Here is a 72089-nt window from a genome sequence, read left to right on the forward strand (position 1 = left end):
AAATTCAAATCATGATGAATTTACGGTGTGTTTTTTAAAATAAAGTCCTAATATCGAACCTAAGTGGATTGTAATAAAGCACAGTAATAAACTTATTTATGCATTTCGTTAATCTCCTTGCATACCAAGAAAACACTTGGTGAATGTGAATGACCTCTGTAACGGCAGGACGGTGAACCTTTTTCCTGTAACTGTATCCATAAATTACCACTAAATCAAAGCTCGGGTTATTTGTCACCCTGCGGTACCCATACGTAATGAAATATGCAGTAAGAATTTTTATATAATATTTGAATTACCTAAAAATTTTATTAGTACTGGTAATTGTTTAGAAGTTAATCTGGAGAAATATTGTAATTTTAGTATTGAACATGCGTATTTCTCAAAATAAATGTGCGTAACGAAAAAGTTATTATGAAATACCGTTACGAAATTTACCGTATTTTTTTTTGTCTTTAAGAATTCGTTCTATCAAATAATATATAGATTGAATATATTAAGACAAACAAAAAAACACGTGAGACAGGAGACATCGTAATAATATTTCGTTACGTGCATTTATTTTGAGAAATACTCACATAACATAGTAGGTAAACGTAAGGTGTTATGTGGTGATAAACAAATCCGGAAACTCACCTTTCGCCTATGTTTGAGCAGCAACACGTACTTTCCATCTTCAGAGAACGTCGATATTGTGTAATTTCGCAAATTATACTAAAACATAAATATAAGGATTATTAGTACTTGTAGCAAAATAAGGTACAAATATACATAAAATAAATATCATAAAGTATCCAAATTAATTTATTTCATTACATTGACATCCTTATGCACTTAATGAGTTATAAAAACAGTAACTTTACAATTTACGTTGAAAATATATTGTAGGTTACTATTTCGATATTTATCCGTTTAAAAATTCTCAATTTTCCTCATATAAGTGCAAAACTGAAATTGTTTACAAAAAATTCTTTGTAAGGCATTATCGAATTGTTATATCGTGTCACTCTTTTTTGCACAATTTTAAGCTGATAATGACAATCGTAGTTAATTTTTCATACAATTTCACAATCGATACTATTGAATATATCGTTTTGGCACTTACCAAATCAATTTCGTCCAAAATGGTAACATAGGTGCCATGTTTGACATTATATTTCCTCACGCCAGTGCCACGTTCTGTGTAAATATATTCATTATCTGAAAAAAATTTATTGTTCATTATATTTTATTTTTTAACTGCTTCCGTCGCTTAGTATATTTCGATATGACTGCAGTGCTGAGGTCTCGGGATCGATTCCCCGGGTCATCCAAACTGATATTGGGTTTTTCTACTCAGTATCAACCCTAAGTCTGGAATTTGTGCCTAATATCATCGGACGAAACACACTTGGCAAAAGTGGATGCCCTGGTTGCGCCCATGTATACTCCTTCAGGGATAAATGCGTAATGAGTGTCTGTGTAATATAGTTCTGGCAACATATTAGTTTACAAAAAAATCATTGCTCCCTATCACCATGTGGGATGGAATACACGGCGAAAAGTAGATGCACCAGTTGCGCTTCTGCCTACACCTCGGGAATAAAAGGCGTGAATGTGTTTAATTTTAAAGCCAACATTATCATCAGGTACAAAATGTCCACTTCACAGGGACGGTCTTTGTCCACACAGGACAAAGACCGTCCCTAAACATTTTCAGAACAAGTTGGAAACAATCTACATACATCAGCAAATCTTAAACCCAGGGCTATTCTGACTCAGCCTAGTTTTTCTTTACACTACTTGCTTCGGTAATATTTACACCTTCAAAAATGCAACCATCATGACACAAGAACTTGAGAATCCCCACAAAGACACCACATTAATAAAAATAATATTTAATGCCATCGTGTTTTGGTATTTTCCTTAAATTATTCCAGTCCATCCAACCACATTTTAAAATTACTGTGTAAAAGGTTTGGTTTATTAATTTGGGGAATCAAATTTCGTAATTGCAAACACCATCATTATTGATGTGATAATTATTCAGTCAATAAGGCTTAAATAAAAATATTTATTGCATAAGCGTCTTTCGTGTTCACTTTTTTAACTTCTATTGTACCTAATAGATTGCATTTTCCTATTATCGATGAAAGTATTATAATAACTGCGCATACCCAAATTTACACTAAAGAATAGGGATTTTATGGTGTATCCTGTTGCGTTAAGATCTTTAAATTGTATCCTCCCAAGTTTGCAGAGATGGGCAATTTCGAAAACTTGTAAACAGATTTGAAAAATATTGATAACAGTTCAAAGGCTGTAAAACAAAAACCCACAAGTATTTTTTTGTATTTTAACTACAACTATAATATAACATGTGTCTTCATAATATTCTATCGATTCAAATAAAGAATTCTGTTTTCATTTCGTTTATAACAATAAATTAATTTATTTCAAGGTAAATTTTCGCGTTAGTATACTAACCTGATACCCATTGTATTGACAATCGATCTGGGTAGAACTCAGCTCTTAAAGGCACAAGTTCTTCCAGTGTGAATGTTTGAAGACCTTGAATGAACGCCGAAGATTGTGTCTGACATACAAACATCAATACCAAGCCGATGACTGCAGTGGTTGCCTAAAAAGAAATATGAAATTAGCTCGGACATATCCTTGTTTGCAAAACGTATTAAAAGAAGAAAAAAACATTAAAGTATCGACTTCGGAAAACAATGAAACTGTCATCTTTTTTTCATAACTGTGTCACGAGGTAATTCAACTATGTGAAGGACATAACCAAATCGCACGACTAATTAAAATATCAGCCCTAAAAAAGTGGCAAAGCCATCGAGAAACGAAAATATCAAAACTGTGCGTGCGACCCTGAGTCCCTTGAGATGTTTCGTTATGCCCACTGTCCGCTAATTACATTAACTAAAATGTCATTCAAACCGGAACATAAAAGAACTCTCATTCCGCTGCTTGTGGTTAGAAATATATTTTACTTTACAACTTTAAGACGATGCGGGGCCGGACTCTGTAGACCCCGTATGTTAAAACGAAATTACTATATATTAACCATAAAAAATATATATTCAAGTTCCAATGACTTAAATCCAATTAGATAGAGACTTGTCAGCATCAAATATCTTTTTAAAACGTTTTTTTGATTACAATTTTCACACTTTATTGTAAAATATCTACAAACAATATTCTAGACATTATCTTCTGATTAATCATTTACACGTTATGTGCTAAGTATGCTTTCTACAAAAATATGTATGTATACCATGGAGGGGGCTGTATTATCAACGCTATACTGCTTTATTTTAAAGAAATGAAGACAGTTTTATTAAATTCGTCATTAGACAACGTCCGGGATTTCAGTGACGAGGGCATAGCAGTGCTATTCTAAATGTGACGTAATCCAATAATCTGTGTATGGGCAAGCATGGCGCCTACCATCAGGCGAACGATCACTGCGTGATTCTGTTGCGAAGTGGCAGTCAATTGTCACAATATAGCTGTGATACGTATGCGTCTGTGTATTTGTATGTCCTTGTATTTCCTATATAAAACCGTCGCAGGATTAGAGGGTTTTTAATATACTAATATTACATATACTTAACAATTAACATACATTTCGTAAATTTAAATCGTGGGAACATATTGCATTATATTACATAAAGACATATTTATAATGAATTCAAAAGATACAGTGTGTGTAAAAGTAGGCTGCGTTCAAGGTTCCTGCCCTGTTATTTCAATGGACATAACTACGTAGTATGTAGTACTGGTTTGCTAATATTGCAAATCATTTTATTAGCAAAAAGTAACCGGTAGTTTTTAATTATTCTCAAAGAAATCCCAATGGTTTTTGAATAATTTTAGTTTCTGAATTGTTTATAAATTAATGTAATTATGTGTTACCTACACTGTTATAGCAGAAACACTAAGGATTGCTTCGCCTGTTAACCGAAATCTAAATATTTGTTACCATGGTATATTTTTTTATAAAATGATTTATTTTAATCTGTATAGCATATTTTATGACTAAATTCGCAAACCGCAACGACCTTGATCGCCTATATTATTCACAACGTTCAAAAACCAGATATTTTTTAACATGGCCGACATGGAAAGCCGTAACGAATTGATTTCGATAGTTTTCTTATCGAAAATAATGAACTTTTGTTTTATAATTATTAATTTCTATAACGATGAATCCTTTGAGTATACTAGATATACTTTGAGCGGCTGGTATCTGTAGTATCCTTTTTGTGAAACGGTTTGTGAGAGTACTAGCGTATATATAATAGTATATATAGTAACTGTTGCTGCTAATGCTACAATGTCGTAAATCAATGCAGTATTATGTATTGCGAAAACTTGAGGCGGACTCTATAAAAGGTTTCAGCGGAATTATCGATATACGCGCAGAATTTAAATAAATATTTTTCAAGGTGAATGTAAAGAACGTTCAAAAAATATATTAATCATTTTTAACTATTTCACATATTTAAGGGATATAAACAAACTATCGCGGTAGTTTAATGGTCGAACAGTTAAAATATAAAATGCTGTGTCAGGTATAAATTATGAAATTTAACACCTTATCGTTTCAACTAGGCTTTTAACATTAATTAAGTATCCGCCATAGTGAATTAATGGATATTTGATGGGCAAAAAATAGGGGGTGATTAAAACCATTTAGCAACTCATAAATAACGATCAAAATCTGGTTTGAAATTGCAAAAAATCCGTCAAATTAGGCCTCTGAAAATCTGAACTCGTAAACAAAATCATCAGGTTCTATAATATTTGCATTAGTTAGCATAATAGATATACTAGTTGCACTACGTGATAAGATGAAATATCTACTTATGTTTGAATAAATTATGAAAGAACTTTTAAATGTCAACATAATTAAAAAATAGAGTATTACTCCCAATTTCCTTTCGTATCACGTGTTGAATTCTTTTAACATAAATTATATTTTAAAAGAAACCGTCGTACCATGGTTGCTTACGATAAGTACTAGTAGTTCTTAGATCGTGTTTTATTTTTGTAGGTCTACGCTTTATTTTGTATGATTTATAACGTAACACAAGACTAAACGAACAGAGTAAAAACCGACCAAGAGTGTTATCTTCTCTTTAAGTCACAGGTCTCAATTCCATTAATTTTATTTACCAAATAAGTAATAACACATATTTTAACCATTTAAACTATATCACCATATTTTTAAGTACGAATTGAATTTATTTCGAACACAGTTTTTGTTCATTGTTACAACGAATATTTATTATGAATGTTAATTTATTGGTGTAGAATTGTAATTGGCACAGGACTATATTTTGAGTTTAACTTACTGATATTAATTGTCTATATATTTTTATATAATAAACTCAACATCCAGTGAAGTGTCCATAAAACCGGATTTCTGCCGGCTTCCCTTTCGTATTTTATGTAAAATCTAATTGTTATTAGAACGATTTGTAGATCGCATTTATGCATATAAATACCTATATTATGTAGTGTCGGTTCCCTTTGGGACAATTTCACTCTTCACCACTAATACGTTCTCTCACCATCGAGATTGTGGGGTGTAAGTATCCCATAGGTAAGGTAAAAAAATTATATCATTATAATAAAACTTTCGCCTTATTTACACAAGGTTTCTTGATAGAAATAGAAAGCAAGTAAGTATAATTATAAAGAATATAATGTATTAATGTGCGAAACTACAGCGCTTTGACTATTAATTAACTTAATATAATGCATAGTTTCACTCTTAAATGGCGACACTCAATTTTACTAATTTAAAAAAAATATTTAGAGAATATTGATCTATATCTATCTATACTTATAATAAATCTGTAGAGAGGTCAATTCTGTACATGAAATATATTTCCAAAATAACTGGGGGTGATTAGGGATCGATACTGATGCCAAAAATGCAATTAGTAAAATTTTTGTCTGTCTGTCTGTCTGTATAACCGTTATAGAAACAAAAACTACTCGACGGATTTTAACAAAACTTGGTACAATTATTTGTCATACTCCTGTGCTGGTTATAGTATACTTTTCATGACGCTACAATTAATAGGAGCAGAGCAGTGAAGGGAAATGTTGGGAAAACGGGAGAAGTTACTCCATTTTTTAAGCTGCCGTCGCGTGTGCAACCTTAATGGTTAAAGCTACGCAGAAATCATGTATAACGGAAACGTTCTCCTTAAAATTATGTAAAAATATCCCACGACAGCATATGTCTATCTTTTATGGTTGACTCACAATAACACGTGTAACTCCCGATAGCTTAGCAGTTCGAAGCTTTCTCATTATATTTGTCTACTCTTACGTTTATAACACTCACAGTCATCCCTAATTAAAAAAATTAACATTATTAAATATTCCATAAAAAAGAATCATAGAAATCGGTATAGAAACACCAAAGTTATACATGAAATACGCTAATAATAAGCCATCACGCGTGAATACTGAATCATGCTATTAGCTTCCTTCGATTTCACCAGGATCCCATCATCAGACCCTGACCGGACAATCGGACCACCTGCATACCACCATACATTAAAAAAACATCCCGACAAATTGAGCACCTCCTCCATTTTTGAAGTCCGAAATCCACGCGGGCGAAACTGCGAGCGGAAGCTAGTGTAATCTAATAGTATAGGTATCAGTGGCAAAGCCTCTTTATAAGACGATTCCTGCCGAGTACCATTTCATAATTTATGTAAAATCTAAGTATCATTAGAACGATTTTATCAGATCAGACCGCGTTTAGGCATTCATCATTATCTATATAATGTTAAGTCGGGTTCTCTTTTGAAAATGTCACCCTTCGCCACTAATAGGTACTTAAATCGCTTAAGAGTAGGTAATAACAGACTAGCAAAGACTTGGATTCCCAAGACTCAGTTAATATTTATTTATTTTACCTACTACGTAGGTAAATATATAATTGTCTTTAATTAATCTATTTTATATCTACAATAATTATCATAGATGTAATCACGTGCCGAGCACTAGACAAGTTTGAACTTAATCATAATCTGGGGCCTTATTCTCTATCCCGCACGTTATTTTGACAGTGCGTAACAAGCACGTAACACAACGTATCACGTTTAAGACTATAGAAATTTGGCTTACAGAATACCATTCCACGCACATTTCTCGAAGATAACATGACACGGCCGCGTTACGCGTTTACACTATCATACAGAATAACGCCCTGACGAGATAACATTGAACTCACATTAATAAAATGGACATTCTCCAATACTGAACATGACGTATTATGGACTGAAATAAAGTTGAATTAAAACTAATTTAATGTGAACTTTAAAATTTGCGCCTCAAAAAGTAAAGTTTTAATAGTTTGAACAACTTTAAAATCTTATTATAAATATAATTAGCGATTTTTAGAGCAGAGTTAAAGAATTGACTATTTTCATAAACTGGAAGCGGCAATTAATTTAACGTACAATAGAATGTATACCCATTCATAATTCCTTCACGTAGGCACGCCTTTCCTGATTTCTAAGATACATTCTTTACTAGAAAGCTAAGTTTGTTAGGTAAAATATGAATAGCATGAAGCAGTATATCAATAGGTTGACTGATAGAGAATGCCTTCAGCAGTATAAAAAGTGTAGATATAAATATTTTTTATAAACACAGATAAAAAAAATAGTTTTCTACATTAATTACAATCTGATTATTTCATCAGGTAATATTATATGTCCTGCATAATTCATTTGCGTTGTAGAATGTAACCTTTTGTAGTGACCAATATTTTTCATGTGTTCTATTTTTGTAAAAATTTGAATGTTATTGTTTTGTTGTTTGCCTAGTTACATTTTTACTCTGAAATAAACACTCTTGTCAATAACACATCTTTTTACTTAATTTTATAAATAACTCAGAACATATATAACAATTACTTACAACAATTTAAGTTCCATTATAAAGGTTTTGTAGTGAATGAAACACGTATTTTAACCTTTTAATATATTGTGGACTATGAGCCAAATGCTATTGCTAGAAAAACAATAGAGAACGCATGCAAGGAAGCATTTCCATAGATGTTATCGGAAGACTTACAGTGATTAGACTCACAGTCTCGTCAGCAACATAATAATATTATATTTATTTATTTACAGTATTATTATTTAGTTACAATATTTGCTAGTGGCACCCAAACTAAGCTACGCTTGTATCTTGGGCTGCCACATTAAGTCAATTAATTAACATTATCGCAAAACAATTAATAGAAATATTATTGTAAAAGGATTTTTGTTTTTTCCTTTTACATCATAATATATCAAAAAAAGTTTAATTTATTCTCTAAATATAAGTTAAATAGAAATAGAAAACAAATCGATCTCCCATTTTTAAATTACAATTGATTTCAAATTCCCACTATCACTTTTAGTAAAATATTTAACATCAAACATGTTTTATCGATCCTAGTTCAATCATAAATATTTCATGTGTTTATTTTGTTTTAATATTATCATATATCCCATTAATTATTTTGAATTTATTAAAATCATTAAATAGAAAACATTCTGATTCAGTATGTAATTCTCTACTTAAAAATCTATTAGATAACAGCGTGTTATACTAGGCTGTCATATTAATAATACTAGGATAGCAAGAAGGGGATTGGTATCCGCATACCAATGTCAATTATAGTTAGTGGTTAATATCTTACAACTTGACGGTAAGTACATTAAATTATAAGCGACAAGGATCAATAGCATGCGAGAAACTCTCATGTGTTGCAATATACTGAACTAGATCTAGCTGGATCCAAATCACAAGTCACGGATATGTGACAATAAAATGTTTGTACTAGTTGTGGCCCCAACTTCGTTTGCATGAATTTAGAATTAAGATCTATCTCAGCTTGTAGGTATACAGAACTCTCAGTGTTCCTCTTTGAAACACAGAACATGCGCGTATCGCCCGTCTCCCCTGTGTGTCCATTTTTCCCCGAATTACCTTGTATCTTACACAAAATAATGGTTTTAAGTTATTACATTTTAAGTCCTATAATTGCTTTTGTCAACAAATAATTGAGCAAAGAGATTTTTTTATTTTATTTTACACATTCCTCCGTATTCCAGGTTCTTTTACCAAAATTTTATTTATTTTATGTACAAACACGCAATATCTACTGTACTATTATATGTTAGGATACACAAATTGTTATTGTAAGAAGATTGTTTCTATGAGGAAGAACTTTCTCACATTACTTCTTATTCATGGTTATTTTACGTTTTTAAAAGAATGTGTACATTTTTGTTGGTTTAAAAGAGGTCATTTAAAGACAATACAAATAAATATTTTTTTATTTTGGACAGAAGTGAAAAAAAGGATCTCAGAATATCATTTGAGTGCTTGCAATATTTGTCACATTCCATGCTGTTTTTAAAAAATATAATATGTAGAAATTTTTACATAATATTATTTTCATTCTCACTTGTTACCGCATATTTCACAAAGTATTTCAATAACAATAACAAACCCACTAACTCATTAAGATTCTCTACTTGTTTGTCTGTTGTGTTTATTATTTATAAGAGCGCCTATGCTTTTCTAATAACATCATTTTGTACGTTCCTTTGTCATTATGGTCCTTCTTTATTCCTTAAGATTTAAACCAAAATTCTATCGTTATTTAATCTTTTTTATCAGCATTTAAAATATTCTTTCAATTAGCAATTTTATCTCTGAAAAGCTTAGAAAAAATATTCATGAGGTAATAACGAGTGAGGTTCGAAACCCTGACAAATCGTACATTTGATCTAAACTGCATTTTTTTGAAATAATATAAATGATTTGTTCTTATAATATTTTTTTGACGAGCTGTATTTAAATATGCAATGTTGCCACGGTCGCCATTTTTTGAATTATTTATAAAAAATGCTCTGTTTTATAGATGAAAACTTGCTACTTATCGAAGACAATTAAGTTAACTGCCGCAGTTTTCCATTCACTCAGGTCTCGTACAAATACAAGAAAACATAACTCAATGCCTTATTGTTGTCAATATACGATACCGTTTCTTTATCGAAGTAGTAATTACGAAATCGTTTACATCGTGCCATTTGTCGCTAAAATAACTGTGAATTTCTTAATAATAGTTTAATAACTTTCCGCTTGAGTACACTCGAATAATAAATAATGTATTTACTCTGAACAGGAAGGAAAGTTTACCATTTAAATTAATATCGACAATTTAATTTTGTAATTTGTACTTGAGTACAAAATGCAAAAATAATTTTATCGCTTAAACCTAACACTACAAACAAATATATGACCAAAAATATTATTCATAAGGTTTAAATCTTACCATGTCTAATGTGTGACAGGACACGAGAGGTCCTCAATGAAAGTTAAGTGGATCCAATAAACACGCACGGTTTGGTTCACGGAACAGAGCGCCGCGCATGTACAAGCGCGGAGCCGAGCGGTCACCGACTGCGGCAATCGGCATAGTTTCCACTCAGCCGACAGATTTTGGTTCTGCCCAAAACGCGAACTTTGCACGAACTGGTTTAGGAATACTTAACATTCCTGTAGGTAATTTGTTAAATGGACCCTACCAATGTTCAGGGTATCGAAAACGCAAGGGGAATTCTAAAATAAAATTCTGTTTATATCAACAGAAATACTGCGGAAGGTCGTCACGTTAAAAGGAACATCAGAATTTTAGTTTCCGTGTTCTTCATTACGCTTTTGTTAAATTTATCAGGTTCAATCAAATGAAAATATTATTATTATATAAATATTTGTAATAGGTGGTGATTACGACCTCGTGAATCAGCTTTTCTGTCCAACATCTGTGTGCTAAGTGTGTTACATCTATATTCGTTAAATGATTTCTGTTCACTTTTAGGAAACGTCCAAACGTCCATGCAAACTTTCGCATTTACATTATTAATAACTTAAAGGATTATAATAACATTCTCATTTGTAAATGTCTTGTTTGAATTATATTTTAATGCATCTATTTAGCACACTTCAATAATAATCACAATAAACCTTAATGATCTTTATTTATTTACATAATGTATAATGAGCGCCTTAGATTAGTAATATAGGAGTTGAAGAATCACCGAAATGAAACTGGTTAAATCCATGAAACAGAAACCAGAAAGTAATTGAAGACAGAAAAAATATTTCGTTGTATTTTTATTTTTTTAAAGTGAATTGGTTACCTGATAATAAATAAATACTCATTCCTACAAACAGGTACTGAGGTATTATAGATGGCTAACCATCCTTTAAATACCTGCTAGTAATTAAAATTGGGAAAGTGGTGCATGTTTCGGGTGATCTTAGTGCAAAATGGAACATAAGGCTACTACTTACACCAGTTTTCTGTGCAATGTCGGTACCACCACCGAAGGCAAAAGATTGCGTGGTCGTATATCAACCAGATGAATCGACCAAGTAAAAGACTCATCGTCCTCTCAAGTCTACACAACCGTTAGAGACGCTAGAGGCAGATCATCGGCTCCAGATGCAACCCTGATGCTGACCACGGTCCTCGATTATAAGAGACCGAGCATAGAGAGAGAGTCAGTAGTCAGTCCCACCCCTATCGCGCTAAGAGCATGTCGAGCTCGAGGTAAAATTATCCATACTACTGAGTCATAAATTACCTCTGATTCTATATTATGTACTACAGGATTAGAGCGATTGATGAAAAAGTGACTCTATTATAATAACCTTTTTATCTATGCTATATTAATATATTGATATGGATGTGACAGAGTAATACACTAGTTTATTGGTCTCTGAGTAATATTAATATTAGTGAAGACATGTGTACATTTCGATCGTGAAGATACTACTTATCTCGTTAAAGATCGACCTATATGCAGTTATGTATAGTGCGATAAGTGACATTGCCCGAGACTCAACTCATTCCTTTCCCTAAAGTACAGTAATGCACGATTTCTATACGTTTGTAGATGATGGTAATCACTAACATACCCTTTTGTATTAGCTGCATAATTGCTCGCTAAATCCTAAATTCAGAGCACGGGTATAAATAAAAAAGATAAGAAAAAATTTCATTTAGTACCCTATAAATCATGTTTTAATTTCATGGTCCATTAAAATTGACACGTTTAGGACGTGATGATAATATTTATCATTCACTGCATTATGATATCGTTGAGATAATAATTTATCAATCACTTCACTTTTAATGAACAATTATCTCGGTTTTGTTTCGAGATTGTAATTTACAAGCACTACCAGCGACGTCGTCCGTGATACTTTTCATAATTCTTAGATTTAGATGTAGTTTTGCTTAAGACAAAATTAAATTCCATCAAATTTTGTTTATGTAATAGAACAAAATTATTATTACAGCACCTGATCTCTTCTGTTTTCTGTATGCTCTACTATTATCATATACGAAAGCGTGTTTTATATAGTCATGCGAATGAATATAGGGGAGTGAGCCAGCGATTAATAAAGTAGCTACCATTAGAGTTGAAGTTTAACAGAATAAAATAGGTCAAGTTATATTTATTTGTTGATGAAGGGCTTCGAATGCAAACACTAATTTTAAAATGACCTAATACTTAATTGTGTCTTAAATTGTAAGCAATAAGATCTCTTTTTGATTATCTCGTAAGGTACCATGATATTTAGTAAGAGATATATGTAAGTATAATATAATTATTTTTAGAATGCGTAATAAATATAGTATATTAAAAGAAGTAATAAAACATACGACTTTCAACTAAGATCGTCTAGACACGTCACTACTGCCCACTAGCTAAATTACTTTGATAATAATCTGCAGATGACCTTAATTCCTGTTCCTAGAGTTACAAGTGTATAATGTTTACAAATAGATAATGTAAATGCTTATATAACTCATGCAGTAATGCTTTGCTATTTTTCGTTATATTTTTAGAGAGTTTTGAATATAATAAATCTGTGACATGGCAAATTCCGAAGAAAAGACTTGTCTGCGGATGATTCTGAAATATAAAAAACTAGCTTTTGCTTGCGGCTTCGCCTGCGTGAAGGAGTTTTCCGGGATAAACTTTTTTTCCGACGTACTTGATATGTATTTTTGTATTATGACCAAATTACACCAAGTAATTATAAATTGTAGCCTATATGTTCTGATGTATAACCAATATAACTGTAAAGTTTCATTCAAATCCGTTCTATAGTTTTATAGTGAAAGAGGAATTTACATACACCCTCATAAACTTTCGCATTTATAAGATTAGTAGGACTCGTTTAATGAATATTTGGTTTAATTGAATCAATAAACGCCCCTACAATCACACGTTGAGTTTTTATCATGACAATTATAATTAAATTATATCAGGGTATAAAATTTTACATTTGACCTCATCATGACTCTCACAAAACCCAGATCTCATAACTAGCTAACAAACCCAGAGCTAACTATACATAAATATTAATCTATATGCGATAATGGAATCTTGGTCTTCCCATCCATGACGGAAACAAAAAGTTTTAATTATTCAAACATCATGCCATCAGTATTACATGTTATTTCTCAGATATCTAAAAAATCCTAAAACATCAAATCAAAAATTCCTTTCTTTCGTATCAGTTTTCCTGTATAGTGTTAGTGACCCTTGCTTTTAAGAGTATATTTTTGTAAAATGCTATCGATAAACAAATACGGAACTTTCAAACTCAACATAGAATTTTATAAGAAAAATATGAAATTTAAAAAGAATTAATTTTAATTGAAATGCCATTACAGCTATGAAACTAAACATTATTGCTTGTTAGAAATAATTATAATTGTAAACCTTTTAAAGGCAATTTCTTGAAATCGAATAATTTGTTTTCCATTAAGCGATTTCACGGCTTAATGCAAGGAATATGTACCAATTAAATACGAATATGTACTTATACTATCGAAATACTGTTTGTTATTTGCAAGATTTGAAAAGGAAATGCAAGGTAGCAAAATGTAACAATGATTTACCAAATATTTTCTGATACACTACACTTTGTACTACAATTTCTTATATTAAGGCCACTGGATCTAATAAAAATGAACTAATTGAGAATTTCTTCAGGGCAACATAAATAGAAAATATGGACAAGATATATGACACTATTTTCTGTCATACGAATTAGATGTGACTAGTCGTTTTTTTTTTTGTTTTTTTTTAATATCTTTAACTAGTCGTTTATCTACATTAAATTGACTACCGTTTTACGTAGGTCACTTTGCGGTAAAAATCGGATAAGCGTTAACGATTTTTTATCGCTACTAATTGGTTGCTGACGCTTCTTACCGAGAATAATGAGAATTTTCGGAAATTGTTTATATTTGAAAACCATTACTTTTATCGCTGTGTTAAAGGAAAGATAATAGGGATGGTCCCCTCCATACGTCACTCGATGAAGGAGGAAAACTCATAATTAATAGATAAAAAAAATTAATCTCCAATAGTCACACGTCAGGGCATGTTAATTATTCCCTATATGAGAATAACTAAGTTTTATTAACAATATAGTATCTTTTAAAATAAATTGTGTAGCAATTTAGTAATTATTGACAATGAAATTAATGCCAATGGTATTAAGTCCGCCTGTATAACAAGTGTGCAAAGGGTAATAAATAAAAAACCATATCACAATGAAAAACGCCCATTATCATATCACAACTGTGACAACGAATCAGTAATATTGCGTTTTTATACCCAGTATTAACGAGAGATCTGTAATTACATGGTACCGTACATAGCTGAGGAAATATGGTTGTGCTGCACCCCAGCTTACCATTCAAAAAGAAAAAGAGGCATGATGATATGCCTGAGTAAAGGTCTGATCTGCCACAAGTGGAATCCGTGCTCCATTGCCTTTATTACAAACTAATCGACAAGTTGAGCATCGAAACATAACAAAATGTTTTATATTATAATTAATATTCCGAATAAAGATATCCAATGATAAAAATATATACAATAGTGAAGGTAAGTAACTTGTAATATAGACAGAGCCGGTAAGCCATCCAAGCGCATCGAGCAAAAACATTTTTAACGCAAATTTTTCCCTAAATTTTTTTAGATCCCAAGTGTATGCCTATGGCGAATACCTAGAGCCTAAAGCCGACACTGCCTCAAGGTATAATAGCGCCATTGCCTAAAGCCAACCGTTTTAATACGCTATAATATAGACGAATATTATATTGACATTTTGACCATAATAGCAAACATTTGAAAAACCTATGATTAACGACTAAATTATACGCATTCCTCACTTTATGACTTCGTCTTATGCTAATGAGCAATCATCTGTATTGTTTATTAGATCAAACCTTTTTATTTTAGAATATAAATTATGGGTTTATTTTTTTGTAACAAGTAAGTAATTTATATTTTTTATTCTTACATCAATAATGTCGTCTCAACGCTGATATCTTTAATAAGGTAACTAAATAAATACCCAGTCATCATATCGATAATATTTAGAATATAGTACATATTCATTGAGCTATATATTTGTTTCCCATCTTGAAAAAAAGATAGTAAAGGTGTGTATTTTTAATAAATTCGTTTATTATATTATATTATATTTATAATACAAAAAATGGCTCAAAACCAAAATATCATTCACGCAGACTGGTTATACAAGAGAGCGAAAAACATAAACAATAGGTTTCGATTATAGATAATATAAAAGACCAAAGACATAACATTTAGTTATTTACATCGCAACGCTTTTTATGCTCAGAAGTTTAATTACCTTTTGACATAAAAACTTACCCGTTTCAGCTCGCACAGATCAGGAAGCTGAGTAAAATGTAGCGTGGCATTTGCGCTGCCTGTTCTTCAAGGGCAAAAAACGGATGCGGACGTGGAAAGTAATATATACTCGTATAACAGAAATATTATTAATATAGGAGTAACACAATATTATACTTACATTTCATATGACATTCAGGGTCTTGGAAATGTAACCAGAAGGTTTTCCAAAGCAGCCCATTGGCCCTTATTGGGATATTTCCTAACCAGACTTACTAGTCGCTGGTGATTCCTCAATGATCTATGTATGATCTCTCAGTTACGTATGTATGTAAGTATACGTAACAGAGGTTTATCCTCCAGCGTGAACAATGTTTGTGCAAGTTTTTCTATGACTGCATTCAGCATTGGGTACTTTAGTTTGTCGTAAGACAAACACCTAGCGGCCGATTTCAATAAATGATCCCAAACTGAATCTTCAATCCGATTCCGAGATTCAACCAATCAAAACAACACATTTGTAAGCATGTCAAAATAACTTTCTTCTGATTGGTCCATTTTTGAAATAGATCGAAAGAAGCGTTGCAAATCGTTTTATTAAAATGGCGGTTACACTGTAAAAGTAAGGGAATATTATGTTTAGTTGCGTGTATTTAACTATCTCGCGAAAATAACGCAGTATTGGTGCGATAATTGATAACACGAGGAAATTATAAACCAATATCTCAAAACAGGTCACAAACAAATATGTATACACGTGTGGCTGTTGGTATGTTGTTTGCAATCTGTAATGTACTATATAGATATTAGGTAGTAATTTAATTCAACTCCATAAATATACAAGACCTTCACGTGCAGTTATGCGACGTATTACACAATATCCTTTCAAATAGCGAATGTAAACAAAAGCAAGACAACGACCTAAGAAGAAACTGAGGAAGTGTGTTGCTCAGTGCTTTAATGAGCAGTATACTAATAAAATACAAAGATAAAAGGAAGACTGATTATATCTAATATTAAATTCTCCTATTTATTGTTTTGTCTCTATGTATGTCATTTAACTTTTTTATTTACATAACATTTTCCATATTCAATGTTATTTTATCTTGGACGCTGGCATTTTATTAATGTTATCTCAAACATGTTATCTAATATTCTCTCAGGTAACTGTAAAAATTATAAATTTATAGAGTTATTAATACTCCTTGTATTAAGGAACACGTTTATAAAATGTATGATAAATGCCTATATCATATCAATAGTTTTTGTTAAAAATATCCACCGATTAATATACTTTACAGTATACGGTATGTATTTTTAGTTAAGGAATCCATTTAAACACACGGTAGATCATATTTGCTAAAAAAAATATTCACAAGAAAAATATATAAAGGGTAGAGGAAACCTGTAAAAAATCTTAAAGATGTTCCCAATGTGTTATTTCCCTTATTAAGTAAATATAGAAAAATTTGCTGAACTATATACATATTCCAAGATCATTATTACCATGTTTCCTTCAAACACACGGGTACATTTATGAAGAAGTAGATCACTATGGTACAAATAACACGGTAGTCATAAATGTCACGCTCCAAATCATTTCTAAAGGTTAACTACACTTGCTCTTACGCAGAACCTTGGCATCATATTGTGACGAGCACGCAGCGCACAGCTATCTATTGTTTTTAAGAATGATTGACTGACGCATCTTTCACGAAGTGAAATTTATAAGTAATAAAAAATATTAATTTATAAAATATTCAATTACAAATACATCCAAATATATTTACGGAATAGTGTATATTAAGGTATCTTTATATGGCAGAAATTGAGTTATTTACTACCTGGGAAATACTTACGGACGAACGGATTAGAAAACTGTTTTTTATATACCTGTACTTACGGCACGGTGTCTTGAAGCAGAAATCTCTACATGACAAATTCTTTTAACGGTTATCAAAATATTGCTATAGAATACCTAGTATATACGTTCGCATTAAGTATGTTATTGAAGCATCAAAAAAATCTAAAAATAAATGTAACCACCCATATCTCAAAAATATTTCAATAAAGGTATTGCTTTTACGTCTAAAAATACTGAATGCAATAATATTTACGATATATTAAATACTGGATATACCGAATCAGAAAAACGAAGAAATACTTGAACATTAAGTAGGTGACGCAGTAATGAGTGTAGTAGGCTGACTATTGCATAACCGCGACCAGACATCTCATTCCTTTCACTTTCGTCGGCCAGAACCCAAACTCAGCAGCCGGATGTAGAGACCCATGGACATATCATATTGCAGACCTACTTTATATAAAATAGTGGGAGATATGGTTAATGAAACCGTAGAGCAACGCCCTGTAAATCACTTTGATAAATTGACGAACCTAAAATAAATATAGAGTAAACTCTATAGTCCAATGTAGAGAAATCTCTATACATATGTTTCACACCAATCAACAGATACCAAATGAAATTGGTTTAAATAACACTTATTAAAATTCAATTTGAATGTGCCTACCACTGATCACTGCCACTCTAGACTACAGTTATATAATACTTAGTATGGCGTGTAATATGCTTTTATCTCTCTCACAAAATGTTTAGCTTCAAAAGCCTATAATCGGATTGCCTTTCAGATAAGACCATCTCAAAAAAATAGAACAGGACCTCTTTGAATAATCTAAATCAAATCTCGATTCTATAAATTGATATTACGTTGGATCCGGTCGCTGTTTAGGCGACGTTTATAGGTTTTAGCATGATATTAACAACCTGTTCGTAATTATGTATGAATGTGTTATAGTTACATAATTATCATAAGTAACAACAATAAATCAGTCAACAGGGAAGTGGGTACAGATTCGTTGATTAATATCTATAAATACAAAAGAATTCTCTTGTATCACTATTTGTGTGCCTCTTCATTAAGGACACTTATGTAATTTCATTTCGATGTTTCGATTTTATTTTCAGTTTAAAGTTAGTGTTACACTAAAAGCAGGTCATATGAGTGTAGGTCTACGAAGACGCGCCCCTCCCCCTACTGGGGTGTTGCGGAGTAAGGGTACTGACCCATGCACTTTCCCTGACGCATATCGTTGTATGCATGTACATTGTACACTCATGCTGCTCAGGCGCACTGCAAGAGATTAAGGAAAGTAGTGGAATGCGCCTTCGTGGATGAAATTGTGAATAATTGATATTTTGTGTTAGATTAGATTTTTTTTAATATTATGAATATTATGTTATAAAGTGCGAACAGAAAGAGATTTTTATAGGAAAATAGTGTTTCCAGATAGAAGTCCCGTTTTATATTGTTCCGGGATAAAAAGTAGTATCTAGCTCTCTAGAGTAATTTAGCTTTCCATTAGTTAAAGAATTGTCATAATTAGTTCAATACTTTTCTAGATTAGCCCCTACTAACAAACAAACACACAGACTTCCTCTTTATAATATTAGTATAAATATGAACATATATGTAATATTGTGGTAGGTATTCCTGGTTTTACAATTTTCATGTAAATGTTAATAATTTTCGAATGTATCAAATATTGTGAAAAATATTTATTATAGTATTTTATTATATCACTGTAGCGAATAGTTTGGATAAAAGCTGTCCACAATGTTAAAATTGAAGAGATATTTAGTGGTACCTAAGTAATAAAATTAGACTCAGTTCATGTAAAAAAATATATTTAAAAAAGTTACAAACAAATAGCACACGTTCACATTACATATATAATTATTTAACACGTCGTACTTTTATTGAATCAATGATTTCATTTCTGAAGACAAAAGTAATATTTGCTACAAAATACACTATTTAAATAAATACCAACTGTGTTTAATTATGTTTAATGCGATCTGATTTTCAAAAGATTTATTTTTTTCACAATTACCTCTATTGTATTGAGGCAATTGGATTCCCTAATTCTATTCTAATTTAAATTGAAGTTATAATTTAAGGCAGCGTGTCCAATAGCGGTCCATGGTGTTGTATCGGTGCAAATTCACTCCGGTCAAACTGTGAGCTTCGTCGGGGTATGACTGTTTAACAAATTAAATTTATATTATGGATCATGCTTATACAATCTTTAATCAGGTTGGTTTACAAAATATTTAGCCTTTCTTTCTTTGATGGACATCGTTGGAAAATCTTGAAATAATGCGAGAAGAACGAAAGAAGCCGCCCAGGGAACAAAGGCCGTCTTGGCTGGCTGTAACCACGCTAATATGTTGGTGGTAGGTTATATTTTATATCCGCCTGGATAGCGATTACTGTACACAAGGTGATAAAACTCGCCATAGTGGCCCACGTGTGACGTGTTCCGGGATCAGCCTGTGTATATCCGGTTCCGGTAGACCAGCATAATTGTGTCGATTTCAGTAGGGTGTAGGTCATGTGATTGTAAATGATAAAGCCATGCTATTGCAAAACCTGTTGGCTTCAGTAATTGAGCAGGCTCTAGCGGTCTTCTGAGATGACTCTTCAGTCTTATAGAAACCGACATTAGTGGTTTGTTACGTCTCCCATAGTAAGTGAAAAACCGGGAGCTCAAATAATGCCACCCATCCCTTATTTCCTCCGTTAGAAGCCGGAGGCGGTTTCTTCTCTTGAAATTTTAGTTTTTTATTGGCGGAGATTACTTAATCATGGAGAATAATAGAGATCATCTGATCACCACGCTTGTTACCAGCCTATGTAATAAAAATAAAACGTTTAATAACAAACCATTTGTTCAAAAGGTATGTTGCGTTCCGTCAACGCTGTGATCAGCTTGGCCGCGTTTTGATAGTGCACGTTGTCATCAGCATTGCCATGCATCAGGTAGAAGTCTTTGCCTCTCAGCTTGTCCACTAACAACGTGACGTCACCAGCTTGGTACCCAGATAGGTTATCTTCTTCCGTAGGCAAGCCCATATAACGTTCAGTGTACATTGTGTCTAATAAAACAAACAAACAAAATATTAATATAATGGTGTCATATTGTTTTTTTTTTAATGCACCCAGACGCCAACTTTTACAGCTTTATTGCGCGTGTTGGCGATCAAGCAATAATAAGACGTTAGAAAAAATATAAAAGAATAAAAATATTGTGTTTTAAAGGCGCCGGAGTGGACCGTTTCTATGCTGTGAAGTAAATACTACTAAATAGAAAAGTGTAAAACAGAGAAAGCGATCTTGCGGCCCATACAGACATAGGAAATATCTGCACATAAAACAATAACAGAGCTATAATAAAAGAAACAGGTATTGGCCACAAAAAAAGTTTTTTTTTACAGAATGTTATAGAGATGTAAAAGAAACTGAATAGGCTTACACGTATAGGCGAAAAACGTGGATTAGAATAATAATTATTAGATATAGCAATTTAACAGTAAAGTATGGTAAAGGAAATCTACTAGTCCTTCCCAATAAATTAAAAAAATATTTCGATTATGCCAGTTTTTCACCCAATCCCAGTTTACCGATAAACCCTAGTCCATTCTCTATGTAATGTTGGTTAACATTAAAATGATGTCACATAAAAAGCCGTTATCATTACAAAGCGGTGCAGCAAAAACTGTTGTCAAGCCACCCGCATATATTTACGCCTCAAAAGGTATTTATGTTAAACAGTTAAATTGTGATTTTTCAACACCCACATAAAACGTGAATGCCATTATATTTAGAAACAACAGAATACGTTCCAATTTACAAAAAAAATTATAGACGACACATTCCTCAGATAATATTATTTAGTGTTCTGTGATATTGCTACCGACTTTTTGTGTATTGCAATTAAGCTTCTGTATAATATGTATATAAAAATACTTAAGTAACTGGTGGTAGTATATTTTTTATATCCGACCGGATAGCGACCGAACAAGATGTTAAAACCCGCCATAGTGGCCTTCGTAAGTGTGTCGCGTTCCGGAATCAGCCTGTGTATATCCGGTTCCAATAGGCCGGCATAATTGTGTCGACTGCCCTGAGGTGCCGCTATCAATCGCTTTTTATAATCTATCTCAAAAATGGATCACGCAGAAGAAAGTTCTTTCCACATGCTTACAAATGAGTTCCATTGATTGATCATACTCGGAATCGGATTGAAGATTAAGGTAGGGATCGTTTATTGGAAACGGCTGTAAATACTCACTATAGTAGAGCCAAGAGGTGACAGGCGCTCCGGAGACTCCGCACGTGAAGAGCTTTTCATCATCGTGCGCAAGAGTCAGCAGCGTTGCATAACCACCGTAGCTGTGGCCCCAGATACCGACCCTCTCAGGGTCTATGAACTTGTACCGGTTTAGTACTTCCCTAAAAAATATTTTGTACTAATAGAATTACTAAATAGGGATATCCCGGGCAAACACGTGACTTGGTTTTGTGTACAACCATCTGTATATACTATTTAGAAATCTGCATAATTGTCGAATTTATTAAAATTAGTTGTTGCTCAAGTTGAAATTCGATGGTCGAATTTAATACATATTTATAACACATTAATTATCTTTTTATTTTTCTGCACTCTTCTATATGAACTTGAATTATGCCAAGTCTCACATGCCTCCGTGCGAACAATGAATTTAAAAAGGGGCTCCAAGCATTTTTCTTCGCGTATTTAATACATAGATTACTTACGTGAAAATTTCTCATAAAGTATGTTTATTATCTAATATACTTACAATCAGAAATCAAAAAGGTACGTTGGTATGTTTTATTTTTGGCTCCAACTTATCGTAACATAAAAAGAAACTATTTACCATCTCATAGGAATAAGAACCTCTTTAATATTTTAATGTTCCGTATTTCGTCCAGCTGTTCACTGGACTTTCAGTTTCTCATTTGAAACTTGGTAATAATTGCTGTATTGGAGGTTAAGTTTACGGCGCTAATAATAAACTAAGGGCAATAATGAATAAACTTTTTACTCTATAAATATGGTTTGCAAATTAGCAATCACAGTAATGCAAAGGTTTCTCACAATAACAAATTCTTAGCGATAGAGCAACCTCGTCATCAATCAAATGAATGACAGTTTGATGAATTTATATATATATATATATATAGTATTGTAGTAATATAGTAGGTATTGTATTATACTGATTTTACGAGATAGAGCGGCATTCAAAATATGCACCTAGTACCTACCAACAAGTTACCTTATTGCATAACAGATTTTCAAGTCTCATCGCAAACACTGCATTGCATAAGGTTCACTGACCAGGGAACACAGGTCACACGTAATAATAAAAGATCGAGAACATTATATTTAGATGCAAATAGAAACGAATCTCATTGCCTCATATTATTGACCTCGGAAGTGTTTTAATGAATTGGTGATTTAATCTGTGATGTTGCACTTTCGCGCCAAAACGTGTTTCGTTTATATTCTTGTGCCAGTTTATTGGTTTTATTTACCTGGCAATATTGGCATATTTTTATAACCGCGTGTTTTTATTGCTTAATAATACTGACATAATGTATGAAGTAACGTGATATAAATCTCAATGGGTACATTTGTTTGCACTCAATACTTTGTGTTGGTGATATTGTTAGTCTGGTGTTGTATCAGGATGTCGTATTTAAGGTCAATGCTACGTTTGATTGTCGTGTAGGTGTGCGCTTGAGAGTTGGTTATTGCTTTATTTACAGCCTCTAGACGGACTTGTTTTTTTGTAATGAAATTGCCGTGTCCTGCGTTATAAAATGTATAATGAATTGAAACAACAAAGTTAGGTAGCTATTGAGAATTTAGGACCAACTAAATTACATATTGTAATAAAATTTGACGATTGCAAATTACAATCGTTGAATTCGTAGAATATATCACAACATCGTGATATACTTATATTTTCCGGACTTGAGGAAAATAAAAAAAAACTATAAGGCACTGTTAAACTCTACAAAAAAACATTTTTTTTTGTTTTAAATAAAATATGTGTGCTATATAAACCTACAAGACAAGCGACAGTACTAGAATAATATATTGTGTTTAAGAATATGGTATAAAATAAAATATTTATCGAATGGTGCCTATATTTGAATTTTTATTTTTCTGTTACCTATTTTCCAAGCTACTGTCCGAAACTGTCTCCTCCCATACATAAAAATAATGATAAACACCGACGTCCGTACTGATTCAATATATTATGTTGCGTCAATAATCTTAAATCGGATTAGTGCAATAAAAGTTTACTTTTTGGCGTACAAAGTGTGAAGCAATAAAATAGCTTTATAGCTACAATTATTATGGCGTCAGATACTTGAGTTTTAAAAAATAACCATCTTATTACCTTAATATTACGGAATGGTCCTCAATTTCCACAGTGCCAAGAGCATTGTTGAGGGAATATAGAATCTCCTGTCCCTTGAGACCCGAGCCCCGTCCATCAGCCAATAAGTAGATAATGTTTCGGCTCGTGGCCAGGTACGAGTGATAACCTTTAGAAACGTATGAAGATATAGTCCCATTTACTATAGTAATTTCACTTTATCCATAAGTTATGGGTGTCAAATAAATATTATAGTAGGTTCAAAAATAAGGTTCCGTATATGATATATTACTTTATATGTATACTAATAATGTATAGTATTGGCTAAATACATAATATTTGGATGTATTAGGAACACAATTAATTCTCCACTTCGTAATTTTGTCACCTTTCAATTTTCATTTAGAGCTCAGGAAATGAAATAAAATTCCAACAACTTACAATTATTAGATAATTTAAACATTTCAAAACGTACGTACCAACAGTGAACTGATCATAAACAGTGTTAGTATTAGGTCCGGAGTACACGTAAAACACCACGGGGTACTTGGTAGTGGTGTCGTTGACGTCCAGGCCTGGAGGCAGGTGCAGGCGCACGGGCGCCGGGAAGCCGTTCTGCAGCGGTACTGTCGTGATGATGCTGCCTGGACGGATCTTGTTCACCAATCGCTGACGGACTATGTTGTTGTCTTCCCAGAGGAATAGAGTTTGACGGGTCTGTTTGAAAATTGGTTTAAGTTATTGATGGTAAGTTTGAACATTGGATACCCTGGGGCCGTTTCGTATGCGACAAAGAAGGCCACCGCGAGTTGTGGTTGGTATGCTGGTGTAGGGTATACTTTACACCAGCAGATGTATACATATGGTTAAGGTCTCGGCCCACGGCTTGATCGGATTATGCTGTACTACCGAAATTGGGCCGTAAGGCCGTAAAACCAACATAATCGTTCCACTCACCCCCCAGTGGTAGTGAAAAAAGAAATGTTTGAAGGTACAATTGACGATTTAAGTACAGGGAAGACTGTTCGATGATCTCCTTGTATTTTTCTTAGGATTGACTTTCAAAAAGGGGTAACAATAAATTATATAAGTTTTCACTGTGAAAAGAATGTTACACCCTGCTCGGAGTGGAGGAGGCCGGAAATTCAAGAGACATTTACTATGGTCTAATTAGCACGACTAATAAATCCACTCACCCTAGGGTTAATAATGAATGTAGCCGAAGGCTCATTGGGGGAGGAGCAGGTGATGGTGAGGTAGGAGCCGTCGCGGCTGGCGGTGGCGGTGGCCCAGGTGCAGGGGCCTCCGTCGGGCAGCACCAGGTTGCAGCTCAGACAGCCCCTGGTGGCGCCCGACACGTGCACTTCAGACTGCCACGGCGCGTCCGTCACCGTGCGGGTGTAATAGCTGTGGAGTATTAATCTTTCAGTCAGGTATTTTTAACCTAGCTTTGTAACTTACTGGTTGATATTTGTAAACGCCCACATAGGGAGCATTGAGCCAACTGATGAGAAGTAATGACCACTAGACTTAAAAACAATTGTTAAAAATAGTATTACCAAAAAATTAAACCGCCTTCAAAAACTACTCAAAACCAAAAAATAATTTCACATAACAGATATATACTGGATACCAATTTTGGAGTTGGTGCCTAATAAAAACGCCGAAGAGAGGCACGATGACAGATTTTGCGACACTGTGGTAAACATAGTATTAGGAAACATAAATGAACTATACTCATTCTAAACTTTAGAGTATGCAACTATTTTAGCTCGAAACAAAATCTCATCTACACTCAAACTAGATACACCATTGTACTGGCGTGTACCTCTCACCATTACGGCAGGCACTATAGATAATTGCCAGTAGCGTTTAAATGTATACTGCACCCGTAATTGAACAGATTGTTTGGTACCAAAACATATCAAAACCCCAGTATCTTTATAAAATTATCTTTTCCGCTCTTTGATTAAATTTATAATCCTTACTAGGAGAGATTCTCTTCATCCAGTCCAACGTAATTGTTAACAGTGAAGGCTCCAGGAGTAATGGAACTAGAGATGATCTGACCGTCGAGTCTCATACTGACGTAAAGATGCTGCCAGATGTTACCGTCAGCCTGCTCCAAAGACCAGCGGGTTGATACATAAAAGTCGCCATTTTTGCTGAAGCGTGGCAATGCGATTGGTACCCAACCGTTGGGCTGTTGGCGGTGCTCTTCCTAAAATAATAATTTGTAATATTAATGACAACGTTAAGTAAATAAATCTGCTAAAATATAGAAGTTGTAGCAGATATTCGGGTGTTAGTTCCTATTTCTTAAAAAATTACGACTGATGATATCACTGCAGCATTTGCTTAATGATATTATTAACAATTATATTGAAGCAGATAATATATCTATTAATTACATAATTTACGGCGTATATTCCAGTTACATACATAATACATTTTCAGTTGATTTTAGAATAATCATACACACACTTATTCCCGAAGGGGTAGGCAAAAGCGCAACTGACGTATATATACGCAATCATATAGGAATACAACTACGCCAACGAGGTTGAAGAATAATTCATAATTTTTAAGTACCAAAACTGAATACAATAGACTGAATAAAAAGTTTGAAGGTGCTAAATAAATTGTTCTCTGCATGTAGTCTTTATAAATTAGTGAGTTCAGTACGAATAAAAATAGAATTTAAACCTTACCTCACAACGCATAGTGACTACATTGCAAATCTGCAGCACGGTGTAATTCTGACGTCTGTTGAGCCAGTGCATGGCGATTTCGTTGTCTGTGGGCCACGTGACGCCTCCGAGGATGTGATCCGTGGAAACAGAAACAGGAGGCTCCATAGTGATGAATGACACGACATTTGTTTGAACTAGAGCACGTAGGTTTACCACGCGGAGAACGACTGTTGGATTGGTGCGCCCAACCTTAATAACAGAGACAGTTAATAATATCAACGTGGCAATAAATAGCGGTGATAGCCTAATTGGGAGTGAAACGAACTGCCGAGATGAATGTCTGCAGGTTCAAATCCTAAGGGTTCGCAATTTTAAGTTTTCTAAAGTTATGTATATATGATGAATTTTCGCTTGTTTTAACGGTGAAGGAAACTCATCGCAATGAAAATTAGGACATTGAAAACTTTTCGGAATTAATAATGTAATTTGAGTTAAAATAATATAAAAATTGTAGAGAGAGACGACAAGATGAAAGCAAAAAGCGTATAAAGATACGCTAGCGAAAACATTTAGAGTTCTCTTACTAACCTTGGGATATTTAAGATTAACAAGCTCAGGGTAAACATCGTCAGGGTTACTTTTGTCCACATAGTAGTAGTACGAATAAGTTTCAACTTCTGTGTCGTTGAAAGTGGCGAATGCTAGATAGGATCCTTCCGTAGAGAACCACGTCGCTTGTCCGGTCCCCATAACGTCCTCTGTAATACACACATACATCACGCCTTTATCCCCGAAGTGACAGACAATCGTGCAACCAAGGCATCCGCTGTTCACCTGTGTGTACCTTCCCATGATATGATAGGGGGGGGGGGGGGGGGGAGCCGGTCACCATATAAATTTCGGGCTAATATTGAGTAGTAAAACAAACTATAACAATCATAATTCATAATAACCACCAGTAAAATCTGGATGCAGACCGTTTCTATCAGCTTGGTTAGGAACTCTTTAGGGGAGGCTTATACTGACTTGTTTGATGTACTTCTAAAGGATGAAGACCAAGGTGTAAATCCACGAAACATATTAGGATCAAACTAAACACAAAAATAAGTATGGATACGGACTTTAAACCTTCTTTGTTCAAAACTAAGTAACGGTGCATCTGATTTAAGTGGAGTAGGGCCCATATAGTGTCGACTGATGAGATAAAGGAGAGATGAAGCCCTGTTGGAAACTCTTCAAAAATATTACACAATTTTATTATCACCTTCATACACCCAGTCCGTGTGACCGTTGTATACCACGCCAGGAATACCGTCAGTCGTCAATTGAATAGCATTTGTGGTATTTTCTGGTAAGTAATACAAATTGTTGTCCATCACATACGCTAGAGAATGGCCACCGCCAAATATGCACAACTGGAGACGGTTGTTCCCGGCGATGTAGTTCACAGCACTGTAATGAAGTTAGCGAATTATTTTGTTTATTTTAACAAATATCTTATAGTTATATCTTATAGTTAAGTGACTCTACCAGTTTTAACTTATTTATTGTACAGTACTCGATAGTAATAATACAACGAAAGCGACATAAAAGTTACTCGGCAGTGAGTTTCATATATTATATGCTTTAGAACGACAAAGAGGAATCTTGGAATTAGCTTCTTAGAGCATCGCTCTCACTCACACCTTTATAACGGTTTCTCGCTAACTTACCAATGCTCTTTTTTCGTCGATGAATATTATTTACTAACGAGAACTGTAGTATTATGATAGGTTTGTTATTTACTAGCTTTTACCCGCGGCTTCCCCCGCGTGACAACATTTTACCGGTATAAATATATTCCCGTTATAAAAAATAACTTATAGCACTAACTAGTAATGTAGCTTCCTAAATTGGTTAAGTAGTTCCAGAAATGAGCCCCTATAAACAAACAAAGTTAGAAACTTTTCCTCTTTATAATATAGGTTTATTATTTATTTGTATAAAAGGTATAATAGTCCATTGTACTCATTTTCTACTTCATTAATTTTGCAAGGATTTTAGGACAAAATTTCAATTATGAGATTTTACTTATTGTGTGGAACCATCTTAGGGCAAAACATTCACTATTCGTTTTTTCGTTGTATTATATTATATGGGTTTTATATTGTTTAAATCCATTCTCATTCCACAAAAAATCCTAAACAATAATAATTTGACTTTACTAAAGCTTTAGCATAATGATTTTAGGAGTTAGGTATTCCAGGTAAATACTTACCGTGTCTCGATATTATATAGAGCGTATCTAGCTGTTGTTGAGTGTCGATAAACCTAATAATGAGACCATAAATTAATATTTATCACATACAAAAAGAAATAGAAACAAATGAGGAAAATACTTTCATGTAGGCAAGCCGCTAATTATAACAAAGCTATAAATGTATAACTATTTGAATCGCTCTGCTATGAATTGCGGCCACGGCGGTCAATATCAAGGGAGATCAGCGAAATACACAGGAGATACTATGGTGCGCATATGTGAGCGCAATAAACAGGTACACTCTCTGTTCTTTTATTCTCATAGTCCCGTGAGACGGCAATCCGACATGATAGGAGGGATCAGGCGCAGGACCAACGGCTTTACGTGCTTTCCGAGGCACGGGGGCATCACACCGCTAACTTTCTGACTCCGAGGTGCGTCGGAGTCATTTTTTAAATGGAAAAATCCAGTCACATAAATTTTTGGCGATCCGGGATTTAATCTCTGGCCCTCAGCGCGGTAGTCGTATTTCTATCACGCACGCATCAACGCATTATGAACTACGACACCAAGGCATTCAAATTAAAACAATGTATTTTATGCCATCAATCCTTTAATAAGTAATTAAAATTGTAGGCATGCAAGCCAAGCGCAATAACACATGCCTATTAATTGTGATACCTATAAATCGATAACCTGATTATAATAAAATAAAATAAGTGAAATACGTAATCATGTTTTTACCCTATCTATTATATTTTATTTATGTATCTTGGAATGACATTTGTATATCACTGTATCAAAGCATAATCAGAAATCGATCATTTTTATTAGATTAAAATTTTCATATACATTTACGCCTTTTATTCCCGAAGGGGTAGGCAGGGGCGTAGCGTGTGCACTCACTCTCCGCCATGTGTATTCCATCCCATTTTATGATAGGAGCGAACACATTAATTGTGATACCTATAAATCGATTGGGCATAAATTTCAAACTCCAGGCTGGCACTGAGTAGAAAAACCCAATACCATTTCGCCCGACCCAGGAATCGAACCCGAGACCTCAGCACTGCAGTCGTATTGTAATACGAGGCAGTCCGGTTTTCATATAGAAAACCTACGGCTTGTTGGACTCATTAATCCACCATGAACTCATCATATTATACCATCATAGTACCGTTAAAGTAAAGTAATTATCGCAACTAGATACTTTTAATATTATATTATGTAAAAAATTATAGGTACGTATTCAGGCCTGGTATGCTTTCGCTTATCGACTAAAGTTTTATGGTTAAAGTGATAAGTTTTTATTATGGGCAATAAGTATAATTCAAAATATCGCAGTCTACGAAGTGTTAGAAAGATATGAACAAGGAATTATGTTACTAATAATTATTATTGCGCCCAAATACACTTCAAATATAATATAAAATAGGTACCTGCTCTACTTGACTAGGTGCTAAAATGTAACTTCTGTCTGCTGATAAAATAGGGCGGGTAGTATTCAGGAAAGCCTGCAATAGAAATATTAAGATTATTTTCCATACGAAATATAAGTAATTAACATATCCGTCAGATTTTTTTAATAAATTTGGGTAGAGTATTGATATGTAGGTTCATATAGGAAATTCTAAATTCAGGCTTCGAAGATAATACACATCGTATTATTGGTTGGTGAATACAAAATGTAATCGGTAAAAAAAAACATTTTTAACATAAAATTAAACCGCCTTCAAAAACCACTAAAAACCATAAAATAATTTAACATTACCTATGTACTGGTTACCAATTTTGGAGTCGGTGCTTAATAACAATCAAACATTGATTTCGTACATTTGTTCATGTACATATAGCTTAACTAGCTATTTTAATGACTAATGTTTCATACAGTCGTATTAAGAACCTCCTCCATTTTTTGAAGTCGGTTAATAAAAATACTAGTTTAATACTTAACATAAGATCACCCTCGACGAGCACAGTAGAATTCAAAGTGGTGACGTCAAACATGTGGATGCCAGCCTCACCAGCTTTTGTGAATGTCAGCTCCGTATCTGTACGTACATGAATATTTTAAAGCTGATATTTAGGGTATGTGATCCCCATTTTAAGCCAAAGACGCTACCAGCCGTAAAAGTAATCCACACTGTTTCTTCGACTTGTGTGAAAAGGTGTATTAAACCCAGAATAATACACCTTTTCACACAAGTCGAAGATAGAAGCAGAATAATAGAATTCAAAGTGGTGACGTCAAACATGCGGATGCCAGCCTCACCAGCTTTTGTGAATGTCAGCTCCGTATCTGTACGTACATGAATATTTTAAAGCTGATATTTAGGGTATGTGATCCCCATTTTAAGCCAAAGAGGCTACCAGCCGTAAAAGTAATCCAAACTGTTTCTTCGACTTGTGTGAAAAGGTGTATTAAACCCACCCCGACTCTGAAGCATTACTTGTAAAACTTGCTAACAAAACGTTCGTTTTACACCTGTTCAGGTTTACTTGAAACTACAAATAGATTTTTTTTAATATAATGTTTTCTAACATGTATGTTTGTACTGGAAGATTTTACATACTTCCTAAAAATCAAAATTACTGATTGAACCCTCAAATTAACTGGATACATTCTTGTTACCTAGGGTTTGGACCGAGGCGTCAGTGGCCTCTTCAACCGACAAGCTGTGGGGCTTCAGGCTAAACCAAAAAATAAGCTATCCGATTACAAAACAAAGCACGTACGTAACGTGCTTTGTTATTAACTATATGGCCTTGTAAAAAAAAACATCACAAGGTAGGGACCTAGGGGAAAGGAGAGACCCGGGGCGGTTAACCCGTTTGGCTTTCCCTAAGGCAGCTACTAGTTCTAATGGACGATTACAAAATCTTCTGAAAACGTGTCTTATTTGCCCCTACCACACCGCTTTTTTTGTTACAAACCTGAAATCCATGTGCCATTGAAGCCTCGCTGTGTGAACTGTCCAGAAATGAACTCCTGGAGCGTGAAAGGAGTTTGTTGCTGCGCCGCCGCTACCGCCACCACCGCTGCCAGCGTGTACCACCACGACACCCTCGCCTTCGCAATACGTTTTTAAATTGTATACCTTAGCTGCATTCATTTTGGGAAGTCATTCCGTTTTTGTATGTAATGTGTACTAAATTACGCATATTGAGTGAAAATAGATGAGTTGAAAATCAATTGTTCTATATTTCGAAGATTGAATCTTGACCGTGGGTAACTTGATGAAATAGTCGAAGGTAACGTATACCTAAGGTAGTGGGTAGTCTTAACAAGGAAGACGTGCATAGCTACCTATAGGTGTACTTGTGTGCATGTGCTAAATGTATGCAAACTTTTTTTTAAATACTTAAATTAAATTGTACACCTCGGTAAGTAAAAGCATGTCATGTAAATTCCAACAGTGCTAATGTAAAATTCGATTGACTTAAGTACTACATATTTTAAAATATCTAAAGTACTCCATGTGCTAAGGATACAGTGTAATAACTTCAGATGGACTTATAGATATAATTTATTTTATCAATACTTATTGATATAGGTGCAATTAATAAAGCTTAGGATAACGCGCGTGCCCAAATATTTATGTGGAATATTTATTTATATCATCATATTTTTAATACCGCATAAAAACTATCTCTGCATTAATTAACTAATAGTTTAATGTCTTTGATATCAATGCATTTTTATAAATTTATTAAACGAATATTACTTACCATGTTAACAATTCCTTATATTTGGTGGCACAAATAAGAAGCGGCTGGCGAAGATAATCCGCCAACGCGACTGAACTTTACTATCTAAAAACATTATTACTCTTATCCCTAGATAAAAGTATATCAGGTGATAAAGATAATTGACCAAGTTTTCTTGTTGCTTTATAATAATAACAGGTCGATAATGTAAATTCTCTTATGATTGAAATTTATGCGATCTTTTGATAATGAGGAATACACGTAGATACGACGCGATCGTACCTAATATGTGATTATCAGATATGAAGTACACGCGCCAAATACCTAATTATATTAGTAAAGAATCAACAGGTTTAACATAATAAGACAGACAAGATAACTATACAATTGAGCAATACCTTTTCAAAATTTACCTTTCTGGTCACTGCCTAATTTAATGTTCCTTTTCTGCTCTTTTGTAGAGTAGACATTCACAGCGTATGGGTTGCAACTTGCATGCAGTACCGACTTTAGAGGGCACGAAAATCCGGGCTGAGGTTTTAAGAACGCGAAACAGACTCTAAAATATAAAAGAAGAAGAAGAAAAAGACTTTCATGGACCCAACATGTCAACTAACTAGGGCTTCCAATCCCGTTTTACCGAGATACTGGCATTCCAGAATCCCACATTATATTCCAGTCCCGCGTGTCACCGGATTACTATTGCGGGATCCCTCGGGATTTACGGGACAAATTTGGAATCTAGCAGAAGGCATGTTAAGGTTTCTTCATAAGAATTTGTGAAGAATACATAATCTTAATTAGTATTGTAAACATTCAGTTGAAAATGTTTTTGTTTTCTTTTCCAATAGCATCATGTATGTCAGTTGTTTATTTTTTTCTATACCTACCTGATATCTATGTGTTTTTTTGCACGGGCACGGCAGTGACTACTGCACCCGTGGTAAGTGAAGGACGCTTCATACAGTGTGTTTATGGACTGATGAGAGATGATTATCTCTCGCCAGACCGGCCTGTTTAAAAGCCGATATACACAAATTGATCCCAACTACGACACATTTCCGTAAGCCTCTATAGCAGATTTTAAACTGCAACTTGATTGATAGGTGCTTGCCAATAGTAGAACTGATATAAAAGTGGATCTCGATTCTTGAATTTTTCAGAATTAGATTTTAGATTGGAAGGCATACAAAACCGTACAGTACTCAAAAAGTGAGGGCGCGAAAGTCTCAGTACTCAAAAAGTCACCTAAAATTTTCTGTCGTCAGTATAAGTACTCTCCTCTCCTAAGGAGAGATTATCCCTTCATCGTAATTATTTTTATGTTTGTTCATACCGATGAACAGGATAAAAGATTACCGAATCTTTTATCCTGTGGACAGATTTAAATGGTTCTGTCTTTAGGACTAATTAGCTAAACAATGATCCTATTTTAATTTCATTGGTATAGGGTCTTCAAAAATGCAGAAGGTAACTCCTCAAAAACAAATAAAATTTTGACGATTCTTTTGGTATTTCGTTCAATATAGCTTCAAAATACTGGTACATTAAAAAAATGATTTTGACCTTGAAGACTCAAGAAGCAGCATGGACCTCTTCAAAATAAAATAAGATGGACTTGATTAATTTTAATTAGTTTCAGCCGTATAGGAATCTGTTCAATTACATTTGTTTTATAAGAAGCATAAAATAAAAACATTCTAACGAAAAAATTAATTTACTTGTTTTTAGTAAAAAATTTACCCCTATAGTTATTTTTTTGATTGTAGTGGTTTTTGAACTCTGGTATATTTTGTTATGTTTCGTAATAGTACATCACCTCAATATGATATTATGAATAACATTTATCATTTATGTATCGATTTCATTATGCAATATAGATATTGATTTTTTTTTAAATGTGTGTATTAAAAGAAAACTATTACTGTCAGGAAAATATTTATTGAACATCAAATTAATGGAATATTTCCGACAAACAATTAAACACGACGCAACGACTCAACTACATCTCGATATACTTTCACGCTATATTATGTCTATAACTGCAGGATTAATTTTCATATTTCACATTGTTCCACCTTCATAGGTCCGTCGATTTCCATCCAAGAGAATTAATGCGCATTGATATGCTGATTTGCAGGGTAATGTCCATTCTGGACAGCCATACATTTAATGAATATCGATACATGTCGTCTCCTTTCAACAGTCTAAGATACGGAAGTTGCTACGTTTATTTTCAACAATTATTATCGCCTCCGTATTACTGTAGTCAGCTCGCACATGATTTTTACTCCGTAGGATACAGTGCACGTTGCAGTTTCCAAAATACTGGCAAATACCAAGTCAAGTAAACGCAGACCGCAACACGTGTCCTCACGGCTCACAGCGGAGTCCCGCCTGTCCCGGCTCGCTTCGATCAAGCGACCGCGTTACTCCGACGACGAATTAAATCATAGGATTTCCTCCAAGCGTGCCTTTCTATAACATTGCGTATAAAATAAATTCTCATTTTCACATCCGCACAGCTCAATTCCTCTCATAATTATCTTGAATAAATTGCCATTGCCGTTAAACCTAAAGTATATGCTAACATTCAACATAAAACTAAATTAATTCCCTATATAACAAAATAATATGGTTGAGGAAGAGGCATACTACCTGAAAAAAAAGTCGACTTATCGACAAATATTAATTATGTGATAGTGTCAGTAATTTTATGTGGTGGTGTTTATTTTAGTTGTCCATGTGTATGAATTTATATGCATGTATGTGTAAATGTAAGTGTGAGTACGAATGTATGTGTGTGTATGTGCATGTGGGGTAATGTGGTGTATGTAGAATGTAGGACGGACCATGCTAGTGACGTCGATGCGGTCGGCGCTGCTCCTGCATCCGCCGCTCGTATTCAGCCATGTGCTGTCGCCGCTGTTCCTCCTTTATAGCTATCTAAAAAAATAACCACATTATCATAACAATTTTTTTTATAGCTTTATGAAACACAATCAACTTTTTACAAAATATACACTTACAGTTTCAGCTGAGAGCGGCAACCAATATATGCACGGTGTAGTTTTCGTCTTTCTAAATAGATCATCTAACAACTTAGCAGGTGCTTCTTCTTCCTTTTTCTTAAATTTCCTTGCTGTAATTATAATTGTTATTAACGTATTTCATATACTATGAAATAGTAATAATAATGTGTGTGTATGCTATGAAATATTACCCTGTTATATTTTAATTACGTTTTTACTAGCAAACCCATAAATCAATTCAAAAAACAATAACCTAGACATTATTATGGTCAGTAATAAATTTTTACCATATATGTGTATACACTTATACAAAAACATAATAGACAAGAGAAGGGAATCAGGATTTATTTTAATTTCAACTAATAATAAATCCTTACCTGGCTCAGGGCTTCTTTCCTGTGAGCGGTGACGTCTTTTCTCTGGCGGTCGTTCCTCACGCCGCACTTTTTCTCTTTCTTTTTCATTCTTTTCATTTTTGCCAACATCCCATTCGCGCATAGCTGCTTTTCGTTCCCACGGCTTCTCCTAGAAATAAATTAGTTTCGCTATAAAGTTTTTTAAAGGATATAATATTTTTCACATTGCTTATATATGTGAAAAACCCAATTGAATTAGAATTGCCAAGCCATAGCATATAATGATTATATTGGTAGCCTTATTATGTTATAAAAATCCTCACTATGTTGTAGTAAAACATAGAACAAAACTCTTCTACTGATAACAATTACTATAAAAAGCAAAATTAGCACCTCCAGTGCGGCTTTATTTTCCTATTCAGACTATATATATATACATAAAATGCATACATTCACATAGACTGGTAGAGACCAATTAAAAAATGAAAATAAATATGCTTCACTAATCTATATAATAAAATAAATCAAATTGTACTAACATTGACCACCTCCCCTCTCTCCCTCTTTTGGTCTTGCTCTCGAAGCCAGTCCTCTACCGTGCCAGGTATTGTCGATGTCTGAGCATTATCAGCATCTTCATTACTCTTGGCCTTGTCAAATGCATCTGGCGTAGAGAAATCCACTTGCAATGTTTTGGGATTTGAAACTGGCCATTTAACACCATGCAATGCATGCCTTGTTTCTACTGCTTGGCTGTAATATGATTAAAATTGATTAGTACATTACCTTATAATGCTAATTAATTTAAAACCAACATTTTGTTACATTTTTATTATTTCGTACTGTGCACTAGTAAAAAAAAAATATTCACTAAAACATTAAATGTTAAAATAGTGTTGAAAAAAAAAATGCTAATGCATCTTTAACCACAAGTAACACTAATCTTGGGCATTATAAAAACAAATATTTGACTCAACTACCAATTAATACATTATTGAATACAAATCAGTGTAAAAATAAAACTTACTCTTCAGTCTCATATTGAACAAAACATTTAGATTTGATCCTATCTATCCAAAATCCATTTTCCACAATCCTTCCCGTTCTTTGTAAAAGATTCTTCAGTTGAGGCAATGTAAATGGCCTCACCAAGTTAGTTATGTACAAAATAGAAGACTGTTTGTGCTTTGGTGGACTTGGAGGCCTAGCTAATATGCTATCATTGTCTTGTATTATGGATATTTTTCTATTTGCTGCCAAATGCGATTCTCTTGACTTTATATTTTCTTTATCCTTTTGGTCAGGTTCAATTTCTTTTCTGTTGTGATCAACACTTTCCGTGTTGTCAATAATAATTTTTGGCAGCACTGGTCGCTCAATTTTCTCTGGAACCTCTACCCTCCTGTGTTTCTTTTCTTCTATGACCTCATCAAATTCAACTGGTTTCACATCAGGTATAATTTCCTTTAACACATCAGTCGAGATTGTAATGGATTTTTGTGTTGTTAATTTTGTATGTCTTGAACCCCATCTACGCTTTCTATTCACAACTGTTGGTGCTGGACCATTCTGTGCAACATCTTCACAGACAGTTGGTGTGGTATCTAAATGTGGTGTTTCTGTACTGTTTTGTCTTTCAATTTCTAATGGTTGCTTGTGGACTTCTGATTTTTCGGTATCCTTATCATGCTCTGAATCTGTTGATGGTTTTCGCAGATCCCTTTCATCATTTTCATTCTCTACAACACCAGATTCATTATTATCTTTAGTCTTTTCTTTTTTTTCTGTTTCTTTTTCATTACTCACAGCTCGTTCCCTGGATATACTTACCCTTACCTGTTGATCCTCATCATGCTTCGGCTCCTCCATACTCTCTTGCTCTGACACTTTACTCATCTCAATGTCAGATGTTTCAATTTTGGAATCATCCGGATGTAACTCTATAATTTCTGATTCGTCATGTGATTCACTTTTGTCCACAGAAAAACCTTGAATGGAAGTTTGTATATCTGATTGACTTTCAGCTGCATTTTCAAACTTTTCATCCAAAATATTTTTATTTTCCATCAATTCATCCTTCTTTTCTGCTTCAGATACACTATTTTTTGAGTCACCGTGTTCCTCAATTGCAGTATCTTGCTTTTCAATCAAGTTACTTCCCTCTGTTTGGATTGGTTGTTCATCTAAATGCTTTTGTTTTTCCGACTCAACAACAGTGTCATCCTGCTTCTCAAATGTACTCTCCTGCTTTTCACCTAAATTGTCTTGGGTGTCAGTCACACTGCCTTCATTATCTGCAGTTGGTGCAGATGTTTGTTTTGAGGAATCAGCCATTTCCGATTTAGGTGAAGCTACAGTTGTATCAGCATCTGATCTACATTCTGTTTCAGTGACAGTATTGTTTTCTTCATTTGCCTGGCCACATTCTTCAGTAGCAGTATTCGATGTCTCTTCATTGGTAGTGGATATTGCTGATTCTGTGATCTGTGACTGGGCCTTATCACTTTGAGTAACCTCACTTTCATTTTCTTGAGCTTCTTTACTTTGTTGTGCCTCATTTTCGGCTTCTTGCTCTTCGCCATGGCTGTCCTGAGTTTTCTCCGATTCGTCCTTTGAATCATGATGCCCTCTTCTGGAGCGATGTTTGGTCTTCCTTTTCTCATCTACACCTTCACCACTAGTAGCATCACTTGAGCTAGTCGCCCGCGAATGTTTTCTCTTACTCCTCGGGGACCTATCTGCGCGCTCGGGTGTAGACGGTGGGCGAGTTAGACATATCTTTAATTTCTGTATTTCCCCACTGTCCGCAGATTCCGTCGCTTTAACACGCCAAACGTGATCCGGTGCTTCTTCCGGGCTATCCTCCTTTACAGGCGTTGACGGCGGCTTTATATCACTATCTACGACAACAGGTTCTTGCACCGGACTTGCTTCGTCAAGGGATTCATTTTCCGACGATGTAGATTGTTTCTTTCGTCTTGTTTTAGGACGTTTTACCTTCTCAATTTTCTTTTCCGGTGAAGTTTTTGATGTAGATTTCCTACTCGAGGAACGCTCACTCTTACGACGCATGATTTTCTGAAATTGAATAAAATCTATGCTATTTTTTGGTAAAAATTATACAATTAAGAAGCGGCTTAAAGAATATAATCCGCACACCGGCAAATCCTCAATTATATTTCGCGACAAATTGATATTTAATATAATTCACGTTTGGGAAACGCTAACAATCCACCATATTTGATATTTGTTAGAAGTGCTTGGTGTTGCTATAACCAAAAAATACGCAAAGTAAAAATTCCCCGTTAGTGCTTCCGGTTGAAACAAAATCGACTATATTTTATATTACAGCTAAATTGACAAATGCACAAACGCTATTATGAACTGATTTTCAATTTTATAAATATTTTTATTTCTTTTATAAATATTCTTCTCAAAATACAATGTATTTTAGAATATAACTACTTCATTATTTTAAATCAGACCCTAATTTGAGTTTTGTATCACATAGAACATTGGAAAACAATATATTCAAAAAGTTTGGGTATTTTTTTTATGCTACATGAATGCTGTATAATATTTTACTACATCAATATGAAAAATGCGAATAGCATAAAAATAAATACACGCTTTCCATATCATAAGAGATGCGCTATTTATTCTTTTTGTATATTGCATATTCAAAGACAATCGTAAGTAAACTCCAGTCATGCGTCGGAGCTGATTGTTGACACATTTTTTTCGTATAAGGCTGGGTAAAGAACAGAGTTCTGAATTCAGATTCAGAATACAGATGCTAGCTCTTAGTTTTAGCCAATGGTTATATATCAATTCTTTCACATGACATGTTATTATCAAAAATTTGTATATAAATATTTATATTCGTATGGATTACTTTTTTGTTTGATTATTTAATTGTTAGGGTATGGGTATATCTGTACTTTTATTTAATCATAAACGCATAAAATGTAAAATTTTATTGTAACCAGTTTTATCACGTCTTGTCAAATCGTCTTTCGTACAGAAGCTAAACCATCTACAAAATGTACAAAAAAGGGTTAAAAAAATCTTTTGAGTTAGGTTATTTAATTTAGACTTGACTAATTATATTAAATAATTTCATTAAAGGAGTTTTAAAGATCTACATATCAATTACTAGCTTTTCTCGCGGCTCCGCATGCGTGAAAAATGGGAAAATAAAATCAAAATCGATTTTGTAGTTCCTGAGTTCAACGCGTTTAAACATTCAAACTCTTCAACTTTATATATTAGTATTTTGCATGCGACTTCGTCTAGGTAAAATAGTGAGATTATAGTCTTACTATATATTTTTCTACGATAAAAAGTAGCCTATGGCTTTCCCAGGGTCTACAAATACCTCCATACCCAACTTCATCGAAATCTGGTAGTTTGTAAGCCTATCTCATTCAGACCAACAGACAGATGCGGCAGAGGACTTTATTTCATAATATATTTTTGAACTTAGGAATAATTCCGTCATACATAATTATTATGTAACTTTAACCGTTTACGCAGCGCATGTAACGGAAGCTCTCAATAGAAATAAATTTTCTCCGTCTGCAACATTTTTGCTTTTGCATGCTCATATTGACCACAGCTTGATGTTATATAGCCTCTAGCCTTCCTTAATAATTGGGCCATACAACACTAATATATTTAATAAGAAGCATTAGTTCCTGAGATTAGCGCGTTCAAACAAATCAACAGATTCTTCAGCTTTATGTATAAATTAATTTAAATTATTTGTTTTCATACGATTTATTTTGTTGGCTAAATTGATAATTTGTAACAGATAGTAAAAACGTTACAATTACTGCAGCTGCAAGTTTTTTGAGTTGCATCAATATAATATATTATTTTGTTATGTACACTGTATTTCAGAATAGTAACACAAATTTTTATAGGCATGATTTCAATAACAACTGTCACAGATCTCTTCCTACTAATCTAGCTAATTTTCATTACTCGTTAGCTCAGTCTTCATAGTTTATACTGCGTGAATGGTATTCTCGAGCCCGGGATAACGAGTAATGAAAAACATAAACACATGCGGCTCCTATGGCATGCTAAAACAAAATTTGCCGTACCCGGCATTCGGGTCACATTGACTATTGAAAATGACTTCCGCATGCGTTCCCAGGGCTATGGCATGCATGACCAGAAAATATCTGCCATACAAAGTTTAGCAACCATTCATTTCATACATATTTCAGATTAGTTTAATCTATGGTTAAAAAACATCAGTCATTATTGTTAAGTACCTAATATCATCTGTAGCGATCCATTGCTGTCAAAAATGCGATATGAATAAACTCGGGTTTGTTCTACATTTTATTGAAATGTGTGATATTTCTGTTGGTCGAGAATGTTGAGGTACGTATGATTCTTAAGTTTCTTGATGCGGTTTCATATTTTCATTGAATGCTAATGTGAACAGTCAGTATTAGAATATTCATGTTATCTTTTGTTTCAGATATTATGGGCCTTTTATGTCACACTTGTGTGTCGGCGCACTATTTACGTACGCTTAGTGCTGCGACAGTGCTTGTAGAATGATAACAAGTAACCTTTAACATCCTTACATGTGTTATAACAATGGGTAATCAAAATAGTTGCTGTTGTTACCGGAGCCCATCGCCGATCAGGAAGGACATCGTTAAGCTCGAGGACTACTTGCCCGAGGGAGAGGTCAGCTCCAATAACATCCAACACATTAGCGAGAGGGAGCCGGATGATGGTGATATTGATCCTTCTCAGGACCCTGTGGCTGGCACCATTTTCATGGAACGATCTAAGGCATCAATAGAAAATGGCATGACCAGAAAACGGAGTCAACATCAAATTGCCGAAAACAAGCTCAAGAAAAGCAGTTCCTGTTCAACAATCTATTTAGATGATAGTACTGTGTCACAGCCAAACTTAAAGAATACGGTGAAGTGTGTCGCTCTGGCCATCTATTATCACATAAAGAATAGAACTTCAGAACGCAGATTAGATATTTTTGATGAGAAACTACATCCATTAAGTAAGGAAGGTGTAAGTGATGATTATGACAAGTATAATCCTGAGCATAAACAAATCTACAAGTTTGTTAGAACCCTGTTTAATGCAGCTCAGTTGACTGCAGAATGTGCAATAATCACTCTGGTATACTTAGAGCGTCTGCTGATATATGCTGAACTAGATATAGCTCCCTCAAACTGGAAAAGAATAGTGTTAGGAGCCATACTACTAGCAAGCAAAGTGTGGGATGATCAGGCAGTCTGGAATGTTGATTACTGTCAAATATTAAAGGATATTACTGTTGAAGACATGAATGAATTAGAGAGACAGTTCTTAGAAATGTTACAATTCAATATCAATGTACCGTCAAGTGTGTATGCTAAATATTATTTTGATCTGCGCACATTGGCTGAGGCCAATGACCTGGCATTCCCTAGTGAGCCGCTAAGCAAAGAAAGAGCCCAAAAGCTAGAAGCAATGTCAAGAGTCATGGAGGACAAAATAACTGCAGAAATTGTCAAAAATGGTATTAAGAAGTGGTCTAGTTTGGACAATGTCAATTCAGGTGCTGGGGTGAGACGAAGCGTAGCCATATTGTCATAATATGTCTGAACCAAAATTGAAATCACAAACTGATCACCATTTGTGTATTTTGTAATAATGTAATTGTATTTAGTCTTGCACCCTATTAAGAATGTTTATTTTATAATTTGTGACATTATTGCTTTAATATCTTACAATGATAACATCAACTGCCAGCTGTTGCCTTGAGAATTGGAAAGGATCCAGCAACTGATATGGTACACAGTGGATACCATGCAGACACCTAATATAGTATATTTATACCAAGTCATAACTTGTATAAGTAACTTATTGTTATTTTTAAATGCACAATAATTGCTTTTTTGGTAACAATGATTTGAGTAAAATATTTTGCTTATTTGAGTATTATCTCATTAAGACATTTGGATGTTCAGACTAATGTTACATTTCAGTTCCAACATAATGCCTTTATTATAATGTTATATTGTTTTGCATTTCACATAATTTACATGCAGTAGAAGAAGAAAAGTCAATTTCATATATACTTATACCCTCATTATAATAATCACATTTTGTACAAACAATAAAATTATAATTCTTCCTACTAATAGTAAATAATGAGTCTGATAATTTTAACTAAAATGTAACATTGATGAGTATCCTTTTATGATAATGTGTATACAATAACTTCATCAGGTTTATACAATATACATTTAGATATCATTGTTTAAGTTCTAATATCTTGTGACTAATATGTAGCTTTGTCAACATATATTCATTGTTATGTACATAATCATATAATGTTATTTATCACAAATTGGTCTCAGCATTCGGGTTCGACTGGAAAACACAATACCACATTATGATACAGAAACTTGTATATGGTGTGGTAGCAGAAGCAATATGCAATTTGCTACTTTTGAAACATTTTTATTATTTTATAATTAGTAGACACTGAAAGACTTCTATGTGGTCCAATAATTCATTTTTGTAATATACTCACTAATTTGATAATACACATTGCTTTCTGTATTCTGTACTGTATTGGCTTCCAATTTTATGTTTAGTTAACTCATAAGAGCACTAATATTAAGTTGCTTCCAGAACTATGCTATTTGGTAGTTATTAGAATAATTAGAATGTGAAAATGCATTTTGACTGAAATAATAATGATCTTGTGATTGTGGTATGAATGTATTAGTCAAAGATTTTTTTTTTATAATTTTTACATTGTCATATTGCATTTAAAATTCTGAGCTAGTTATAAATTATGCCAAATTGTTATTTATATATTGAATTATATTTAAATATGATTTACCGATGAATGTAATATTTAACAGTTATGACAAACTCACTTTGAATCACTATAAGACAGTTTCATTTGTTTTAATTCATATATTATTATGCAATTGATTTCAATATTTCACAACAATATTGTTGTGAATTGTGATTCAATTATACAATCCGTATTCTATGTATCTTTTATGTAATTAAGTGAAAATAAACATTTTATATGAGACTTTTAAAGATTTTTTAATTTGGTACTTCATTTACAATTTCTATAACTATATGTAACATATTTCACTTATGCTAATGGCTTCAGGTCTTTTATATATTTACTATAGTTTTCAAACACATCAACAACTTGACTCTTCTTGTTGATTTGTTCATCAAATTCAGGTCCAACCGACCAAAGTGTCTCTAAATCATAAATTTTTCTTGCTTTGTCTGAAAATATGTGTAATGCAATATTACCTGAAAAGAATGACACATTATTTTCTCAGTATATAAATCATTATGATGCTCAGAATATTTGAGTTTTAAATATTTTAAACCCAATATTGTAAAGATACTATAAATGGGGAACATAAATCTATGCAAATACATAAATAGAATTAACGTATCATCAAATATTTAATTATGTCTTTTGTTATTATGATCTTATCACTGACTGCATTCCATACAATATGTATTACATAACAATGTTTTAATGAATATTGCCTCTAACATTATTAGCTTCTGGAGGTAACACCTCGAAAATATGGTAAAATAGATTGCTTTACAATATATAGGGTCATTTTGACCACAAAGCCACATGCTTTTCTTTTTGAAATGAACATTTTAAATAAGTTACTCAAACCATAGATGTTACATAAAAGAGTGTGGGTTTTAATCAAAATAAATATGAATTAAAAATATCTAATTTTAATACTGAATGCCCTAATGCTACTAGTACAACTCTAAGAGAATTTGTTGCAGCGATGTTGTCACACTTTCAGTAAGAATAACATTCATGCACACCATATTCAGACTGAACTACAAAATTATAAAAAATTCAGAAAAGTATTTGTGTATGATTTTAATTTTAATTGTTAATAGAGAGGTAAAGACGAGTATGTAGTTTAATTTATACGCTTTGTCGAAATGAACTTGTATGAAGCATCGCAATCTTACACTCTTAATATTAATATCTGCTATGTGCATTTTTAAAAAAGAGAACATTGAATTAATTTTAAAAAAAAAATTACACCTCAAATTATTAAGAAATATTTATCATTATAAAAATTACCTAAGTCAAGAGCAATCCACTCATCAGAATCTTTGCCTTCTATCCTAGGTATTGGGTCACTTTTGTAACATTTCTTTTTGTAAACCTTTTTCACAAACTCTCCCAATGCTTGTATATGTCTCTTGCTGCGAGCACCAACCACACATATATAGTCAACATATCGAATTTCTTTTGGAACAGATGCTACAAAAATATCTTTTGAATTTTCTCTCTGTAATAGTTCTACTAAATCTTCAATATCAAAAACACCAGTTTTGCCTCCTAAAAAATAAAATATATAATTTCTTTTTTACAAAAGAAATGACTTCAAAAATCACACATAAATATATTTTAAAATAAAGCTTAAAAGTTTTTTTTAGTTCATTTTAAATAACTAATCGGCCCACAATGATATTACATTTCATCCATAATTATATCACTAATGTTCTCTATAATCACAATATGGAGGTGACCAAATTTTTTGTGTAAAAGCATTGTGAACTAAACAAGCCGCTCAACAGATGGTCAGCAACAAAACTACTTAATATCAGTTGTACCTCAGCCTGAACTTTGAATTACAAAGTACTGCGGGGCATTGCGCTGCCTTCTTGTCACCCTGAGACATTTGATGTTGCCTCATATTACCTCATACCATATTTACAATTATAGGTACTGAATACAATGCCCTTTAAACATGACCAAAACAATATTTACCAATTACTGGTTATACCTCATCATAGTCTTTCATTAAAATATTAGGAATAAAACCAATCTAAGGAAAAATACTGAAATGTTAAACAACTACTGTAACCTAGTTTATTATGTACACAATCACTGTAGGGACAGTGTACACATTCTTAGTAACATCGGAGGTTAGGTCTCATACTTACTTTGTAGTTCTATACCATCAAATTCATCGCTCAGTATCGGATATTTGTCCTCGGAGTGAATTTCTTCTGCGGTGTTTTCTATTACTTGCGAATTATCATCCGTTATCACCTGATACTTGCTTGCTATAGCTGGTGATGTAGTATTGTTTGGTTTTGATGTGTGCCTTGGATTACTTAAGCAAATTCCGCACTGTATTTGCCTCCTAATCTTTATGTTATGACCAAAACTGTTTTGTGGACACTTTTGTACAATATTTACTGTCCTTAGTAAAATGTTTCGGAACATCTTTGTGGACTGGGGTCGTATTTTTTTTATTACGATATTGTATTTAAAAAACAATCTAGGTATTTCTTTATTTATAGTTGGTATTGGTTCATCAAAAACAGATTTTTTTATAAAATATAAACATTAGTGATTGGCACCGAGCCAACTGTCAATACGATGAACAATCATTCGATTTTAACAATAATATTATTATGTACTACATATTATAATTATATTTAGATAAATCTTAAAAGGTGCAAAGATCTGACATTAGTGAGTTTTTTTTTATTTCAATTAATATAAATCTAATCACACCTGATATAAAGACAAGCTCAGTACGTTTGACCACAATGGTAAAAACCGTATGTATATTACAATATATTATAATACTTTTACTTCTGTCTTTCGAAATACACATATTATGACATTGATTTAGTAATACACAGATACCGCCTATGTCCAACGTTATATCATAAGATTATTACTAATTCTGTGTTGTTTAAAATCAATAGTGATTTTTCTCAATAAACAAAATTACAATATACTTATATCAAGGTATGCCGATTAGGTTACTTGGAATTAGTAATGTAAATTGTTCTTAGAGCTAATCGAATAGGAATATAAAATTAATAATTATATAATCGATCATCATAAACAGTTATTCGATCAAATTAACATTTTATGTTTGCCCATCTCTAATCAAAATTACCGAATATAACCAAACTTTTCAATGTCAAACTAATTCTGTCAGAGGTTTAGTGAAGTTATAATATTACACTAGTGACGTACTAAAAGTTGCAATGATGTGAAAACGTAGTCGATTGGAGCTTCAATATCCAATAAAATAATAAAGGCGAGTTATTTATCTATGTTAAATATCATATACATATCTACCTACATGAGTGAATACCTAGTACAGATACACATACACAATAGTATTACAATCGTACAGCATCTATTTGGCTTTTTCTCTTTGAGAGGGGGTAGGGTACAAGATAGGCAGAGATACAACCAGACCATGGACATTTTGCCAAGTGGGCCAGCCTATCATGAGCACAAATTCTAGATTGGGCTGATACTGAGCTAAAAACCCAATATCATTATGCTTAACGCGGAATTCGAACTCGAGATCTCAGGGCTGTGTTGTTCCGTGCACATAATACCTACAATCTACGCCACTGATCCACTCACGTATCAAGCAAAATCCACTCATTGTGATAGAAACATTTATTATTTTTGGTATCATAATTTATTTAAGTAATTATAAATTGGCCCTCTCTTAGTTTAAATCAATAAGAGGTTGCCACAATCACGTTGCATTTTATTCATGTAAGAAGAATCATTACGGAACTCACTTATTTCGCCTTGAACTTATCACGGACCAATTAGAAAATGACTAGCTTCTACTAACAGCGTGATCGTTTTAGTTTTTTTGCATGAGCGCCTTTTGCATTTATAAGTTGTTCAGTGCTCGAAAGTCATAGTTCGCCCATTGTTCCCATATTGGTTTTTAAAACCAGAGAGGCAATGCCTAAAAATAAGTTATTTATTCCTTTAAATAAGTAGGTAGGTACCTACCTAATTTTTTTAAAGAGAACAACATTTTCTTTGTCTATTTCCTCTCAGAAGCAGCGTTTTCACAAAGTAATTAATATTGGCAGAACTTTCGTAGATTTTTTTCCGTGTTTATCTCTGGGGGGTATGGTCTTGGTCTTGGTTGGTCTGCTATTATATTGCAACAACATAGTTAAGCAGGGGCAGCTTTAGGGGGAGGCGAACCGGGCAACCGCCCAGGGCCTCGCGCCTACGGGGGCCTCGCGCGCGGAGCTTTAGAGGACTTTTTTACGATCTTACCAAGCAGACTGTTAAAACGGGGGAATTTTCTTGCGCTGTCCGGGGCAACGCGTTGTATTTTTGATTTCGCCTGGGACCTCGCGTCCACTAAGGCCGCCACTGTAGTTAAGTATTATTTGGTCTACTTATAGCATGAATGGATCTGCACGTTCAGACACCAACATCAGGATGGTCCTCCAGAAATCCAACATGTCTACCTACCTTTTATGCTGGTGACAGCATGCGCTGCACAGCACTGCACGCACTGCGTGTGTGAATCGTGAGATTCACACACGCAGTGCACAGTTTACAATGGCACGCATTTAATACCAGCAAGCGGTAAAACTCGGAAAATCATTAATTAGTCTAAACCTACAACGAAAATTAATCAAAATATAGAAAGGTAAAGAGGAGTTGGAAATAAAAATATCCACTTTTGTAGATTGTGGACAGTGAGATTATCGGCGGTTGGGCAAATAAAAAATATCCAACGTGACAATTCCTTTGGCTGTTGGTATTACTGGTGTAATTTAGCATTGATTAATATACCGTCATGTTAGGTTTTTTCTTAATTCATTGGAATCCTAATCTACTAATACAGCTGTTAGCACAAAACAATGCATGAATAATAGGTCCAATGGTCAGCAAAATAAATGGGCACAATATGAGCAAGCTTTATCCTCTGTGCTATATGATAGGTTAAGGGTACAGTTACTTCAAAAATACACAAGATATTTAGATACTTACAACCTGTTCGGAATTGTGTCATCACGATATCTGTTTAACTCCTATCTTATCATTGTTTATCAATGTGTGGGGACGGAAACATATTTCTTTATTCATTTGTTTGAAGGAAAACAACATTTCATTCAGTGTTTTTAGATTCACGACAATTTTAATATCCCTAATTATTGTAAATAAGAAATGCCAGTTAGAAAAATGGTAGATCAATGTCTGGAGTGAATAATACAGTAGATTACAATTAAGTCTAATGTAAATTAAATATGGTCGCTTGTGAATTGGATAAAGAGGTAGCCGGTGAAATACTTGGTTGGAAGCTACCGCCATGGCAAGCGTTACTGCTGCACCGAGTACTGCCTGCTTGCGGTGGCCTTATTGTGTACGTGATAGTAATGTGTTTTGATCTGGCCCTTGTCGCAGAGCATTTCATAAATGGCGAAGATGGGTAAGTTCTCAGGAATTTGCATTAAACGACCCTTGTACGGAATAAAGAGAAAACGCCCTTAACACTTATTGTAATTTTATAGTGACTTTTATACTGCTACTAAATTAGCAGACGTGACTCGAAGAGGTTAATATTATGTGCATACACTTTAGCGAAATCGTGGTTGATCATTGTGCTATTTACTCGGTTTTTATCAAATTGCCAATAATATTACCAGGGTACTATTTTCAGTTGTCAACGATGAGTCAAGTTAAAGTTATGATGAATTATTATTATGTTTATTTCACTATGAGTGGACCGTTTTCCTTCGTATTTATGGGCGTCGCCGAAGTGGAAGTGCACAAGGGAGGGGAGGACTGATGTGAATATAGTGCAAATACAAAAATCTATAAATTCAGCATACCAGTGCCTATTATTTCCGAAAGGAGTAGACAGAAATGTGACTAATCTACCCTTGTGTTGCTACAGTGGGCAAGCCGAAAACAATATCTGATAAAAACTCCAATGGCGTCCCATCGTAACAGAGCTGTGTTTATTTGTTGAATCTTAAAAAACAGGCATTTTGGTGTCCCTGGGAATTGAACCTGAAACCCAACACAATATGTTGGGATATTTATGGTCCTGAATACGGTTTTTTATCGATTCAAAGAAAATTTTGATTACATTTTAGACTAGCCCACCTATATAACTCCCCTACTTATGATCATCGACCCACCTCCTCTTGCGCAGGGACACCTAGGCCGTAATGTTTTATTTCGTATTGACTACTTATCTAGTTATACGCGAACATCTATTTTTATTTATTCCAGTGTTCCTTGTGGGTAATCAATTAATTTAAGTCAATAATAGCCTATTACATGACAATGATCTCCCAATAGTTTAGCCAATCTCTTCTGTTTATTCGTGACTCTTAACGAGCTCGGATTGGACAACAGTCCACAATAATGAGTCATTAAATAATAATTTTAGGGGACATGTGTAGACACATCAAAGTGGACACATGGAGCCACATAGCAGTTACACACAATAAAGCTCAATAAATATTTTATTTTATTATTACGCAAACATTGATTTAAATAAATATTTAATTATAATTAGTTCGCTAATCACCAAAATGCGATCAAATTCTCTTATTACTTGAAAGAGGGATTGTCTCCACATATTATGTAGGTAGGCACACAATCCACGCATTGTATTAAATATGTGTTATATTTGAATCCCTCCTAGCCGAGTTTCGGCCAGGGCGACCAATGTCAATGGAGATCTGCCAGGTACGCAGGATATATTATAGTGCCCAAGTGTGTGCACAATACACAGGTGCACTCTCTGTTCCTTCACTCTCATAATACGGTGAGACGGCAATCCGACATGATTGGAGAGGGATCAGGCGCAGGACCAACGGCTTTACGTGCTTTCCGAGGCATGGGGGTATCCACACCGCGAACTTCCTGACTCCGAGCTTCGACTGAGTAATTTTTAGGGTGGAAAAACCCAGTCACAATTATTGTGGCCTGACCCGGGATGAGAACCCTCAGCGCGGTAGTCGCGCTTGTACCGTGTACACTTACAACTACGCCACCGAGGCAGTCATGTGTTATTATTGGTCTTGGAATAGTGAAGAGGTTCTGCATTTTGGGGTCCTAAACGCTCGTGAATTAGGATTCGCCGTCCTAAGTGTAGAGCATTTATTTTATACTTTATAGTTCCATTCAATTCGATTACAAACGCCTTAATATTTTTTTTTCAGGTTGGGATCTTTTTGCATGATTCTTATGACGCTGCCTTCGATAATATCGTTGGTATTTACTCTCGCATCACCACCTCCAGGATTTCAAACTGATCTATCTGCATTTAATATTAGCGTAGAGAAGAATGATGTGCGCTGGATAGTGATGCAGTTTGTTAATGCTGTTTTCTTCCCTATAGCTGCTATAGGCAGGTTTGTTAGAATTTGAGTAATTCATTATTTATTAATGTAGGTAATCTTAGTGAATTAACCCCGAATCCCGCTGACTTGAACACTCATTTGACCAATAAGTAAAAAAAGACCTCAGTTTAGGCTATCATTCTAAGTCGTTTTATGATGAAATAGTGGTAGGCACAAACCACATTAGGCCAGCCCATTTATCTAGATAAGTAATTAAAGTGTATCTCGACATCTACTTATAATTCCAGATACCGTAAGTTGTTTCTAATTAGCCTGCCATAATATATATCATGATGATGATGAATATACATTATCGACTTGCAAATCTTCAAACTTTCCCTGCTGATATTTATATATCGACAATATATTAATCGTCTTAGTGTCCTCTGTTGCAGATACTGCTCTCAAATATTCTGGTGGGTTGAAGCGGTGTGTGCGTCACGTGATTTTGATGAGGATCGAACCAAGGAAGCGTTATTGGAAGCAAAGTCTCCGTCACCCATGGAGTTGTATTTGTTTCTGCAGGCTTTTCTACATTCCGCGCCGCACGCTATTGTCAATATATTGGATCTAATGATGAGATATTCAGGCGCCACGTTCGATAAAGGTAATTTTATATTTGTACTAGCTTTTGCTCGCGGCTTCGCCCGCGTGAAGGTGTTTTCCAGGATAAAATTCCACTGTTTGATAAAAGTCTTGCTACATATTTTCCCGGTACTTATAGGTTCAAACTAATTTTATCCCCAATCTATAATTTCAGTTCAATCAGTCGAAAATCTAAGAACATTTATACAAACTTTCATCCCCTATTTCATCCCCTTAAGGGTAGAATTTATCAAAATCCTTTCTTAGGGGATGCCTACGTCATAGTAGCTTTATGCATGTAAAGTCTTAGCCCGATCCGTCCAATGGTTTGGGCTGTTCCTTGATATATCACTGTCAGTCACCTTTGAGTTATATATTATATTAACAACTGAAGTTAGCTAAAATTGAGTTTCTCGAAGCCGACCACTATTTATGTACTATGTATTTTGAGACTATGCAATTTTGTCGCGTTCGCGATTCACTTTCACTTTTGTTGAGTTTCAGAACGCGATATTAGATCCTCCAACGCGCACGCGAATTTGAACTTTATGCAGCGGTAATAAATTACAAATTGACTCTCCATTTTATTTAGAAAACGTTTGTATGGGAAATAGAAAAATGCTGTTTTGAGGATTTTCCCGGCAATTATTCGAATTTTTCTCAACTTTTAAATCTTCCCTAGACCTCCACGAATAATTCAAGACCAAGATAAGATAAATCCGTTCAGCCGTTCTCGAGTTTTAGCGAGACTAACGAACAGCAATTCATTTTTATATATATAGATTACACGATTGTGGAGCGATTCGACATGCGTTCTGCCGAAGGTGGGTAATGTTATAGCCCTTTCATGAAGTTGGTTTTCAGTAGTGTATGACGATAATATGTTAAGTTTAATTTAACATCGTACTAAGTAACTGAGACTTTCATTATGTATGAATATTCTGTATCCTCACGTGAGGCTCTATAAATGGGTCAAATTTCAAATAAAGGTTAAATAAATTGATAAAGTTTATTGTAGTGGAATAAAACTAACTTCCATTAAAGTAACTGATATGACCCGGGAAAGATAGTTTATGTGGGCGGAGCCACGAGCACCACCTATTTGTATGATTATATAAACGATTAATTTACTCGTTATGAACAAATTTATCTTATAAATAATTAAATTTTATAATATTTCTACACAGTTTCACTTCAGGCAATAAGTATCATCGCTTCAGCTCTTCGAATGGCTAGCACAGCGACTGTTTATAGAAGATTTTCTAGAGAGAAATTAAGCGGCCGCCGTTACCCATGGAGTAAGGTTCCCGATAACGATACCGAAAATGAAAATATGAAAAAGGAAACCCAAGACAATACAAAAAAAGACGAAAATATATACGAAACAATAAAGAAAAGAGACTCGCCTTTTTCAGACGCAAGAGATAGTGGAATTAAGAGCGACAGTGACCTGATACAATTTTCGCCTAGAACTACATTACAGTCAGCATTTTACGATGATATTCATTCAGATTCGGACAATAGTTCAGATTACATGCCCTTATCTCCTGGTAAATACGGACAGACTTCGGCGCTGGACAGCGACGACGAGTATATTCAACCTGTCTCAATTATAGATAGAGTGGCGCCGCGGAGGCGAGATACTGGGTACACAATCGAAAGAGTTAGTATTACTCCTCCTCCTGCAATGCCAGCTCCAAGACCAGGTTCTATAGCTGTATGGGCTGAGAAACTTGTAGAAAATGCCGAAGCTATTCCAACATGGCTGTCAGCTCCACCAAGGAGAAAATACTGCGACGAAGTAATTCAAAGCGAACCAGACATTCCACGTCGCGTGCCAAGGTCATACATGAGAGGTCTCGAGCCTCCAGATGCTACAGCTGCTTTAGTACATTATTTGGGATGGTACTCATTTTTTGTAGGGCGATTAATTTCTATAGCCTGTTTTATAAACTTCTTTCCGGTTGCTGCTATTATTGTCCTCTTCTGTCATTACCAAGTAATGTTATTATTATTGATAGTACCACAAGCTAGTACAGTTAAAAGAAGTTTCTATATTTTCCTTGCGTTTATATATATATTTTGTTTGATGGAATTCAAGATACGGTTTCGTCATGTGCGCGTGTGGCACATGTTTTGGATTATACTTTGTACGATAGAGACTATTATATTCACAGCTCTCTGGGCAACCATAGACAATAATATAGAAGTTTGGTGGAGATACTTCATAGTAAAAGTCATATTTGGGAGTACTGTATTAAGCTACTTATGTTTTTTGGTATATTTTGTACTTTTACAACCAAGAGAAACTATTGTTAATATAAAAAATAAAAATACTGGTTCGTAGACTGTAATTTTGCTTATAATGATTATAAACAAAGTTTACCTACCAAAAATGAAGTTTACCTATAATTCAATCATCACTTTCCATGAAGAGGAAAACAAAAAACATCCCTATTAATACTTTGATACTAAATATATAATAAACACAGTTGAAAATCTATCTTAACATCAGATCTTTTATTAGAAATTACAATCTATGAGTTAAAAAAGTCTTACCCGTTTTGAACATGATAGAACATATTATAATAATATTTCGGCTATGGACTGTTCGACCACTTTTTAAATACCTACCTACATACTTCGTCCGGAATTATACATGTCTCCATTATGGCGAAAGCGTCGCCCTTTATTAAGGCTTGGGAGGGAAAAACCGTTGATGGTGTATGCAATCATTGCCATACGACTTCGGAGATACGGTCACCATGGAATGTGATTGAATTAAACGCCGCATTGATTATAATATAAATACAGACACTCGAACAGACGGTATAAATACTCGTAGATTTAATGATGATATGTAATAATATCAGACCTGTATTATATAGTTTGGCAGGGGCCTCCTCTACTACTGTCTGGGATTAGGCCTGAGTCCACCTCACTGGCCTAGTGCGAATTATTCTACTATAAAGTACTAACTACTATAAAGTCTACTTTACATACTCTCAAAATTCTTATAAAGAACTAATCAGGTATGTGGGTTTCTTCGCGATTTTCTCCTTCAACGTTAAAGCAAGAGATAATTCATAAAGAATACTCACATAACTTTGGAAATCAGAGGTGCGAGCCTTTGGGTTTTGAACCTGAAACATTCATCACAACAGTCCCTTCCACTCCTACTAGGCTAACTTCGATTTAGCATTTATTTTATAAAGCCAAAAAGCAACATTAAGCCTATGTCCTTCTGTAAACGAATATCAGTTTATGTATGGATCGAAATCAGCTCGACGTAGGTTAGGAGAACTAGTAACTCATTTTTTTTTATTCGTGCATGGTAAAGTGACCCTACGACACGTGATAGTAAGTGTAGTTGGGTCGAATAGAATGTCGACTGACGAGAAATGATGACTCCTCGGCAATCGCCACAATTATGCCGGCCTGTTGGAACCGGATACACACAGGCTGATCCCGGAACGTGACACTATGACGGGTTTCTACCACCTTGTGTACGGTTGTCGCCATCCGGGCGGATATAAAATATATCCTAGAAACAGCAAAACTATAAAATATTGACCTGGGCTTGAAGTAATAGATTAAGATATAGCTGATATTGTATATAACTGCTTTAGTAAATGGACGTGTGATGTTTTACTGCCTCGGTAGCGTAGTTTCAGAGCCGCTGATCTGAGCTGATGTTACGTCCGGTTTCTGTATGCATTGGTAAAGATCATTTATTAAATATAAATACGTTGAAGCTGGCTTTTGATGGAAATAATTTCTCGACAATAAATGAAAAGGAACAATAGATGCTGCGCCTGCCTACTGTCTTTGTTATCGGGTTTGCAGTCGACGATATTTCGAACCGATAACGGACACCTATAAGTAACGGGTTAAAAATTTAAAATAAATATAAATTAGTAAAACACTTAAACCCAATCTTTAACATCGAACGAACGTGCTGTACAAGAATAAATCAGACATAAGCATTGTATTACACGAATAGAAAGAGATGGTAGATGATTTAAGTAAAATCCCTTAAATATTTTCCTTACAGTTATAAATACATGACACGAAACATCTAGGCTTAATTCAATCAAAATCAATCAGCAGCATTTCATATTTTAAAACAAATATTGGAAAAGAAAGTGTGGTCGCCGACATTTGAAATAGACTGTTTTGTTTCAAAACAAACGCGCGGCTGGGGTTCTAACTAAACCATACGATGTATTTAACCCATTCTTTTAGGCTAAGCTGATATCCGTATGCGGGCTGTGGCGTAATGCAGTGTCAATAAACACCGGTGAGCTCGTTCAAAGAGAATGCTCAGTTCGTGTGATTGAAAAGCACCTTATGGTAGGACGTAGGTGATACGTAAATTGCTAAGTTTTTCGTACCTATTTTTGGAGGTTTCGCAATAAATGACTGCAGTGCAGGTACTTAGAATTTCTTATGAAACGAAGCGAAGTTTTCGATTGTATATTTATTTATAACCAAAATATTTTTTTCCGAATATTGAAATTATATCTTCTCGTTTAGTTTTCTAATGTCTGAGAATAAACTTTTACCCAAGATAGCACTCGTATAAATAGCTATGTATCATTTATTCTAATAACCGATTATAATAATTTTTGAATACTTCACCTTTGTTGCGTTTCAATACTAAACACGAATATAATTTATTGTGTCTATATTTCTATCTGGGATAACTTTGATACTAGAAAGAAACAGTGACATTGGATGTACCTTGATAAATATATTATTCTGAGAGTTTATAAATTATCATAGCCAAAGCTAATTCCATACCCAAATTGTTTTAAAACACATAATAAAAATAAATATCAACATTTTGGTAATAAACACTGACACAACCGATAATTATTAATGAACTGGTTTACTAATAATTTATATAAATTTTATTTTTAATGAACCTAATATTTTATCGTCGATATAAGAATATAATATTTATTCGAAATATTTTTCTTTTTTCATTACAAAAGACATATTTGATGCGGTTATATAAGGTCAGTAGCCTTGCTACATGATGCTCGCTGTGGCCAAACGGATAAGAGTACTGTGAGAGACGGCATTGATATTGACACGAACGTTATTATATTTATTACTGGCGCATTATTAATTAGTTTTCGATGATAGGTCTTAAAAGAATATATGATTGTTTATTTAAACATGATATATTCTATTCTGACAGAATCTTCAGTGTATTTCTGTATAGTTTGTGATATTTAGTTAAGTTTAGCAGTTTAAAAAGAAACAAATCAATAACTTCTTTAAATTTTTTGTTTTATTTAAGGAAAAGTTTTCCCCTCTTTTCTATGTTGCCATACCCTGCAAGGTCCACGATTATGTACTTTTCTTAATTTGTAAAACCTATATTTTAACAGTTGTGGAGTGCAATAAATTGATATAGAAAATTTAAATTAGGGCTTCACGGAATAGCAGTCGATAAATGTAACTTATAAGAAGAAGAATTCACCTAAAGAATCTATTGACCAATTAACAATTTTTATAATAAAGATGTTTCACTTACCTTGATTTTATAAATTGTCTTAGCGCTATAAATCTTGAATTTAATAGTTTTTGTAAATTATACTTTGTTCTTCTATTTTATAAAATGCACTAAGACTTTTTCATCCCAAATGCTTGAAGAGAAATTGAATTAACTGCAATCCAAAAAATATTTATTGCAATATAATATTGTATTTTAGAGATGTTTGATAATGTATTACTGAAGCTGGTACATTCATAGGAAAGAAAAGAAAAATAAAGGTTAGGTTGAAGTCGCGTAACTTCGTGAAAGTTGTATTTAATATATGAATAGATTGTAATGAGTGGATAAAAATAAAAGAATATTAAACACGTACTTATAAAGTCTAGTAATTTTGAGGACAACGGTATAATGTTTGCATTAAAATTTATTAATATATTTAAAATAAAATTAAGACGATTTTTTTTTTAAAAGAATATATCACACTATTTTGTTTAAAAACCTATGTGTACGATAAGGGCTTTGTAGTTTTGTATATGCAGTTATTTTTTTATATCATTTTGAATGAATCCCTCCTAGCCAGGTACGCAGGATATATTATAGTGCCCAAATGTGTGCGCAATACACAGGTGCACTCTCTGTTCCTTCACTCTCGTAGTACGGTGAGACGGCAATCCGACATGACCGGAGAGAGATCAGGCGCAGTACCAACGGCTTTAGGTGCTTTCCAAGGCACAGGGGTTATCCACACCGCCAATTTCCTGACTCCGAGCCGCGACTGAATAATTTTTAAGATGGAAAAACCCAGTCACAATTATTTTGGCCTGACCCGGGATTCGAACCCTCAGCGCGGTAGTTGTACTTGTACCTTGTACAATTACAAGTATGCCACCGAGGTAGCCATATCATTTTACCAATGATCCAAAATAAGCACAAGTCCTGTTGAAATTATGTCATTTTAATTTTGAATGTAATTCAAATATTAAAGTTTTATTCAAATATTTAGTACTATTTTATCACTTAATATTATGAAAATGATTAATAATAATTACAATGTATAACAGCCACATTCCCTTTTTATAATATTATCTGTACTTCTTACGCGGAAATCAAACCTTTGTTACCTACTCGCAGTCATTAAATCAGTAAACGGAACATCCTCACGAGAACTTAATTCATTTCAATGAAATCGCTGCTAATTTATTGAAGTGTGCGCTATATGCATATGTATGTTCTGAGCATACACTTCATATAATATTCTTAAGAGGTTACTCAGATGCATCCGGAGAAGGCAAGGCGACGTCAGAAAGAGTCTGCGGGTGCATGTATAATGCGCTGTTATTATTTTTCGCTAATTCACCGTGCTCGTGTGCCGATGGGAGGCCGGAGATAAATACAAGCAAGTGCAGGGGAGTCGTAATTGCGATCAACATTACCGGCAAGAAAAAGATTTCATTATATTAGGAGAGACGTGTGCTTTATAGATTACTTACGCATCTCTATAATGAATTCCAATAATTAGTACTTGTATCAAATAGTTGCATTAATATGGTAATAGAAATAGAAACACTTATTAATTAATGACATAAAAAGAAACGTAATGGGAAATGAAAATATAAAAGATACGTGTAAATTAAAACTAATATCTTCTCAAAAAGATTTCTGGATTAAATTTTGTTCCTTTTGTATGATAATTGTAGATAATTGACGCAGTTGATATGTTTTTTTACTATAGACGTTAACACCAACAATAGTTAACTTTAAAGAGTTTGATTAATTGTTTTTCGTTTATTTTTCCTTTTACGATATAACGAATGGATAGTAGAGACGAATTTAAACCTTTATTATTACATACATTCTTCTCGTCTTTTAGATTTAAGGCATTTTTATGACCTATATTGTTTTTTGCAACTACGCCGATATCCATTGTTATTTAATTCCATGTTAAATATTTAATTCCACGTTAAATAACAACTTTTTTTGATACAAAACGAGAAATTAAAAGTAAGAATAAACTTAAATGACGACCAGTAAAACTTTATTAAATACGTAAGACATTTTAATTATCGTGTCATGTAAAACACGTTACGTTGGTTCATAAGTTATAGCAATCATCAATATTTTATTGTGAGCCATTTGGTATAGCGGTCTGAGGCTCGGCCAAGGCCCTCGCAGCGGTCGCTTGTAACCCGACACCTCTTGTATTCAATCTTCTCTACTAATTTGCGAGCACGATACGGCAGGGTTGTCTTTTCGTAAAATATAATTATTAATTATGATTTTTATACAAGACACCATCACCGTTATGTACATCCATCATATTAAGGGAATTGTCAACATTATCCCGCGCAGTAAAAAAAATGTCTATATACTTTTGGGACGGATACAATACTATCTATTGCCGTTTGAGTGTCGCAAATATCCATGATTAATTTTCCCTGGTACTTATTACGTAGAAAAATCTTTTTGCAACCTATAAATTAGCTAACAAATATTTATTAAGTAGAATGCGTTCCAGATAGAACTTATCTGGCAAAGTTGTAAACGCCATATCTACTAGATTGTCATAATTAGCCTGGCCTGCTTGGGTAATTGCTGTTTCACACTTAACATGCGTCCTTGTTATTTCTAGTTATTAGTGTAAAATGGCATTACAGTTACAAAGAAAGTGCTAGGAGAGAGCTACCATGCACGCACTTCACTTACCGCGACAATAAATTATAATCTGCATTCGATAATTTCATTGAAATGCTTAATGTTATTAGCAGTCAGTTCCGAACAAATAGCGGACGAAGAAATCTCTACGTAGGCAAATTGAAATGTCTTACTATAAAAACTCTATCAACAACATGGAATGTTATTTCTTATTTAAATGTCTGTACATTTATTAAGTCAATACATAATTCAAGAGAGTTCCTTTTACAAACATGGTAATAGCGCGTGTACTTAGATTAACTGCATTGATTGCTTGTAAATACACAATCGATACATCGAAGTGTCAATTCGATTTTATTCGACAAGTTCGTTAACGTTGACGTCGGTCCTCAGTATCGAGAGATAGCCCTGCAAGATAGCCCTGCAAGTCTTGGGCTGCGAGTAAAGAGGCGGAACCACACAACGGGCCGCGTTGTGCCGGCCCAGCGATAAATCGAATTCCGCGACGACACCGCCGCTGTCCGCGGAGATCAACGCTCACGATTACTGAACTTACGATTACACTCTGTTAACAATCTGTAAGCCCTTAACAATATTAAACCTGATAGCCTACAATGCGTGTCGGTACGTAAATTGGCTGTTGATACGTTCTGCTGATTTTGCAACTTCTGCAAGATTTAAGAGTAATGCTGAATATAAAATCGTTACTTTTAAAAACGTTAATGTGAATTTACAAACTTATTCTGGTAAATTTAATTAAGATTATAAAGCTTTTAACATCGTTTCATAATAAAGGTTTTAATCTTTGTATTAATAAGTGAAGAGTAAAAGTTGTACCTCTTTTTAAGCAAATGTAGCGCACGGAGGCGTGAGATTTGGCATAATTAAAGTTCATATAGAGAATTTATGTAGTAACAAAAATTATATTATATATAAAATACATTAAATTCGATGGTCGAATTTAAGCCAATAGATGACCACTAGTTAAAATAAAACCGTCAATAATCGATACAGAAAGCTGAAGGGTGTTTTTAAATTTATTTTTTTTGTAAAACAATAACAAAGGGCTTGTCTACATATATTTATGTTTCTGTCTCCCAGTGTTAAATATAGGTTTGCTAAGCTGAAGTCCACAATCAGCTAACCGAATGTTTTTATTCGTGCTTTATACTTTGGACGTTATTGACTTTATTGTTACCACGCAATTTCTCTGCATGACTAGAAGCTATTCTCTGTTGCGAACCTCTAGACCACCCATACAATGATTTAAATGTAACAAGACGTTTTTGCCCGTTGACTACAACCAGGAGTGACGGGTTACCGTACCCTGTGAGGCGCAGGGCCCCCGTGACAATTCCTATTAGTTAACTTTATATGCGCTTATGACCAAGATAGTGTGACTGAATATTATACCTTAAACCGGTCTTATTAGAAACACGACAGAATGATTAGATGACGCACAATAGAATGCCTACAAAATGTTAGTTCATAACACTTTAATACGTTTTGCAAACAGAAGCAGTGAGTTTTTAATAAATTTGTGTAGGCAAAATGTAGGAAAAAAAATGTCTATAGACATTTTATGTGTTAAAGTAGAGCCTGATTTGTTTTTATTTTCTCTTAATTACCTTGAAGTCTTTTCCAATAGATCGTCCACATAGTTTAAACATGTGTGCTTTTGTTTATAATTAAACAACTCTTAACACTTACCTTCACTAATGGCTGCTCTTTAAAATATCTATTTGTGTTACATTGGAAATCTGTGTCGACTCGTTTAAGGAAACTTTTTGATGGCTATGACTATTAGCCAATGTTTACGTATCTAAGTTCAAGAATGTTATTGATTACGGACTCACAGGGACAATGCATAGCACTTGCGATAAGGGCAAGCGTGTCAACGACGTGTTCCGAGTCCATCCATTTCTCTACAACGCGCATCCACTAATGTGATAATGTAATGACTTTCCAGATTGACTCACTCTCGTCTCGAGCTAGTGTTATGCATGTAAACACATATACACAAACAAATACGGGAGTAAATTAAGTTCTATGAACTGTGAGCGGCTGATACTAAATTTATGTCACGTGTTATCAAAAGGAATGAATTTTGTAATGGCACGCGCTTTCCGGAGCTTCGCGACTTGTACTGCGCAGTTATTTTCTTAATATTACTTTCTATAGTTTGCAGGCATGAGAAAGCAGTATTAAATGCTAATTGGAAAATAATGTTTATACTCTATAAGTACTGGTCAACTTTTAATAGGTACTTGATAGTATACATTATACCACTGGTTACTTTATCACAATTTTTTTTAATAAGGCTTGATTTAAAAACAAATATTCAATTAGTTTTCACGATATTTTTGTATATATAGGATCGGATTCGATGTTTAATTTGTGTGTCCAATAGTATTATTGGACACACAAGTGGAATATCAAGCCGACACTCCCTTCATCATGTGATGAAGATGGCTTCATATTCAACTCACTCGCATAAAACTTTTCAATACATAGATATTTTAAAATTCAGACTACGTTTTTAGTTCTTCCTTTGAGCCATATTCAAATTATTTTAATTTTTTTGCACCTATAAATGATATTCTAAAAGCCTATAATGTTTTTTTTAAATAAATCTAATTATTGATTTTGTCATAGTCGGTTTATATTCGGCGTTCCAGAATATTATAATTAATCAATACCCGTCTTGAAAAGAATAGTAATTTCGATAATATTCGCCCGTGGGAAATATTTGATTGATCTATCTGATTTTTAAAATAGATAACCGAAACGTTGGGCTAATGGAGCTATGGATCGCTACAAGATTTTTTGTTACGCGTGTAATGTTATGAAGTAAAGCTGAGTACGTAAATGAGTGCAGCTATATTTTATTAGTCCATTTATTTATTAATAATTAGATAAAGAGTATTTATTTTCATCAATTAGGTAACGAAAACCATATTCAATATTACTACTCATTTGATGGTAAACGTTAATCACATAAAAAGTCGCAAATATTACCTACTTTCAAATTTGATTTAAAAAGAACAGTACACGTAAGATACGGTACTCTGCTAATTATAAATTACGTATCTTCATGATGCCATATTTTCGTGATTAAAAAGAAACGGTATACCAAAATCTACGCTATATCTTTTCATGGATACTTATACGTCAGTTAAAAAATATTCAGCTGCCTATCGAAAGGGTAAAAAATAGTAATGAAGTTTGTTTAAATAAAAAATGTATCTTGTATAAGAAATGTATGATAAAAGTCATTATTAAAACAAAATAAAAAAGGTTCTTCGATAATCACCGCTGATTGATCGCGAAAAGAATGTTTTCTGTTCTAGCGTCGTAAAGCATTTATAATATTCATTTGTAAAACAAACCTACCTTTACTACAAAAGTACGTAAATACCTATAATGGTCATCATATTTGTATTTGAGCCCAACAGTTCCCTACACGAGTTTGAAATTAATAAGTACTTAGGTAATATTAGAGTAACTTTGTCTGTAACTTTTAGTAAGATTAGGCGGTCGCATTCAGTATACGGAGCCGAATCTTTCTTTTTGCAATTATGGGCGTTCTAATCGAAGGAGGTCTTTGTTTTGATGTAAGGCATTTTTGACTCTTTTATCTACATATACTGCTATCGAAGCTGCAATCGTAATTGCAAAAAAACGAATACGCTATAGGCTTAATAGACCCACCTCACCTTATGGAATTATCATAAAACTCTTTTATGATTGGATTTTAAAGACAGAAACATATTCTATAAAATGGTATATTGAGAGCTCGTTGCTGCAATTTTGTGTTGTTTACCTGATGCAACGTATGTTGCCTCGGTGCGTCATTGAAATCAGTGCAGCAGAATTGATAGATTACCTATTGCAGCAAAAAGCTGAATGAGAGTTCCCATCGTTCCAACAATATTTTAAAATACAATATAAGTTTATTTTAAAATATTTATATTTTGTTGTTCCAACAATATATCTTTCTTTAATTTTTTTACTTTCAACAAGTTAACAACGACGGCGCGATGCAACGCCTCGGTAAATTTATTTGCTCCTTAGATTGGTAATTTAAAAGAACTGCTTCGGTGAAAATATATGTCAGGGTTTGGCTTCACTTAAGTATATTCGTGAAAGCGACTACTAGCCCTTATGCAATAAATAAACAATCTATATGTAATTGCAAAATTCATTTAATACATTTTGTTTGTTCGCATAGTTATGTGTCCGTGGACACTCAATATAATTTAAATTTCATAGTTTATTTCTAGTAAATTAAAACATTATTAACTGTTTACTGTATAAGATAACATTGCTGGTTACTTAAAGTGGTACTGATTCAGTTATCTGCCTCTGTATTGGTATAATAACATAGGTAACGTATTGACAGGAATGCCTACGATATGGTCTACATGAAGTCGTAATATTAATAACATAATACCTATAGGCAATCGTAATTTCGTCAGATATTTTACTTAATATTATAATGTCTACAACTAAAATATTATTTTGATATTACACGGGTGGTATTCTATTAAGGTATTTAAATAAAATCTGATATCAAATGCTGCTCTCATTTTTAAACTTAATACTTAATTAATTTACTTAGGCCTTGAGCAATTAGAACGTTATCAAAAATATGATTGGAATACTGACTCAAAACATGATACAAATAATATTTCAAGTTTAAATTGTATTAGATTTTTAAAAAATACTTCACACTAAAATTAGTAACACCCCTGTGTTCTATTATGTTAACAATTGGTTCCTAAATATTTCGGGACGTAACACCAGGAATCGAAATGGCGTTCGCAATAAATATATAATAGTTCATGATGATGAGAATAAAATTATTCACGAAAAACAAAAAAATATTATAATAGTAATTTTTTTGAAAGCCAGCGTAATTTTCATATGCAAAGATGTTATAACAGAAAACCCAATCATTGATTAATTCAATGATAAGGAGTCCCAGACAAAATAGAGACAAAATATGCTAAACACGAGGATCAAGGAATTGTTTTTGCAGTTTATTCGATCATTAGTGACAAACAAAATAATTATGATAATAAGTAAATAGTTCTTACTCTTTATAGATAGTAGTTTAATTGTTGTTAACGTACACACTTAATAGTGCCCACGTCAGGGACTTCGTGTGTGGTCTAAACAGACCGATATCCTTCGACATGAAATTGTGTCGTGACCATACGTGGTAAGTTAAATCATCATTTGCGTCATAGTGCCAAACCTGTCAGATTTACTTGAAGGGCTATTTAACATTCTTAATTTAATACACTGTTTAAAAAACATCGCATATATGTTAGTGTGTGTTATGCTCATGCTATAATAATTAATGATTCTTCTATGTGATTTGCAGTATTCATTAACTATCAAAGAAAACGTCAAGGGCCGAACGCCTAGGGAATTTATAATTTTTATGTGTGCGTAATTTATATCTGATATAAATTAAACGGATACAATAAGTGGGTGATTCCAATGAGCGGTGTGTTTGTGTACGGATAACTATTTATTTTTGCAAAAATGTAGGCCGATTCTTATACTCAACAACGAATTTTGTTTCATTCAATTTTTATTTAGTCTACTAGAGATTCTCCATGATTCCACTTATTTGCGTTGTTGGTTTTTTGGTATATTTCGGTTTTACGGATGGATAATTACATGCAGCCACTGGATATTATATTAAAGTATATAGTAATATTGAACTTTTTAAACTGCTCATGTCGATCATAGTTGAGAATTAGGATTATTGAAATTTTTCTTTCATTTCACGTATACATTTGCGTCTTGTCTCCACTATAAAGAAATAGTGTTGCGAAGCACTTAATGTATAGCGTATATAATAATATCAGACCTATATGATAATAAACTATCCCAATGCTAGACTCCTCTACTACTGTCTAGGTTTCCACATGATGTTATTCTTCCCCGTAAAGCAAGCAATAATTCACAAAAAGGTGTGAGTACTAGGGTTTTGCACCTGGGGATATTCGTCTCGACAGTCCATTCCACTCAAAACTAGGCTATCGCCGTGTCGCGTGTGCACATACAATTCTTCAAATGTATCATGGTGTATATTTTTAAAATCTTTTTACGAACAAATATTTCATATACCAATTGCCTTTCACCAACAAAAATGGTTAGTACTAACGAAAAGAAAATAAGTTCAGTAAACTTGTTTCAAAAATGTTTACTTTCTTTCTTAACACATTTAACACATGCTGTTGGTGTTAAATATTTTGTTTTCTTATAAACAGTAATCATTACGAAATCAACGTTACCATTTCACATGTTAAATCTATTTGTAATTATCATTTAGTTTTGGCAGAATCGGGTTTTGTTTGTTAAATCGCTCCCACGTGCGTTGCTGCTAAAATTTCGTGTGTGACCTATTTAGCATACAATGAATAACTGTTTGAGTTTCTAACAGGCGGCTCTGATTACCGGTAATCTTTAACATCCCTATGCGAGGACATGGTATGTTTTTTGTTGGATCAAAACAGTGAGCTATAAACCTACTCTAGTGTGAGTTTAGGTAGTACATCGAATCACGCTTAATATATTTAATATCTGTTCCCTGAAGGGGTACTTAACATTACAGATACCGAAGAACCGATAACTGCAGTGCTGCAAGAAATGAATTCTTGGACAAATGACGCATTTAGGCGAATATAATATCGGATACCTTGTGGCCAAGTGAAGCGACGATCAGCATAGAGCGATAGATATAAAAAGATATAATATGAACTTATACACTATATAGGTTTTAGACGAGGATAATTAGGATAAGTCATGTTAATATTGATAAAACCCAATGTAGAGTCAGAACTAAGCTGGATCTGGTCATAGTATGCCTAAATAGGCAACAAGGAGGTCACGTTACAATAGTCTTAACTAGGTGAACTGCGTTGGTATTAAAAACAGAATACTATACAAAGCTATCACGGCATCATCGTTATGAGTTAGTTGACTGACTACAGTGATCGAGGATTTGCATCTCATAGTGTACCTAGGCAATTTTAATGTATATTAAAAGACAAGCTATTGCATGTTATTTAATCTCATGATTACAAAATATAAAAGGTAAGATTTCTTAGAAAAAAAAACCTTGTATGTTTTCCCGTGTTTCATAGATCTCAAACGCCCCTTGGCTGTTCAATTACCTGGTCTACGTGAGTCGCCTGTTAATAACTAAACAATGCTCGTTTATAATATATTATGTACGTAATCATACGAGAACTGTGGTATGGGGCTCTGTGGCTATTGTAAATAAATCAAAAAAGATAAATAAATATCACAAAATGTAATCAAAACTCTACTGTCGACTCTGAGAGTTTATAGCAGAAAGATAAGAAGAGCTAATAATTAAATTCAATTTATTGTAAAAATTAACTTTATTTTTAGTTATGACCTATTGAGACGAAAACCTTGAAAGCTCATAATATGATTAATGATCAGTTGTTCATCAACGTGTAATATAATTATTATGATCCAAAATATGCAACACTTTCGTTAGAGCTGGCTGGCATCTTGATTTATTTCTGCGCGATATTTAAAATTCTGTTATACGTTGTCTAGATAAATAATCGCAAGTGAAAAAGTTTGAAGAAAAAAATATGCCTAGCCATCTAGAATGCACTTATATTATTATATTAGTTAGTGTCGTATGATCTTATGCTCTCTCCCTTAAGTTTGCGAAATTAATGTTCGAAAGTGTGTAGATACACAGTTCAAGTGAAGTTCAAATTAATTCTTGCGACAACACCGTTGTTGTCAACCGCAATATTCAAACGCATCTGTCAAAGCGCAGTTCATTTAACATTAACAATAAAGTGCTCGCCGGCGATATCCTTAACAAATCCTACTTTCGCGCGTTTCACGCACTGCGCTAGGAAACGTTGTCTATGGTTTACAGTGGTGCGTGCGTGACGACGCCGACCTACATCCAACCGTGGCTAAACGGAGAGCCGACGCCTTGCTATTCAAAGTGTAGTTGCTTCGGAATCTAATTATCATTCTTCACAAACTTGATGCTGGGGACTGCTTCGATCCTTTTGTATTCATATTATAATTATAAAATATATTCTATGCAACAGCCGTGAACGGTAAACAAAAGACTAGTTTAAAGCAATATGTTTGGGTACTCGGTATTATTAGTAAAAATATAGAATAGTTTATGTTGCATACGCAGTGTAGAACGTAATTTATGACACAGTGGCTGCGGGATAGTAAACGTAATCGAGGTTTACACAGTCAAGAAAATATTGCACATATTTCAACTTGTCTCTCCATCATTTGTATTTTTTTTAACAATTATCGCAACCAGCAATTTTCTTTACATTTGCAAACTCGTCCGTAGCGAAGAAAAAACATAAAACATTTATCAACATTATAACAGAGAAGTTACGAATAAAGTTAATGAAACACCTGTTTATGTATTTACAACGATACGTTGACATAAATCACTATGAATAATTGCCGAAAGCTACGGCTGGCATTGTTTGAGTGTTCACAGTGTTACTATCCAGTATCCACTGCATTGCATACTTAACAAATGCACCGTAATATTTTAATTTGTCACACGATGCACAGACCATGCTAGTGCGCTGTGGGAAACTACCCGGACACTCTGTCACGATGCCATGAACTTGCGTGTGAATTAGTTGGGAATGCAAACATCGGTTAAGCTAATTCGCCATTACTACATTATCAACTAATTTGTTTGATTGTTTACAATACTTCTATAATGCGATGCGTTTAATGTTATCTGGAGCACTAATGTTCAATAATTTTGATAAAGCAAAGATTATTAATCAAAGCATTCCAATGCAAACAATAACACACTATTTAATAACTATATAACCCCAATTGATTACATACCTTTCATGGTGCGAGTATGGAGTTTTCAACTATTAGCCTCTTGAACTAAACAAAGTCTACCAAATGGGAAGGTACAATTAGTATTAATGATTGTGTAAAGTTGAAGAGCTTGCTGTAAAGCTTGTTGAACAATATCCGAATTCACTGAGAGTTATTTGTCTCTATGTAAGTATTTTCCTTCACGAAAATGCTCACATTTTAGGGTGGTCTATTACCATTATAAATTTTTAAGTTACCTATTACCTTTTTTGAAAAAAAAAAAGACTTTAAATTTTATATTCTAGCGCCTAGTTCTATGTGAAATGTACCATTAAAATATATTTCAAAGTTGAACCTAATGGATAATGTAGTGCTGTTATAAAAAGAACCATCAAGCGGCCTACGTTCCGTGTTCTATTTGACACTTATGTTAGACATAACTCGTTATTATGTCGGTAAATATTAAATATCGAGTCGTTTGCAGTCATTGGCGGTCGAGAACTCACATAATGGTTGCCGGTGGTCACGCCCGCCTCAGTGGCCGCTATTATAACAATTTACGATCATATTGTATTTATATACAAAACATTAACTTTTATTGGGATAACTAATTCTAATAAATGATGGCTAAACTGAATAATTCAATAATATTTGTCAGCTTGTCGATTTCCTTACAATAATCTCGCCACACGGCCCGCCGGCAGTCCAAGATCGCTAGACTGCTTGATGCCAGTATTATAAAAGTAAGCAACTAATGTAAATAGATTTAACTAAATGATACTTTTGTTTGCTTTAAATTAATTAATTTAGATACCGACCACTGTTGCTACAATGATATGTATACGAATTGGATTTACATGAGTACTAATTAGATAGATTAAATTTATTTAGAATTATTATTATTCAAAATAAATAATTTTGCTTTACGATTTTGGAATTTAAAACAAGATTTCAAGTGATTTGATTTTGTAAACGACGTTCAACGTTCGTAAACAAACACGGATTTGAAAGGAAAGACCATTGTCACCTGATGATAAATAGGTACTTTCTAATCCCGACGGATCAACTTTCAACGAATAATAAAATTTAATTTGAGACAATGCTTGCATAACTAACACCTCTTAAAGCTTTAAACTCGACAATTTGTTACATTAAAAAATATTTCAGAACTCAACAGTTCTTACAAAACAATTTGTATTTGTGCCAAATATAAATACAGGATTTCAAGGAATCGTTAATCAATTTTTTTTTATTAGAATTAATCTAATCTTTGTAAATATCTATTAGTGTTTTTACAGATCGTCGCTAAGTTATATAAATCATATAACTTAGCGTCGTGTTCTCGTACAGGCCGGTAAATATTATAAAATGATGAAGAAGATCGCTTCTTAATTCAAGATATAAGAAAATATATACTAGATAGGTAAGCAAGTATATTTTGAACGGTTAAAATATCATACATTTGTAATTTTATTGAGTAAGAACGTTAATAAATACTTTTACTACTGATATTTATTTCAAATATAAAGTCTCCTGCTAATTTTGTTCATACAGGTTGATTTCTTGATTTGTTTTTGAATTGCTTCTATACGATTGCATCCATCATATTAAAAGAATATTAATTTAAGTACTTAAACTAATGAGAGACATACGTTTTTATTTATGCATAATATCTGTCCACAATATTGTCTTAAAAAGAATGTGTGGTTTTAAAAATTTAAAAGGCTTGATAATATGTTACTCCAAACACTTGAATAACTGGAGACTTTAGAGAAATTAATCAAATTGCTCATTATTTGTGTAGGTACTATGTTTTATCCAACAATACTTTCATGAAAATGAATGGTATAATATTTACTAATTTTTCATATTGATAATAATTATTACTGGTTACAATTATTGCAGCGATAACCTTGTTGGGAGTGGAACGTACTGCTGAGACAAAAGTCTGCAGGTCAAAAAAACCAAGGGCATGCATCTCTGACTTTTCTAAAGTTTGTGAATTTGTGAATTATCGCTTTCTTTAACGGTGAGGGAAAACATCGTGGTGAAATCTACACTCCTGAGAATTACTCTGTAAGAATTTCAAGAGTATGTGATGCATGCCAATCCGCACTAAGCCCAGCGTGGCGGACTAAAGCCTAATGTCTCTCAGTAGTAGAGGAGGCCTGTGCCCAACAGTGGGGCAGTACATATAAACTGTTAGTAAGCATATATTTGAAATAGGGCTGATATTATTTGTAAATATTATTAGTAACAATGAAATCTCAAGCTATTGTCAACTTATCGTGTTCACATAGATATTAGGTGTATGATTTATACGGGTGTATAGGCTTCCAAGTGTATCTAACGAGCTTGCCTGAATAACTCGCTAAACTACGAATATAGAAAAATAGATTAAGGAAGTTTAGGTCTTAAGATCATATATTTTTATTTATACCTATTGTATCGCTGTTGTATGTTATCTATTGACATTATTATTAGTCACAGGGAGCACACTGCTGAACAAACGCTTCCCCTAATGATTTCTGATAATTATGGCAAACGTTAATTCAATCTGCGACAAATAATATTGTTCGAATTATTATTAAAATAAATATCAGACCCGATAGTTAAACTCTAAAGAAATATGCTACAACTAGATTAATGGCATGAAAAGATATTTGTAAGATAGTTGAATGAATAGCCTAGTTAGACTTTAATGCAGATTTACGAAGGAATTAGCGACGGTTTCCTTCTTTATGAGTTCGCGTAGATTAGAATCTTAAAGGACTTGTATATTCAGGAAGACAAATTAGTTATTAGACATAATAAATTCTACTGAGTATAAATATTTTGACACATAACAAATCATACATAACATGACTGGCTGTTGCTCAACATGAAAATTTCTAGAATTCATTCTTGAAGTGTACATATCTATTAAGCACTTAAAAACGATACAATATGGCACATTGCTAGTCTAATACATTATAAGTTTATAGACATAGTTCTCGTATGCAGTGTGTTTAGCAACTTGTTTAAGTGCGTGCGACTTTGTTTGTCTCTTCATGGCTAATCGGGGAAACGTCAGCGAACTGCGAGATGTTGCGTAAAAGTTTACACACAATTACGTTTGACGTGCAAACGTAAAGTAGCTCCTCAACGATGTGTACTAAAAGC

General features: G+C 33.7%; 5 protein-coding genes across 5 annotated transcripts in view; 2 read left to right on the forward strand and 3 right to left on the reverse strand.

Moving 5' to 3' along the window:
* Positions 1 to 10576, reverse strand: part of LOC115449423 (venom dipeptidyl peptidase 4) — a 21062-nt gene extending 10486 nt beyond the window's left edge. Inside the window, exons 1-4 of the mRNA XM_037442036.1 lie at positions 10364 to 10576; positions 2467 to 2620; positions 1106 to 1200; positions 637 to 714 (exon numbers count right to left, since the gene is read on the reverse strand). Coding sequence (XP_037297933.1) covers positions 637 to 714; positions 1106 to 1200; positions 2467 to 2620; positions 10364 to 10366 — 330 coding nt within the window. The 5' untranslated portion in view covers positions 10367 to 10576. The remainder of the gene's footprint in view (positions 1 to 636; positions 715 to 1105; positions 1201 to 2466; positions 2621 to 10363) is intronic.
* An 8892-nt stretch (positions 10577 to 19468) lies between these two features.
* LOC115449424 (apoptotic chromatin condensation inducer in the nucleus) lies at positions 19469 to 39332 on the reverse strand. Its single transcript, XM_037441681.1, has 20 exons — positions 37107 to 39332; positions 36619 to 36832; positions 36101 to 36248; positions 35721 to 35833; positions 35556 to 35637; positions 35318 to 35345; positions 31918 to 32048; positions 30937 to 31034; positions 30423 to 30497; positions 29002 to 29054; positions 28009 to 28196; positions 27333 to 27502; positions 26763 to 26993; positions 26040 to 26272; positions 25248 to 25458; positions 24531 to 24768; positions 24073 to 24220; positions 21933 to 22093; positions 20525 to 20736; positions 19469 to 19839 (listed from the first exon to the last, which is right to left on the reverse strand). Exons 1-20 carry the CDS (start codon positions 39149 to 39151, stop codon positions 19747 to 19749), a joined length of 4872 nt encoding a protein of 1623 aa, XP_037297578.1. The 5' UTR covers positions 39152 to 39332; the 3' UTR covers positions 19469 to 19746.
* Positions 39333 to 41268: 1936 nt separating this feature from the next.
* On the forward strand, positions 41269 to 44173 carry LOC115449405 (cyclin-Y-like protein 1). The gene is made up of 2 exons (XM_030177215.2): positions 41269 to 41473; positions 41574 to 44173. Exon 2 carries the CDS (start codon positions 41696 to 41698, stop codon positions 42704 to 42706), a length of 1011 nt encoding a protein of 336 aa, XP_030033075.1. The 5' UTR covers positions 41269 to 41473; positions 41574 to 41695; the 3' UTR covers positions 42707 to 44173.
* On the reverse strand, positions 44153 to 46482 carry LOC115449406. The gene is made up of 3 exons (XM_030177216.2): positions 46085 to 46482; positions 45216 to 45476; positions 44153 to 44401 (listed from the first exon to the last, which is right to left on the reverse strand). The coding sequence occupies exons 1-3, from the start codon at positions 46368 to 46370 to the stop codon at positions 44232 to 44234; spliced, it is 717 nt and encodes a 238-aa protein (XP_030033076.1). The 5' UTR covers positions 46371 to 46482; the 3' UTR covers positions 44153 to 44231.
* Positions 46483 to 48963: 2481 nt separating this feature from the next.
* On the forward strand, positions 48964 to 54389 carry LOC115449404. The gene is made up of 4 exons (XM_030177213.2): positions 48964 to 49368; positions 51116 to 51307; positions 51691 to 51902; positions 53068 to 54389. The coding sequence occupies exons 1-4, from the start codon at positions 49187 to 49189 to the stop codon at positions 54225 to 54227; spliced, it is 1746 nt and encodes a 581-aa protein (XP_030033073.1). The 5' UTR covers positions 48964 to 49186; the 3' UTR covers positions 54228 to 54389.
* The last annotated feature ends 17700 nt before the right edge of the window (positions 54390 to 72089 follow it).

Source organism: Manduca sexta, chromosome 23 (assembly GCF_014839805.1).
Source record: "Manduca sexta isolate Smith_Timp_Sample1 chromosome 23, JHU_Msex_v1.0, whole genome shotgun sequence".
Taxonomy (NCBI): domain Eukaryota; kingdom Metazoa; phylum Arthropoda; class Insecta; order Lepidoptera; family Sphingidae; genus Manduca; species Manduca sexta.

What these genes read in the sequence shown, in the direction of transcription:
- LOC115449424 (XM_037441681.1), bottom strand. Translation starts at nt 39,151, where the DNA reads ATGCGTCGTAAGAGTGAGCGTTCCTCGAGTAGGAAATCTACATCAAAA. An exon ending in TTCCTCAACCATATTATTTT is followed by an intron (nt 32,049 to 35,317) that starts GTTATATAGGGA and finishes TGCGAAGGCGAG; the next exon opens with GGTGTCGTGGTGGTACACGC. An exon ending in CAATGGCACATGGATTTCAG is followed by an intron (nt 31,035 to 31,917) that starts GTTTGTAACAAA and finishes ATGTACGTACAG; the next exon opens with ATACGGAGCTGACATTCACA.
- LOC115449405 (XM_030177215.2), top strand. Translation starts at nt 41,696, where the DNA reads ATGGGTAATCAAAATAGTTGCTGTTGTTACCGGAGCCCATCGCCGATC.
- LOC115449406 (XM_030177216.2), bottom strand. Translation starts at nt 46,370, where the DNA reads ATGTTCCGAAACATTTTACTAAGGACAGTAAATATTGTACAAAAGTGT. An exon ending in TGATGGTATAGAACTACAAA is followed by an intron (nt 45,477 to 46,084) that starts GTAAGTATGAGA and finishes TTTATTTTTTAG; the next exon opens with GAGGCAAAACTGGTGTTTTT. An exon ending in GTGGATTGCTCTTGACTTAG is followed by an intron (nt 44,402 to 45,215) that starts GTAATTTTTATA and finishes CATTCTTTTCAG; the next exon opens with GTAATATTGCATTACACATA.
- LOC115449404 (XM_030177213.2), top strand. Translation starts at nt 49,187, where the DNA reads ATGGTCGCTTGTGAATTGGATAAAGAGGTAGCCGGTGAAATACTTGGT. An exon ending in TTCATAAATGGCGAAGATGG is followed by an intron (nt 49,369 to 51,115) that starts GTAAGTTCTCAG and finishes TTTTTTTTTCAG; the next exon opens with GTTGGGATCTTTTTGCATGA. An exon ending in AGGCGCCACGTTCGATAAAG is followed by an intron (nt 51,903 to 53,067) that starts GTAATTTTATAT and finishes ATTTCTACACAG; the next exon opens with TTTCACTTCAGGCAATAAGT.